At 38.1% G+C, this 72,089-nt stretch overlaps 1 protein-coding gene across 4 annotated transcripts; it reads right to left on the bottom strand.

Moving 5' to 3' along the window:
* Positions 1 to 2,458: 2,458 nt before the first annotated feature.
* TMEM161B (transmembrane protein 161B) lies at positions 2,459 to 45,033 on the bottom strand. 4 transcript variants are annotated; one of them, XM_027656834.1, is made up of 12 exons: positions 44,992 to 45,033; positions 36,910 to 37,013; positions 32,330 to 32,410; positions 27,901 to 27,998; positions 25,847 to 26,003; positions 20,994 to 21,145; positions 20,421 to 20,481; positions 18,619 to 18,759; positions 15,050 to 15,163; positions 13,721 to 13,895; positions 11,527 to 11,623; positions 2,459 to 10,675 (listed from the first exon to the last, which is right to left on the bottom strand). In XM_027656834.1, the coding sequence occupies exons 1-12, from the start codon at positions 44,992 to 44,994 to the stop codon at positions 10,398 to 10,400; spliced, it is 1,461 nt and encodes a 486-aa protein (XP_027512635.1). In that variant the 5' UTR covers positions 44,995 to 45,033; the 3' UTR covers positions 2,459 to 10,397. The 4 variants fall into 4 exon arrangements, with proteins under 4 accessions (XP_027512635.1, XP_027512634.1, XP_027512636.1 ...); XM_027656833.1 differs by lacking the exon at positions 44,992 to 45,033 and adding an exon at positions 44,650 to 44,930; XM_027656835.1 differs by lacking the exon at positions 44,992 to 45,033 and adding an exon at positions 40,385 to 42,584.
* Between the last annotated feature and the right edge of the window lie 27,056 nt (positions 45,034 to 72,089).

Genomic DNA, 72,089 nt, shown 5'->3' on the forward strand with positions numbered 1-72,089 from the left:
ATTAAAAGTAATTTTTTCTAGTCCTTAAGTGCTCCGCAGTTTTCCCAGGTTTTCACACGAAAAAGAACACACACCACCGCATAGTTTTATGGCATTGGTCCTGTATGTCCTGCACTACACATTATCTCCAATCTGCCCTTTCATTTTTTAAAGAGTGACATTCACTCCTCATATCCCAGATGGATTCCAGCAGTGTGCACTGAACTAACAGATAATCACGTTGTGCTTTCCTTGGCCAACAAATCCCTGTCTGGAACTGCCTTCTGTATCTTTCATTCTGTAAATTGTAGCCCAAATTCCTTGACATTTTATTCAGCTGTTGTCCCTCCCTGTGCCCCCTTTCCCAATTCTGTGAGCTCAGGCTGTCTGCGAAATGGCAACAACAGCTTAATCCTACTCCAAGAACACCAGGAGAGGGAAACTGGCAACTGGGACAAGATACAGATGTTTGGGCTGAAGATTTTTGTATTTCACTCTTCTTGTCAGGCTGATACCAAAACGTGTGCTCACTCAAAGAAGAAAACTGGATTTTATAACCAAAACTTGCAAGTTTGTCCTAGTCACAACATAATCCAAATGAATGGAAGCAACGGGACATCTCTGATGCTAAAAGACCGGCCTAAATCCAACCAAGAGCCTGAATTCTTTCAGTTTCTGACATATGCACAACTGCTACATACCATAACCCTTAATTCTATAAAAATGAGCATTTCAGGAAATCACAGAAATTCTACACTTGTTGAAAAGCTGCTTTCAGATTTGACGGATGAGAGGAACATGACAGGGCTTGGTTATTCAGAACCACTGAAAGCAGCTTCTGAACCTCATAATTCAGAGAAGGATGCTTTATTTTCTTGACTGCTTTAAAGAGAGACAGATTGTAGAGTGGCTCTCATTTCACAAACTAAAAAGTTGACTTTCCCCTGGACCCAACAGGATTGCAAAACACTAACCCTCAGTTCTAAAATAAGTATAACAAATTACTTTCTATTTCTTAATGCAGATTTAGAATGAAGACTCCTCCAAAGATCGCCAAGTCTCTGCTGCATCCATTTTCCAGTCCCCCAGGTAACAGCCTACTAAGGAGGCAAGAAACAATAACTGTGTTGTACCTTTGAAAATTCTTCATAAAATCCAAATCAAACCAGCAACAACTTCAACATATTCTCAGCCCTGACTAGACCAGCCAGCACGGGACAGGTACCAGATGCTTGCCCTCTTAGCTCGAGTATACTTCCAGGCCTTCCTCTACCACGAACATACTCTGATAAAACAAACATTTCAAAAAATTGGGTAGTTCCTAGGCTATTGCAGTGAATCATGCATGCTTGCACTTGACAGCTGAGATCAGTTTTGCTGGTTTTCCTTGCTGAAGACCTTTTAAATCATTACAATCCTTGAAATCCAAGGCTTGCTTTCATTCCAGGAGCACACTGCCAAGGTTTTCACCATTTTTTTTGAGCTAAACGACCATTCTACTGTAAAGCCCTGGGGACTGTAGAGCCTAAGGGCAGCCTTAAGCTTCAGGATGCACAGAGAAAACAGAAGTCTGAGCTGGCTTCTGAGACACAGCTCTCCCACCAGAGCTCGTTACCTTCCTCTTAACCATGATTATAAACTTACCCTGTTATCTGAGGCTGATCACTTTCAGGAGAGGGACCCACAGCTCAAACGCACTGAACACTTTCAAATCCCCACCCAAACAATCAAGACTAGCTCTTCTGAGGACTGTGGGACACTGACAATCTCAGCAACAGGACTTATGCCTGTAAAACTGAAGGGGTCTTTGGTTTTAGGTTAAAGGAGGACGTTTTCTCAAGGAATTTTTCTTCTGCTGCTGCAAAACTATCTGAGCAATGTCGGCATCATTCATCTGCATGTGCTGCACACATGGAAAGAAACTGCATGCATAATCAAATGTTATATTCCAAAAATAAAAATAAAAAACAAACATAAGTTATGTTATTAAACATAGTCCTTCTTAGTATTGTTAGGATGAAACACATAGAAGAGACCATGTAATGTTTTTAAACACATTTCTTTTTGTAAGAAGCAAATACAATCCCTTTCTAACTGATCTGTTAGGAAGGGTGACAGTCAAGAAGAAAAGTGACAAATCTGTTGAGTGTACTGGGAAACTCAGATTTTCTTCCACTCACCATGGTGTATAGTCAATCTTTTCCCCAGAAACTGTTCCCAAACTTAGACATTCATATGAAATCTGTAAGTGGTTCCTTGAGGGTAGACTGCTGTTCATATGATACTAGAAAATTGTTTATTCTGCTGCACCCCAAACATGAAGAGGATAAATGGTCTACTCAATTATTTCTAAAAGAAGCAAACAACTTCGACTAGTAAAGAAACTGATAAAAAGCCTGTTATCACATGCTCTTTGGAGATTTTGCAGAAGTTGATAAAAAGTAGCATATATCACACAAAATAGGAAGAAAAATCACACTGATAGACAATAAACATTTATTGATCTTTGGCTTTAGAAACTGTCCTATTTTGGATAAGGGAAATACTATATAAAATAATGGAAGGGTTTTTTTCAACCTAAAGTACTGTAAAACAGTCTTTTACAGTGCACAAGTGCAAGGCATGCAGAGTACATGTAGGGATACTAAAATACTATATGAGCATCACTGCAGTAGACATTAAATGTCCAATATGGATCAATGCTTTGCAAAGGCAAGCAAGTTGATGGGGCCAGTTGATATACAGCAGATATCACAGTTTCTTGTAGATTTCCTGTGGTTATTAACATTAACAACTCATTGATATAAAATTAATTTTAATAATGTGTGCATTATAAAAGCAAAGTTAAACTATAACATTTCGGCACAATTAGTAGGGAGTAAGAAAGTATAACCTTGCTTCAACTTTGCAAAACTGACTGTTGTTAAAGGAATTTAGGCATTTAGACGACAAACCAATCCTTACTATTTTCACATTTATACAAAATGCTGCCTGAGCAAGACAAAATCAGCTTCTTAAATGCTCTACAGTAAAAAAAGTAATGTAACTTTTTATAAATAGTGTAAGGAAATGTTTAGCAAGCTTACTAGAGCAAGTTTTCCCCAACAGTGTACTACATACAGTATGGATTGCTACAGCCACATTTTAGAGCTAAAAGCTCAACATGCTGTTTTAAGCCTTTCTTGGAAAAAGGCCTCCTTTGGTAGATTTGAATCGGCAACACCATCTCAACTTACAAGCACTTCACATCTAAAATGCATAATTAACTCAGGAGCAGCCACCTGCTGTTTCCTCACTTGTTTAATTTTCCTGCTGCACCAGAGCAGGCAGGTTTCACCTACAGCTCTTGCGCTGTTGGAGATGGAGAAGCAGTGGAAAGTATGGTTTCCCTATTCAAGACCCTAACAGCATTCTACAAAACGGTACAAGGTGTAACTTTCTGGAGCTGATTTGCTTGGTGTCAGCCAGCCATACTGCATTCGGTACTCTTTGTGCTCTGAATCCATAGGGACTCAGTGAACATCAGCGTAGCCTTTCTGAGCTCAAGCAGAACAACTTACCTGGAGGAAGTCACCCATCCGCCTGCACAACTGGGGTATAATTAACACCCAGGGTGTCACTAAAAAACTTGGTAAGTCAACCTTTCAGAATCTTGTAAATCCTCTCTCAATCATAAAACCAGAAACACAATGCAGAGGTGGTAGCAGGGTGTTAAATTACCAGTTAGGTACGGGCAAAGCTGTTAGATTACCATTTAAGTAACAGGAATGGAAAAGATTTCTTCAAAATCTTCTTTGCCTCCAATGTATAATAACTCAAAACCACACATGGACATTACATATGCCAAAAACTGTATGAAAACAATAATTTCACAGCAAACCACATTTCGAGGGCTAGCAGAATCACCCATGATTAGGCACTTTACAGTGTACAAAAAGAATGCAATGTTACTGGAGGTTGTTTATTATTTGTAGTAATTGTACCTAAGTATTATCCATGCCACAAAAAACAAAAACAAAAAACCTCAACTGAAAAGAGAGCTTTTCCAACATGTGCTGCACTCTCCTGTTTGCAGATCCTGATAAACCTCTAAAAGCATAGGAGGCAAGTTGTTTTGAAACAGCAGGTAATGCAACACCAGATCAATACAAAGCAAATGCCACTTGACACCACCTTCACTGTGAAGCATGACAGTCTTAGTACTTGTAAAGCTGTAACTATAAAAATCATATTTTAACAGTAATGTAGCAATAAGAGGAAGCTCGAATTTACATAAATAACATCAGAGTCTTTCCCATTTGTCAAATGTTAAAATGAAGGGAGGGGAGTCTTTTCATCTTAGGTTTGTTGCAGAGTAGAAAGTATTATAAGCTTTTCACTTAAAGACAAAAAAAAAATACTATTAACAGAACAATAACACTTAATTTGTGTGTTCCCAGCAATAAAGAGACATATTTAAAGTAAAATATTTACAACTTGGAGGATGTTCCCTGTGCAATTTATAACAAGTCTACCTTATGAGAAATCTTTACATTAATATTTGCTCACATAAATGGGAAGACTGAAACATTAGACAGTTTCTTGTAATTGCTATTACAGAGTATTTCTCCATGTATTCCTCCTAGAAAACCTTACATACTGAAAATGTGCACGATTGTTAACAATGGGACAAAGGAATGACCAAAGACAGAAAAAATAAAAACTGTTTGTTGGCACATCATGACATGGGTATGAACTACCCGGGTAGTTATGAAATACAATTTTGGGTGCATTTTTCTTCATCCCAGGTTTTTATAAAAAGACTACAAATATGCATTCTTGAAGCTTAGAACATATATGGGAGGGAGAGTTACTATTAACAGAGGAAAAGAGAACAAGGTTGACTTTAATGACAAGAATTTTAAGCCAGGTTTTAAAATTACTTTGCAGCATTACAAAATAGTAATGACCTACCATTAAGGAGTTTGTAAAAAGCTACTCAAAACTCTAGTGAGATGTGTGTTTTATAAACAGCAGTCATATGGACAGCATGCTGATGACAGAAATGCTGCAAATATAAATCAAGGTTTTTGACTGATGTGTGATCATATTTACAGGTGGATTTTGCACTTCGATATAAAACTGCATACTTGTGAATACTTCACTCTGGACATCAAGTTTAAAAAAAAATTAGTGTAGAAGTGTTTGACTTCTAGTTGCAGGCACTGATATTAATTTAAAAAATGAAAGTATGATCCATGGTATTAGGATTAAAAATAATTTTCATTATAAATGCCATTGAAATCAAAGTTATAAAAATACTTACACACTGGCATGCAAAATAACATCCAGTGCAGTATTATTCTCCTGGCAGTCCACAGTGAGAGACTGAAAAAAGTTAAGTGCAGCATATACAGATGTCAGTAAAAGCAGCCTGGAAATAATATCTTGGCCTCACGATCTCACCCAGAGGAGAAAAACCTCTCAGTTTAATATTCAGGAGTGGAGAAAAGACATACCATCCACTTCATTGCATGTGCTGCACAAGTCACAAAGCATGGTAGACTTTCCAAAAAAAGCACTTGCACAAAAATCACTCCAAAGCACAGACTCGCCATGCTGCATCAGCCTGCTTAACAAGATCAGACATTTGGCCTCAGAAACTTGTTGCCTAGATGCTCTTTAGAATAAATATCAGTGAGGTCAAAATATTGTTCTTAGCTTGCCATTTGGGACGTAGGCTGCAGATGCTAAAAATAACAGTCTTACTCATAATGGTAAAGATTCACATTTAATATTTGATTTAGGATACAAGTAACCTGCTGTTGCCTTCCTCCATTAGATTTTGCTAATCCATTATAGAAAGATATCCCCAAGAGAACATATAATTTTCTTTGGCCTCATTCTCATTCAATGTTTCTGTTTTCTCTGTGCACTTAAACCTTAACTAAAACTATATAGTAACTTTATATTGACAAAATTAACTGTCGGGTTAAGTCTAGGAGGGGAGGGGTTGTGTCTGTCATGCACATTGTGTCATGTGATAAAGCATGAAGCATAGTACTTAAAAACTGATAAAATCTTCTCTGTGGAAAGCACAGACTTCTGAAAATAAAGAGGCATAGGGCCTTTTACCTTGTAGAGTCTTCTGACAGCTTTAAGATCACATGTTAAATTTTTTATGTGATACATCCAAGACCCCTATTACCACTTAACTGTAGTTACTGTAACCAAGTACAACACTTTGAATTGTTCCTTTGAAGTTGGCTGAAATTTCTGTACTCGCTAACCTTTACACAGAGTGAGGTTATGCTACATAATTGTTGTGCTGATGTATCTTCGTGGCATTTTTGTCCACAGGCAAATTTGACTTCACAACCCAAGGAAGAATCCACCATCTTTCTTCCTTGTGACTCAAAGGAGGAGAACAATTAATTACAGAAATTAATTTTCTCTAAGTACATTGCTCTGTACAGTGATGTTCTCTTGTACTGATATAACCTGTTTTTCCCTGTTACTTAATCTGCTGATTCTTATGCAAGAGAATTCTGGAAGAGGAAAAAACTGTGCAGCTAAAGAGACCTCAAAAACTGGTAAATCCTACAACTTGAGAAGGTATCGAAAGAGGACAAGTGCTGCCTAAAAACCTCACCTACAAAGTGAAAGAATAGACTTGCTATAATTTATTCTCCTTTTTCTAATCAAATTCTTTTAGCTCAGAAATAGCCCAAGTGTTAGATCTGGACCTCCCTGAGCTTGCCGGAAGACTTGGATTTATCACTATCTTAACACTTTGTCTAAAGGGACCCACTTTAAAAAAGTGCAGTGTTTAAATAATCGCTAACGAGTTTCTTCATATTTCACCTGGAATTCAAAGTTATATAACCTATTTAAAGGAATTAATCCTTCAAAAATAGCTTAATTTAAACCAAAAGAACAGAAGTCAAAATACAATACCAAACTAAATTTAGCCTAGAGTTTGTTCTGAGTAGGGACATGGGGAAAGCACTGTAGATCAGAAACAGAAGTCAAGCTAACAAGTCACATCACTGAGAGAGGGAGGTGTGACCTGAAGAAAGAGACAAATACGGATTATTTGCCAAAGGCACATTTTAGCCTTAAATCTCTCAGAAATTAAAGGAGACCTCGCTGCAACCTTCCAGTACTAAACAGGGCTTATAAAAAATAGGGAGAACAACTTTTTACACAGGCAGAGTGTGACAGAAAAAGGGGGAATGGTTTTAAACTAAAAGATGGGAGATTTAGATTAGGTATTAGGTAGAAACTCTTCTCTGTGATGGTGGTGAGGTACTGGCACAGGTTCCCCAGAGAAGCTGTGGATGCCCCATCCTTGGAAGTGTTCAAGACCAAGTTCGATGAGGCTGGGAGCAACCTGGTCTGGTGCCATTGCCCATGGCAGGGGATTTGGAATGAGATGACCCTTAAGGTCCATTCCAACCCAAACCATTCTAGAATTCTATGATTAAGCATTGGCCAAAAAGCAAGATAAAATGTGTAAGAAACCTGAATAAAAACTACCAAGCTTTCAGTACTGTTTTACTTGTTTTTCCACTTTTGTAAGATGCTTTCCCTTCACTCCCAGGTGCTGGTAAAGGTCTCCATGAAAAAAAAAAGAAAGAATTTGTTAGCTGCTCTTTTAAAAGAACTTACTAAAGAAGTGGGCAGATACTCCTTTGAACCTTACATAATATACATGGAAGTCAGGATTATTAAAGTAACAACCCCAAAAGACATTTTTGTGTATATATCATAATTGCTCAAAACCTTAGCAATACAGGCCCTCTAGTTTCACTGTCACTTCACATTTTACTGCCATATTTTAGTTTTTCATAAGCCTCCTGGACTCATCTAACAATTAAATGGATCCAATGAGAGACTATCTCCCACTCAGATCAGACTGCTAACCTGAAGGTCAACCACTCAGTTCTGCAGAACAATGGAACAGCAATGGCTAGAAGCATTGATATTAATGTTAGCAACATCCAGGTGCCTATTTTTCATTGTGATCAGTGTGATGTCTGAATAGCAAGACAGTATGAGCTCTTAGCAAAAGCTCTGTGAAGCTCAGCTACATGATCCACTCATTGCCTTTGCTGAATTCAACACTACATAACTACAGTTCACTTGTGCTTATAAGCTTGAAGAATAAATAACTATGCCAACAGAAATTCTGATTTAACATTATTTTAGAGTATTCTCCATTATCCAGAATTTACTCCTTCAGATTGCAACAACAGGTTACATCTCCTACATAGTGAGAGTCTTCAGCCAAGTTCACTGTCCCAACCAAACTGCACTATATTGTTTTATCTTCCTGAACAAAAGATTAGCATTGAACACCTAACTCTAACTTAAAAGCTGGTCTTGTTAATTCTATTAGTAATGATATATCTTGAACTAATAAGAAAGTCCAGGATTGCTGGACCTGTCATATTTTGTAATTCTATTGTTCATCTGAAAGATACTTCCTAAGAATGTTTTGAGATCTGAATCTATAAAGTCAAATATTATTCTTTAGGCCAATTCACAGTCAAGCCTTTGTCCTCGTTAGTTACGAAAAGCTGGTGTGAAAACAACAAAGCTTGCAGCACCAGTCACACTGAAATACTACACTGAACTAAAACCAGTAGCATCATGCAAGGTGTTCTCAGACATCCCCAATGCATGCGGTAGGTATTGGCTGGTGTACACATATATTCCCCCAGTGTCACTAAATGCAATTTAATAAACTAATAAATAACTTAAAAGGCATTCAACACAGTAAGATAGTTTATCACCAGCTTAAATTCTTGGTTTTCTGCATTCATTGAGTTTGTTTTCCCATATGGTAGGTTTGCTACATATTAAATACTTAGTTAAGCTTTTCCATTTATAAATGATTATTATATGCAAAAGCTGTACACAAATTCAAGAGAAAAAGAACAGTAACATAAAAACAGCTAGTATTAGTTAAAAAACCCACTGACCTCTGCAAAGTGTAATATTAACTGTTTAAAAAAGCTACTGCATATAAATCCCCATTCTGTTTTGCAATTACACAAAACATCTGAAAAACTGTCAATGGTTTTATACTTGGAATTTATCCCTCCACTTAAGCAAAACTTGTAAAGTTAATGCTTTTCTTCTCCTTACTATATAGCTGTTTTATTACACAGAAAATCTGTTTCTGGAGCCAAGATCTATTAACTCTTATTATATGGCCAAGTTAAGACAGATTAAAGTGGCAAAAGATGATGATCTGACAGAGCAGAAATTTCAAGATTAACAGTTTAAGCAATCTTTTCTTCCAAGACAGTGTAAGTTCTTTAGTATAGCTGAGTACCTCTGAAGAGGCACCAAAAACAAATAGCCCTTTCAACTCAACTTTCAAAAAAAAAATTTAATTTTCATTTCAAAAGGGATCTTGAAATTACTAGATACACATACATCCCTCTCCCACGGCCCTGTGAGATACATTCAGTAATTTAAAATAAGATTCCATATTTTATAACTTCATATATATTATATATTTAATATATAATATATATTTATATGCACATTACACATATACATACACTCTCAGTCAGCAGGATTAAACTCTTTTGTTTTGAAATGTTTGATTGTTGTCACTAATTATTTTCTATTATTTTGTGCATTCAATGGAATTTATCTATTACCTCAAAAGAAGAAATTTAAAAGATCCAGATGGAATCTGTGGATCAATATTAGCACCAATACAGATGGCCATTACTCCAAAATGACTGCAGGGACTGAAATAATATATTTGTTATAACTCTCTTCTTACTGCACAAGCACTCCTGCAAAATATGTAGGCAGCAATACCTGTCAGGTACATACATAACTCCTGTTAAATTTAAATTTTATACAACTTTCCTTACTGTAATATACAGTAACTCTCCTGTCCTGTTGGATTATTTCATTTTCCATGGAGAAAAGTGATCAATAGCTATCCAACAGAATTATTTTTTTTAAATCCCCTCTTTCTCCTTTCATAGTATGGCTCAGTTTCAAGACTTAAAACGATAGGCAGCCACCATCACTATAACCAGTACCCTTTGAACGCAGTTCAGTCACTGACTTTGATGTGTAAAACACAAATTTTTGAGGCTGGTTTGCTGTTTATGGAAACCAAGATACTCAGAGGTTGCATTTTTTCAGCATGCTTACCACCATCTATCACACAATAATGTCAGTCAGTCCCAATACTATAATTCAATTAGTTACCTACCATTTGGGTAACAAAAATAACAAACCCAGTTGTGATTTTAAACATTTTAAGATTATTCACCCTGAGAACACAGAGGAAGTGCTTAAAAATAATTATGATATGTTTTCTCTTCATATATAGTTTTCTCTTCATCTCCTCTTGGGTACCTGGGTTTGTATTGACCTCACACTTGCTTTGTCAGTTGACTTGTTCATGCCACAGTCAGGTACTGGTGATAGAAGAGCCCAAAAAGGCTTGTAGAAAAAAGGCAAGCAGCAATCCACCAGGTGAGAAAAGACAGGAGTCCCCGGAACAGGAGAGGAGTGAAAATATTCTTTAGACTTCCCAAAGCCATGGTTATTTGTACTACTGTTACTTTCATCTTCCCATCAGCAGGTGGAAACTCAGAAGAAACAGAACTGGGAAGCAGACTCTTTTCCACTGGAGTGTCAGAATTCAGTTCTGAGTAGATGCCCCAAGAATAATTACCTGTCAAAAAGAAACGAGTAACAGATTTTTGTAAAATTAAGTTCTACTACTTCTATCTACTACTATCTACTACTCCGCAGATCATTTCAGATATATTTTGAACACACACATAAAAATGATAACTTTTCATAACTTAGTAAATAAATACTAACTGTATTCATCTGTGTGGTTTCCTGATCATACCAGAAGCTACTGGGGTAGGATTAACCTTTCCTTTTCTGACCTCTACATGCAATATAGCTGCCTTGGGACCCCTGTCGGTTCTGGGTACAATTCATCTCACCAGATGTAGATGTCTACTCCAGAACAGAATGAATCACAGCCTAATAAAGTCTATCTCATTCCATTGCCTTTTTGCAAAAAAGAATGCCATGACTACATGGCAGGCTGTAAAAGTTATCTCTCACAAGAAAAAAAAATATCAAACTGGAGTGACTTCAGATCTCCCATATTTCATAATTCCCATTCAAAAAGCCTACTAAAGATAAAAAAGCTGAAAAAAATCCTTTAAGATATGTTCATGAAGTTAAATCAACAATGCTTTATACAGCTCAGTTATAGAATATTTCTTGAAAGATAAATATTTCAACAGAAGTAAACAGCTTAGTTGGTTGTATTACACAATTTCTCAGAAACAAATTAAACAAATTAGTATATGACTGAAAGATATCAAAAGCAGCAATGAAGAAAACTGCTTTAAAGCCACACATGAATGTTTTAAAGCGCAGGAAACTACAATGTGTTTCTGTGTTGCAAATTCTACCCATACATTCTCACTCTCTTTAGTAAGGTGAAAATATAAAAGCCCGTTGTAAAACTGAATGTATTTTTGTTGATCGAGTTTTGCCTACCTAGTGTTTTCAAGAGCAAAGTTGTGTGAAGGAGCATTACCAATGGTGCAACATACTGCAGTGCAATTACACAAAGATAATAGAATACCCGAGCCACCTGGGAAAAACAGAAGACAGTAAAATTCATGAGTCCTAGCTGAACAAAGCAAATCCTTATGAACATGTCAACTAAAAAGAATTTATTAAAAAAACCCAGTACTTATGCATTAAAGCTGTTCTAAGAGTTTTCTAACACCTCTTGTCACATGACCTACTGTCTTCAAAAGATCTCAAGAAGAAATCCCTACAATGAACTCTAGTTTCAAGACATTTACAAATCTGAGAGGAAGAGCTGAAAGGAAATAATTAAAAGTATCAGTTCTGTCAAAACAAAGAGAATCAATTTTGCTTCTGCAAATTGCATGCCATCAAAGATTCCTATTTCAATACACCAGAAACAAAACTAAATGTTTAATTTTTAAAGTTTCCAATGATTTACAAACTAAATCCCATTTCAAAAATGAAGTAGTAGTCACAGTCCAAGGCCTCATAAAAAGTAAATGGAAGTTTGGTTAATATTGCAGCCTCTTTCCAAAAGTAAGATATTTTTTAAATTTTCAACAGTGAAATACCATTATGTTAAAAACAATGACAAGATGATTTTTCATTACTGGTTGATCAACAGCATTTAAATGGTCTTTATTTTAGATATACACTATGGTTCATGGAAATCCCTCCCTCTGCTCTCAATCTGTTCCATTTTTCTCAAGATTGTTGCATTGCACATTTTATATACGCTATTGACCTAAAAGACTAGACCAAATAAAGAATGAAAAAAGTAATGAAATCAACAGCAAGCAAGCAATGAAATAAACATAAGTGGGTTTTATAAAAGAAGAGAATGTAGGGTGGCAAAAATGATGAAGGCAGACATGACATTTTTGGGAACACCTCTAAAACCTCAAAAGGCTTCATAATGAGCAGGCATCAAAACACTAACATGAGAAGAAAAAGTAGTATGACAGTGACAGAAGAAAAAGAATGAGACAAAAATTATTGACAGAAAATTGATGGAAGACAACAAAAATAGCAAATTAAAGTAATGATCACTGTAGAATGACAGAAAATAATTTACTGGTAGAAATTCCAGAAAAAGGTAAAGCAAACATGATTAGTTAAACAAGACTCTCTTGTTTAACTTCTTTAAAGCAAACATGATTAGTTAAACAAGGCCATTTCTCTTTGTGTCCTCCTCAAAGAGAAGATATGAAGATACTGGATAAATGGATTTTGGAAATGCCACATAGAGAAGACATTACTGTTTTATGGATAGGATTAAAATTCCCAGAAATAAGATAGTGCATTTACAGGAATTGGCACAGTTCTGTCCTAATCAGTTGCTGTTACTTGTATTTCCTAATTTTTTTTCTGAAGCAAATTCCTAGCCATTTTATTTGTAAATCACTACACCTAGTAGTGATTTGTAAATGCACAGTCCACCTAGGACCTTCAGACACTTAGTATAACTAAAAGTAACAATGACAATCCTAGGAGAGAGTCTTACTGCATACTTTAATATTCCTCCTGCAACACACCCCAACTCAGTAGGATCAACAGGCAGCACTATCACGCAATGCTAGAAATTTAAGTTTATTTTGCAGGCAACACGCCACACCATTCTACTCCTTCATTTGTTTGTGATATACTTTATAACTCTTCTTTTTAAATAAATAAAAAAATAAATCTAAGAAATCTTGCCTTGTCCACAATAAGATAGGCAATTTTTTAACCAGGCTAGTGTGCTTGAGAGTGGTTTGACAGAATTAAACATGTCTCATTGTATTCCAAAATATAACCCCCTTATAAATTTTTCCTCAACTTAAAAATAATAGTTCGTAACAGTATTTTACCCTTCTATCTAAACTGAATCTTTTCTTTCCCATGTTGTAGTTACACATCATCACATATCTGAAGGGACCTTTTACAACTTCCAAATAACCAGGGAGAAGCCATGTGCATAATACAGACGATACATCTCTCCATATTTTGGTTTGCAGAATTTCTCTGTAATGGTGCTATTTTTATAGGACATATAGTCTAGGAAGCTTCATTTGGATTTCAGCTTTTCTGCCACAGAACATGTAACCAGCTGGAAAAAAAAACATTTGCACAGCAGAGTACTTCAAATATATAACTTCAGTGCCACCATACTTACCATTTTCTGTAAATCAACCATACTTATTCTGCCAGCTTCCTTTTTCATCTGATCCACACTTTTCTGGGCTAAATTCAGGTAGGCCTGCAAATGATGGCGCATCATAGCCAACCGTAAAGCACACAGCAGGATTATAATCCACAACCTGACAGTGTCAAATGTATCTTCTGACATTCTGTAGATTAAAAAAAAAAAAAAAAAAGGTGATGTTGTTTTCCAAAGGCCACCTACAGTTTTCCAAGGGCCACCTACTCTTATTAAAGGCCACAATTTTTTGTTTGTATCATCTGTAAATAAATCTTGAGGCATATTGTCAAAATATAGTTAACACACAATCTACAGTTATGAAGTTCACTTGCAAGTAATATTCACTTTTGGCTTCTTCTTCTCCCTCCTGCTACTTCTAAGTAACCCTATCATAGCATTAGATCCAAATTAGTATGCATTAGTCTGTAATAAGAACAGTTCTTAAGTGCTTAAATTCTGAGTAACAAAGGCAGGATGCTAAAACCCAAGCTCACTCAGATAATACAGGTTTTCAGACACACAGTAGTAGATAGTAAATGGGTACATCAGTTGCCTGAGATAGCCAGTTACAGCCTCATTTTAAGATAAACCAAGGAACAAAACAGATGCACAAAATATGTACATTTGTGGTGTTTTTTGTAATAGATTAATGGTCACAGAACCACCTTAGAAGTGTATCTCAGCCCTAGAAAGCAAGATGTGTCAACCAATCGTATCTGTTCGAGTTTATTTGAATACCACAATTTTGAACTATTTAGACTAATTGTGACAATGATAATCACCTATGCTAATTATACAATCTGAATTTCAGATACCACTCTTCTTGAAAATTCTTTCCCCTTTCATGTTTTGAATATTTTAGCTACCAATTTCATATGCACTTCATCAACACGTAGATCTTAAGACAAACTGCCTAGCTCAGTTCTCGTGCCAACGTATCTTGACTGTCTTCTGTGAAACCACTCCTCTCTCCTACATCAATATATAAGATACAAGGTTCCAGAAGGTAGTAATGAGGTTGTATTCCACCCCTACAAAGATCATGCCAATACTGCCAAGCAGATGTCAGAAGACAGCAGCTTTTTGGGAACCACCACCTTAACATTCAACATTTTGCAACTAATCGTCATTCTTCTTAAATAACAGAAGCTTTTCAGAACTCAGTAGCACCTTCCACAATACCTTTTACAGCAGGTGCTATTAAATTTTGAGTCTTTCATGTTCCTATGACTTTCAAAGAACATTACTTAGACACGATTTTGTTCTCAATACCCCAGAAAAAATTTTTAAAGGGAATCTTACAAAGGAATGTTCTCTTTGCCCAAAGGTGGGTTCATAATGTAGTCCTTAGTGATTGGTTTTACCCACAGTAGAACCATAAATAAAGGTGCCAAGAAGTTTATGTGTAGCAATGTTCTGAAAGCAGAAAAAAAAGCGGAAGTTATTAAACAAAAATAATCACCATACTGTTGAACAGAGTGTATGGATTCAAAAGGAGAAATCTTAATTTTAAAATTAAAAAGAAAGATAAATAAGAAAATAGGCATGAATTACATTTTGACAAAACAGTAATACTATGTATTGTGAAATCACACCAGATTTGGCTTTTAAAAAGTGCTCTTAGAATATTTATTGCAAACAATCCAACCAAAGGAGTTCCACACACTATGCTACACTATACTAAAAGACTGTTGTTGAAAATTTTTATATGATGGACTAACACCAAACTGCACTAGCTATTACAGTTTTAGTTTAGAAACTCAGCATCTCAGATAATTATGGTTAATATGCTGTTATATTACTATTTTTTGCTTTATTAAAAATCTACTCAGATTAATTTACATTATCTATACAGACCAGGAGAAACAGCTCTCAGATCAGATTTCCCAGTTTAACAAAGATTTTTATTTAGGGATCCTGACTAAATCAAACTTGGTACTTACATACAATGAAAGATACTCAGATAGAAAAAAAAAAAGCTAAAAAAGCAAAAAAAAGCCAGCACAGTTTTTTCCTTTTAAAAGTACGAAACTGCACAGTTGAAGTAAAGGTAGTACTCTTTTGTGATCTTTGAGTACAAACCAGCAGAATTTTAAGAAGGGATATAGTTTTCTGGAGTTTTCCCTGAAATTAATATACTTCTTTATTTATAAACGCCATACCTCAATCGTTTTTCATTTCTTAAATGAAATTAAAACAGTTGAAGAGATCTGATGGTTTTGTTAATGCAATGCCTCCTCACTAAAAGAATCAGGTTATCTATACTTCCACCTCCACCACAGTGCTTCTACACTCTAGAAAAAAATGATGTAATCAAAAGTTGTTCTAAAGAACACAAGACCTCACTGATTGAAAACTGTCAAACTTCCTGAAACCATTAAAATGTTTGCAAGTTTCAGAAGATGTCATCACACACACTTAAATCATTGATTTCAGATGAAGAAATAAGCCCTGATAGCTATTTAGTGTTGCTAGGGAACACAACATCATCAAACAATGGTTCAAAGCATTTCACTGAACTGTGGAAGCCTTTTAGCTGAACTTCTACTTATTTAAGAGATCCTACTGAGTTAATGGACTGGAATGTGACGAAGGGTGCTTAAAATCACCTTTTTGGATTTTTTTTTATTTTGTTTTTGTCTGTTTATTTTGTTTGGTTTTGGGTTTTGTGGGTTTGTGGGGTTTTTTTGTTGTTTTGTCTTGGTTTTTTTTTTTTGTTGTTGGTTTTTTTTTGGTTTTTTTTGTTGTTTGTTTGTTTTTTGTTTTGGTTTGGTTTTTTTGTTTGTTTTGGTTTTTTGTTTTGGTTGTTTGTTTTTTTCAAGTATAGGCAGAAGGGCTGAAAGACTCCTGAGCAGACCCTGGTAGAGGACGGAATGTATACAAAAATGATACAAGTTGGTTAAGAAGACTCCAAATATATGCAGGAAAGAATACTGCTTCTAAAGGGAAAAAAAAAAATCAAAAAGCTATCAAAACCAAAAGGGACACCAGATGATTTTTATTCTGTTTACCCAAAACAATAAACTTAATTCCTACACACATAAAAGAATTACAGTAATAATTTTTGTACGTATTAGAAAAGTGGAACTTAATCATTAATCTTCAAGTTTTTGGGCTTTATTTGGTCCATGATCCCTGTACGTTAGGTGTTTCATTAGGTAAAGAAATATGATTTCGTGTTGCGCTTTTTTGGAGTTGTTTAGTTTTGGGGGTTTTTGCTTGGGTTTTGGGGGACATTGGTAGCTGGTGGGTTTTTTGGGCAGCTTTGGGAACTTGTTTAGTTTTTTTGTTTGTTTCGGGGGTTAGTTGGTTTGTTGGTTTCGTTTTGTTTTTGTTTGGTTGGTTGCTTTTTCAAGCATGTGGCTATGTATGTGACTGCAAAGATAAACACTTCTCCTGCAACCAAATTAGAGAGCTTTGTATCACTGACATGTCATTCTCATTTACAGCACCCTTTTAGTCACTGTCAATAAATGATGTATTCATTAATAGAAGTATGTCATAAGGGCAAGTAATGGTCTCCAGGACTATTAGAACCTATCACTTGACAATGATTCTTTGCTTATAATTTCATTACCTAACTATGTTGATCTGACCAAGTTTTAATCCACTTATCACAATTTTTACATTTTTTCAGTTGAATAGTCAGAGTACTGATACTTTTGAAAATAATTTGCTTGGTGTTGCACAAAGTTAGCTTTAACAATCAGTTCCAATATCCTCTAAACAGAGAAGTTTTATTTTTCATAATCACATTCTAGTGAATATTAATTGGCTTTTAGTTATTGATTAATGGACTTTTGTTTCAGAAAGTTTACATTTCTGCCTAGGATGTAATGTCCACAGGTCAAGAAAGATGTTAGAAAACTAAAGAATACTTTAGAAAAGACACAAGAAATTTTAAAATATTGAGAATCATAAAAACTAAAAATTAAGAACTTTGTCTAGGTGAAAAGAATAGATTAGGAAGTGATTCAGGTCACTCAAGTCTACACACAGAGAGAAATTTAACAGCACATACAACATGCCAACAGCTTGCAGCTGTAGCTGGACAACTACACAGACTGCAAGTATAACACAGCATACTTGCTTATAAATTTACCAAGAGCGAAGGACCCACATCAAACAGATTAATTTTAAGCTGGGCATTTCTGAGGGAAAAGAACAAAAATGCAGTCTGAACAAAAATAATTTTCGTATCAGAAAACATAATGGTTCTCTTAGGAAATTGACCAGACTAAGTAGCCACAATGGCCAATGTTGCAGAATCTGTCATTACCATGTATAAAACATCAAGATCTGTGAAAGACTGGAGTTTTACCCTCAACCAGAGAATGCTCAAGAGAAATAGTGAAATTGGATAAAACACTTTACTGCCAAACTCAAGAATGACTGAAAATGAAAATATTCCTTTAAACTGATATTAATATCTGACCCTTAATTAAATATTCTGGGTCATTTTTGCACTGTAGCCTACACTAGATTGATTAAAGGCATAATGCCTACCCGGAGGTGGGGGTGGAAAAAAAAGTCTGTGGTTGCACTTCTACTTCCTGAAGGTTATCTCACTTCCAGAAGGAAATGATTGGTGAATGAAAGCAGAACACAGAGACAGTCACGGTGGAGGCTTTTGCAGGAGGAATGGAAGGCTCCTTTAATTGGGCTCTAATTACAAGGCAAAGACTGTAACAGACTGGCAGAGCACAGGTTGAGCAGAAAGAGGTAGGTGGCAAGTCTGCTCAAGATATGAAAAGCACGCAGCAACAGAAGTCTTAGTCACTACCTTCTTGTTGGAATAGTTTGCTTTATTTCCAGACACAAAAGATTTAAGAATGAGTAGCATATACCTATTTGCATATATTTTCTCTTACTGTGTTATTTTTTCTGTTGCTAAATTCAGAGCATCCAGATGCATTTGAGCCAGTCGCAAGCCAGGGAATGTCAAAAAAGCACCAATAAGTGAACACAGAACAGCCAGGAACAATTTGAAGGTTAGTTTAGACACAGGACCCCTAAAAGAAAAGAAAGGAAATAAGCATTTTCTTGGGGAAGAAGTTGGGGGGATAGGGGTATCAGAGACTACTTTCAACTCAACAGTATCTAACATTTAATAAAAAAAAGCCAACAGTATTCTATAGTCTTACTCTGGAATACCAGCATTATTACAAACCAATCAGAAGCTAAAATTTAAAAAAAATAATGTCATACCCAACCAAGTCACCTATTTATGTCCTAGTAAAAGAAAAAAGCTAAGCTACTGCCCATAAGATGTTAATTTGTTAGCAGGAAAGAAAAAAAAAAAAGAGCAATTTTATATTGTAATTAACAACACACCATATAACAGAAATAGCTAATAGAATGATTTTAAGGACTATGTTTTTAAGAGAGGAACAGACATCAGCTTAATTGGTCAAAGACAAAATGGATACTTCATTCTACCATTATCCATTAAAAACCTCTACCAAATTGTTATTCCCGAAGCTTTTCACAGATTTATCCAAAACATACATGTGGCCATTTACATGTCTCTTCCAAGTGATTAGTATAGTATATAAAAAAACTACAGAAAAAATTTCCAGGATTAACCAAATTACAGAATTAATTACAGAATTAACAACATTGGATCACACAAAGAAAAAAATCACAAACAAAACAAAAAAACCCCAAACAACAAAAAAAACCAAGTAACATGTAACTAATAGATTCAAGAGGAACAAAACCAAATCAAATGTCTCAAATTCTTTCTTAATCTATGTCATCTCAACTACCAAGAATCACCATCCACTCAATTGCTACTACATACAGTCAAAGCACTGCAAAAGTTTAAACAAACACTTAAAAGGAAATAGCTTAGGAAAGCAGAGTAAAGAAATGTTAAGAAACACATGGGATTCCATCACAGATTTCCCATGAGTTTATTCATAAATGACGCTAATCTAGGTTGAGGAAACTTGTTCCTCAAAAATAAAGATATCCCATGGCTTCTGCATGATCCTTGAGACCTAACAAGCAAGAAATTCAAAGATGTGCTCCCAGTGATGAAATGCCCCATAAATTTTAAAGCACATGTATAAGGAAAGAACTGTGACAGAAATCCATTTTGCAATTTACAAAGGCTGTCTGAGACAGTAGTTGTATATTTATGTAACATCACAAGCTATGGCATGTTCCTCCAACAGTCTGTACAAAACTTGGATGTCCTGTAGCAAGTAGATGTTTTTGCATGATAGGAGCATGCTATTACAACACAAAACCAGGACTGAGCACCAAAATTTATTCCTAATGCAAATTTCTTCAAACTCCATCTGTAGCTTTTGCACACTCACCCTCTTGCATGCCATAGGAATTACAAAAAACACCTATCACCTATTTTAAACAATCCTTGCAAAGCTGAAGGGAAAGATCATGAAAAATCGTTTACAGTTTTGAATCTTACGAGCTACAATCACAATGACAGAAACTAGCTCTGTATTAAAAAGAAAACACTAATGCAACTTCAGTTACTTGTGGGTACTGACAGATTCTTTTCATTAACCCACCTCTTCCCATTATTTTAGATATTATAACCATGTACAAGAACAAAACATGCAAGGTAAATGCTTGCTAAGAAAATCCTAGTGATTCAGTTGTAAATGCATATATAAAACAGACAAATGTATTTCCAGAAACTTACTGGGATTCCAAACCTTGTTTTTCAAGAAACTGCATAGCACTTTCAGAGAAATTTGAGAAACCTGCAGAGACACATATATTATATTTATTTTATTACAGTACAAATGCAGAATGCCTTTTTGTAAATAAAATACTGGGTAACAGATCTTTCAAACAATTTTTCACATGTCTAGCATAGCTTTCATGTACTAATTAGTTAGCCATAATACAATAAAACTTGATTATTAACATCTCTACTTGTACATTTCACGAAGATGAAAAAATATAACTTTTTTTTGGTCTGTTCCAGTAAAGGAGTTTCACTTTGCTATGAAAATCAAAAAGGCTTAAATCTAAAACTGGAAGGCAAATATAATTAACAAAACAAATAACTAGGCAAAGATTACACTATTTAAAAGAAAACAAGGAAACCATTTGGGATATTCTCTAGAATCTGCATTCCAAAACAAAATTTCTTAGAAGTATATGACACATACCACTCATTTTAACACAGATATTCGCAAAAACGCTGGAAATAATTTTTTCAGATCATGCAATCACTAGAGCTGCTTCAAACACTAAAGAAAGGAGTTACCTGATTCCAGTCCAAACTCTAGGTAGTTTTCTGTCACAATGAGAATTGCCATCGCTTTCACAAAGAAGAAAAAACCAAAAGTGACACAGACTGATCTTTCACCTCCATCCTCAACTTTGAAATAATGGGTAGTCAATGAAAACAGTACCTTACTACACAAGAAAAAGGTCAAGGAAAATTAAGTTTATAAAAGAACTAAATATCCATTTGTATATAATAACAACTTGCAATAACTATAATAACTTGTAACAACTAAAATACTAAGAATTATAAAGTTGCATTTTGGTCATCTACACTGGGGCTGTTCTACAATGTGCCTTTTTTTTTTTTTTAAAGTAATATGTGTTCAGCCAATTTCAGGTTAAATTAGAGAATGTAATAAAGCCTAATAATCACATAATCGACAGCCAGGAATACACTACTCTGACACAGTTTTGATCTAGGCTTACTTAGAGTAAGAAAATTTAAAACACATGAAAAGATGGAACTTGTATTTCTCTCCTTTCAGGTAGAATTCTAGAATTATTTTGATTGGAAAACACCTTTTTAGATCATTAAGTCCAACCATTAACCTAACAACCCAAGTTCATCATTAAACCATGTCCCTAAGCACCTGATCTGTGCATGTTTGAGATTTTTAGCTATCAAAGACAGTAAGACAACAGCACATTCAGTACTATCTAGAAAACAAAAATCTATCTAATGCTCACTTTGAAAACACAAAATCAGCCTTAAAAACCCTATACGGTCTGGTATGATATATCAAGTTCTTTATCTAACCCCAGTCCCACAAAGACAATTATTTAAGACATCACCGCCTCTCTTATCAGGATGTTTTAAAAATATTTTTTGAGTATTCTCCTCTTTTACACATTTCTAAATATAATAAGCTCTAAATTTAAACATATTACGACAAATTTTTCATGATACGCTGTCAACTCTGATTACTGTGAACTGCAGCCCATCATAATTTATTTTATTTTCAAATGACAGGTATTATCCAGCACAGATTTAAATAAAGTATTTGGAGATCATTCCAGACACTACATGCTTTGAAAAGGCAAAGAGACCAAGGAAAAACTAGATTTTAAACGTAAACTGTACACCTTTTTTTCCTACAATGCAATAACATTCATATTTGCATTTTTTTAATACCAAAGAATTTTAAGATGTAGATTATATGAAAACAAGTTTTAGGGCATCTATTCAGTAAAACATTTGACCAGTCACCAGTTAACCTCTCAAGAAAACATGATTATGCAATGCCACACTTCATCAGGCAGCACATATTTTACATAGGCATTGCTGCATTTCATGTGTATGCAGAGAGGTTTTCAAATGCACACAGTAGAGCGGCCTAAGCACAGCATCCAACAATTCTAAGCTCATAGTAATCAACTTAAGATCCCTTCATACTTTACAGAAAGAAATTATATATCTAAAGGAAGACTTACCTCATCCCAAAAAGAGGTACATAATAGGTCATACAGACTGTGTTCTGGAAAGCTTTATTTCTCTAATAATACATCCTTAAACCAAATGTGTTTTTACAGCTAGGGACATCAATCAGAAATTGAAAACACCTTGAAGTTATACAAAGGACTTAATAACAGTTTGTGATCTACAGTCCTAACCTATAATCAGATTTATAACCCCCTAGATACGTCATGTTTTCAACTATGGATTGTGCCTGAAAGATACAGAAAATTCAACCAAGAAAAAGAAAGTATACTGACAATAAACTCCAATTATAGTGCAGATTCAGAACTCAATAAATAGATTAATGATTATGCAAACTACACGTGATTGAAACCCTCCATTAGTTGAATAATCACCACTGCTCCTATTTTAGGGTTGGAGAAAATTGAAGCGTTATGGCTTGCTTCATCACTTCCTTTCACTGCCTGATATACTATTTAGTATCTACTAAAGGAATAATCTGGGAGTATTCAGTGCTAAGTTAATAGATTCCTCATCCCCCACTTTCATTTATTTTGTTTTGGTCACAAGAGGTGATATGTCTGTAGAATTTATGGTACATCCCTTTATAAAAATAATTTTATTTTTTAAACTGCAATTATGTAATTTTTTAATTATACAGTCCACATGGTTGAAGAGAAAAAGATCCATCTTCTGTTCCTACTAAAACACATTAAATCTGTCAATTCACAGAATCACACAATATTCTGAGTTGGTTGAGACTCACAAGGATCATTAGAAGTCCAACTCCTGGTCCTGCACAGGACACGCCAAGAATCACACACCATGTGCCTGAGAGCCTTGTCCAAACACTTCTTGAACTCAGACAGACACACTTCCCTGGGGAGCCTGTTCCAGTGCCCAACCACCCCCTGGGTAAGACATCATTTCCTAATATCTAACCTAAACCTCCTCTGACTCAGCTTTATGCCATTTCCTTCGGTCCTGTCACTGGTCACCAGAGAGAAGAGCACTTGTCCTTGTCAAACTTCATACAGCTCATGACTACCCAACCAACGAATTTGTCAAGGTCTTTCTGAAAGGACTCCCTGCCTTACAGGGAGCCAACAACTCCTAATTTTGTATCATCTGCAAACTTACTTTGCATCCCTTCAAGTCAGGTGTCCAAGTTGTTTAGGAAGATGTTTAAGAGAACAGGGCGTTAAGATGGAGCCCTGCAAATCCAGCACAGGTTTAGAGTCAGCTGGGAGTTTATCATCCTCATAGCTATGGTCCTTCAGCCCAGGCACTGGGACATCCTTAGTCATTCATCGGTGTTGATGACAGAGGCAAAGAACGCATTAAACACCTCTGCCTGGTCTCTGTCCCTGTTTTGAGGTGAGTATATCACCTGGTAAGCATTTTGTTATTTTACAAAGGCAGTCTTTTGCTAGTAATTTGGCTGCAACTGCTACACTGAAAATTGTGATCAATAACTCAGTTTGAACATTTGTTCTGACAGCACTCAGCTTTTCAAATTTCAGAATAAGAGAAATCAATCTGTGAAAAGTTAGTATCTGCAATAAACTGTAACTAAAGAATAATAAAAAAAACTGTAATTGAAACGTTATAGTCTACACCAAAATGAGTTCTCAGTAACACTGCAAAAGTAATTTTTAAGGCAAAATTCACAATCAGAAGGTTGTGACAATAATCTGTCTTAAAAACTCCCTTAACATCTTTGTTTTGCTAGTTCTTCCATTAGTTAGTCCATTTCAGGCACTGGAAACTGAGTGTGTGATGAAACAGTGAGTGATGAAAAAAAAACCTGATGGTCCAACACAATATACCGCAGCCTTTCAAAAATATTAAACATTGAGCAGCTGGTACAGCAGGTCTTCTAAATGGTGTCTCCAAGAAACACCTTTCAGTCTTCCTGAAACTATCTAGCCATTTAAAGATTTATTTTTCTATTCCACTACAAGTAAGAGAGATCCCTATCCTGGAACTATATATCCACATTACCAGGAACACAAGTACTACTGCTTTTAGACTAAATTTCTGCTAATACATAGATGTGTAGACTAAATTAGCTTCTCGGACTTTTCTGATTATCTACACTATGAACATTAAAAGTTGCTAATAGTGGGTTACTGCACTGAATCAAAACATCCATTTCTGAAAGACACAGCTGAAAAATGTCTAATTATCATTTCCAAATTCTCTAAACTTATTTGATCATTCAGTCAGCCAAATCCTTATTATAACCTATCACCTCTTACCATACACCCAAAAACCACAAAACTGTTCTATATTTAATTTTTGACATATCACATTAACTGATGTCAATCGAAAATATGGAGGTAACCAAATTTCTCTAGTATGTCAATTATCATAGAATCATTCTGGTCTTGACATACCAAATTGGTAACTAGTTGAGTACTAGTTTAAGTATTCTCAGCATCCCAGAGGCCTGATGTCACAAGACGTGAATGAACTGCTTTTCTTCTGAAATCTCATCTGACTAGGTTCCAATGACCACAGGGATTGTTACCAATGCCTCTGTATATCACTCTTTGCATCACTCTCCTTCACTCTGAAAGCTGTAATGCCTGGAATAAGTTATGTTGACACATTTATGGAGATGTTAATGTTAATATAAAATTTAGACTGTGCTTCCTGGTACTGCAGCCTTCTGCATTGCCACACTGTACAGGATCACATTACTTCATCCCATCAGCCCAGAAACCATACAGACTCTAACAGCCACTTGCCCATTCACCCTATTGAGACAGAAAACTTGCACTGACAGGCAGCTTAAATCTTTTTTAAGGTTTTGCCCTGAACTGATGAACAAGTGAAAGCAGTGATAGGACTGTATTCAAAACCACGGTAAGAAAGGGCTATTGCAGTGGATTTTCCTACAATATGTAATTCACAACTCTGTTTCACCTAGAATTGCAATTAATTGTAGTGTTATTTAAATTGGTTATTCCTGAGATTTGCAAAATGAAGCAAGTAGGGCTTTTTGTTCAAGAAGTATTAAACATACTGAAAACAAAAAGTGTGGAATAAATTTCCAAACTTCTTCAAAAGTTTTATTTTCTGTACAGAAGTCTATTTGTGATTGCCAAACTGAGCAAAACCAAATTAGTTTAGAACCACTGGATACTACAGATGAGCACTAGTATTTGCACACATATATTTTTCCCATAAATGATTTGGTATTAATGTTAACAAGCTATTGATACCAGCATTTACAAAGAGCTTGTGCAGCATACACATTATCAAACAATGGTACTAGCTTACATGATTCCCAAATGCTAAATATTTGTGTATCCTGCCCATTACCAACACAGAGATTTATATGAATTACACAATTATGTAAACTATTTGGAACAAGTAGAGTGATTCAAGAAAACAGCAAAGGATACACTGCAAAAGCCAAGACAAGCAGACACCACACTACGCTGATATTCATTTCCTGTGAGGGCTTCACAATACTGTAATAGGCTTCTGTCACCACATACACAACTGTAGCTGCAACAGTGAAATCCACCAACCACTGATACTCCGGAAAATAATGCAGTGCTGAAAAATAAAAATTTGTGAATGCTAAAGGTATGCTTTAACATATATACAATGAAGCAGCAACTAAAAAAAAGTTTTCACTTAAGTGAAGTCTAGGTAGACCCAGATCAAGCAAGTGCAGTGCAACAACAGTGAAAAAGCCACATATTCTTACTCAACAATGTAAACTTCACTCTTCACTTCTGTCATTCAATACTTGATTACTACTCACATTTAAAAGGCTACAAGATTTTACTATTTTATCACCTCAGTTTTATACATTAACATCCTAAATTGAAAAGGCATACGTAATGTAGATTTCACACTACAGATAGAAAACAGGTCAGTTCTTCAGCTGAGTCTAGCTGCAATTCCAGTTCAGAGTTTTTTCTGGCTTTCTGTTAAAGCTCACTGGCAATCATGTAATATACTACATATGATCACTTCTTTTTATTTAAAAAATCCCAACATCTAAGATACTGATGGCTTATTCTTCCAGATTTTGTTAATACATCCTGTACAGCAATAGTCATTGGGTAAATTTCACTGTAAAAATTCTGGAGATCCTATTGTGTTACATACAGGTTGGATGATATGAACAGAGAGCTCCCAGAGGTGCTGGAAACCACAAAGAACGATTTTTGACAGCAAAGTGTGGTCTGTCCCACACAAACACCTTCCCTACACCTTCACAATTTGAAAGTCAGAAAACGTTACTGAACATTTGACTTGACTACAAGCTAACTGTTGGCAAGCACATGAAATTGGCCAAAGTTGGGTATTTCCAAGTCCTGTACTTATTTTGAAATAACAATCTGGTTAGATTCACCAGAAAAACCTGTATATGTAACTTCTCAAAGATAGTTAAACCCTATCTTGTATCACTCAGGTAGACAATTAAATGCTACAATGTCATGGAAATAGCACTGATTGAAACTTGGGAATGCTTTGTTTATTTACATAGTAGCTTCAAAAAACACTGCCTCCTATAATTTGATAAGTCTCCTGTAGAGGACTATGCTTCCATTCTTTCTATATTTATCCAGAGAACACACTCATGTAAAAATGTAGATAGGAAGAAAATATGTATCACACTTACATACATATCCATACATGAATTTTCTGTAACAGAATGACTGATGATGATTAAGGAATCGAAAATAACCATTTAAAAACCAGTAAGTTCCAAAACACTTAATGCTGCATATTTCTGTACTTGTGTCACTTCGCGTTTTTAAACATTTTACCTTAATATTTCCACTGTGTGGTTGAAAGGTCTAGGTTTCAATGCTACATTTCTTATTTTAGATAAGCAGAAACTGTATGTTTTGACATCTGTCAAATGTTATTTTCTTGTACAAAGCTATAAACTCTACTTTGAATGGACTATGAAGTGATTCTTTTGGTGTTGTCTCACATTGCTATGGAAGTGTGATATAACAGTTGTGCTTTATCATAGAATCACAGAATCAACCAGGTTGGAAAAGACCTCTAAGATCAGTCCAACCCTTGATCTACTACCGCTGTGGTTACTAGACCATGGCACTCAGTTCCACATCCAGTCTCATCTTAAAAACCTCCAGAGACGGTGAATCCACCACCTCCCTGGGCAGCCCATTCCAATGTCTGATTACTCTCTCTGTAAAAAATTTCTTCCTAAAAGCCAACCTAAACATCCCCTGCCAGAGCTTAAGACCATTATATTCATCCTTTTCCACAACACTGCTATTAAAATGCTACCCATGGAACATGAAAGGAGACTTAGCCTGAATATTTGCTTTCTCATTTATGATCAGTTTTACTCCTATTCATTAATTGTCTATAAAAGAGATATTCCACCATTAACTGCAAATAAACATTTCATAGAAACAATAAGTATATATCTGAAATATTACTGTTTGAATAGAGTTATTCTTACCAATAGTGTCCCTTTCTGTCACCGATTTTGTTTCCAGATGAAGATCGATATCTTTTGGAATGGTTAAGGGCTTGTTTTCAATATGACCATTATATTTTCTGTTAAAATAAAGAAATAAGTAGATAATACAAACAAGAGTATGACAAAATAAACTTTTTCAATATATAATGACAATTCAAATTTAAGAAAAATGCAGATCACTTTTTTTCCCTAAATGCAAAGATTTTTATGTATCTGGCTTAAAGTAATATTTCAAGTTGAAATCTTGAGAAGCAGCCAGGTATGTTGATGGTTCCTAGCTTTATCTTGACAGATTTCAACATACTGCTGTGGTATGGGTTTAAATGACTTCTATATGCTGCATCCTGAGCAAGTATTGGGTCAAGATCCAATGGCCAGTATTTACTTCAGCCCATTGATTTTCTCTGTTCAGAGAGCTACAGAGTGTTCCCACAGTCAAAACAAACAAACAAACAAAAATCACAAAGAAAGCATCAGTCCCTCTTATCACAACAGGGTGCTTAGCAAGTACATCACAGGATCTGGATTAACGTAGGTCCTTGAAAGATCCATCCTACCAGCCATCAGGCAAAGACAACTTCAAGACACCTTTCTAATCTAAAAAGATGTGTATTTAAAACACAGAGTGCTTTTCATCTGGAGCTCTGAAACTCTGCCAACATCACGATCTTCACTTCCCTGAAAATAAGTCATACTGGTAGACTTCATATTGAAAAAAACCAGTATTCTTAAAAGAAAATTAACAAAGTTAAATGAAATTGGTCTGACAGATTACTATTACTAAGGTAAAATTTATCTCAACACTATTAAAAAAAAATCATTTAAGCAGATCAGAAAATGTTTTGATAGATTAAAAAATCAAACCCCAACTTAAAACCTTTAAATGGCTAGAAGGAAACAGTAAACTCTGCCACATTCTAGAATAACACCTCTGAAATTAGAAAAGGAGAGTTAGATTTTCCATAGAAAACACAGAAAATTATTGGGTTATATATAAGCATTAAAAAGAAATTCAATCAGTCTCAGCTCATATGTGAAATGAGAATACATGCTGAAAGCATTAATAGAGTAACAGAATTTTTTCAAGTTGTATTAATTCTTATTATCATCCAAACAATTTTAACAGACAAACAGGTATTACTCAAAAAACTCAGTTCCCCGCCCACAGCTGCACTCCTGATTATTTTCCTACTCCATGCACCCAGGAGTACCATCATCTTGAGTGAGATAAGCATTTTGATGACTGAAGCTATTTCAGTTCAACAAAATTTGGTGTTCCTACACTGTAATTATCCCAAGGGACCCACAATCCAAGAGACACAGACAGAACACACCTGGGATCATTGGAAGCTTTAATTCAAAGTAACTGATAGCAGCTATGGACCTTTTCATTAGCCTAGGAATTTAATATAAACACAATTTATTCTGAAGTAGAAAATTTGCCTAATATTCAGGTGCTATTATAACCTACAGCAGAACATACTGACGTATAATATGCACTGAATAAAAAGGACTAGAAGTTCACACTACAGGTGTTTCTAAGGCTAATTTTCAAGCAAGTTCCTTGTGTCTCCTTTCACCATTTCTCTTTTAATTAGTTCAGATGGGCTAAGTATTTAAGGAGCAGATATTATATTTTTCAAGACTATGGGCTGGACAAAGCAGATTCTTTATCTTGAAAAGACATGGGGAGTATCAAATAGATGCATCCTTATTTCTCCTACACCATCTGTTTCACATCTCCTTGTTGAGATGATTCACAAGGAGATGTGCATTCCATTCTGTGCAACCTAAATCAGTACATCCAAACTGATCAACAGGAACAATTCCTACTTAACTATGGTTCTCCCTCAAGAACAGTCACTTCTTTAAAGGACACAGAGGTACATTTATTCACTAAAAAATAACCATATTATTCAGCTGTTAAAAAAAGCAAAGCAAATATCATTTAAGCTTCCACATTATCGCTTTGGTTTCTTTGAAGTTTTATATCCCTGGTGATTAACATTCACCCTCAAACAAGCATCTACTACAACTATGGGAGAAGACTGGCAAGGCTGAGGAAAGGTAATAAGAGCAAAGTACAATTATTACTTTGCAGTGTGATTGTGTTTTTCTGTTTAAGGCTCCTATGAATGGACATAAAGTTATAATTACATAACAAAGTTATTTTACAGATAAATAAATATCACTGGTTAAATGGATTGCTACAAATTGTAATGCTATTCACAATTATTTTGCCTTAATTTGTCATAGAAAATTGTTAGATAAAATAAGTTTCTGAATTTTAAAGAATATTGCAAAAAAATTACTATTATATAGCTTTAATTTTACAAGGAACAACTTAACCCAGAGTGGTGGTGCATTCAGTTGGCAGCTGGTCACTAGTGGTGCCCCCCAGGGATCAGTGTTGGGGTCAGTCCTGTTCAATATCCTTATCAATGATCTGGACAAAGGGATCAAGTACCCCCTCAGTCAATTTGAAGATGACACCAAGTTGGGTGGAAGTGTTCATCTACTGGAGGGCAGGAAGGTTATGCAGAGGGTTCTAGACAGGCTGGATCAATGAGCTGGTGCCAAAGGTATGAGGTTCAACAAGGCCAGGTGCTGAGTCACAACAACCCAACGCTACGGGCTGGGGGAAGAGTGGCTGGAAAGTGGCCCACTGGAAAAAGATCCGAGATGCTGTTTGACAGAAGAGATGAACATGAGCCAACGTATGCCCAGGCTGACTAAGGCCAAGGGCATCCTGGCCTGAATCAGCAATAGCGTGGCCAGCAGGACCAAGGCAGTCATTGTCTCGCTGTATTCAGCACCAGTGAGGCCACACCTTGAGTACTGTGTCCAGTTCTGGGTCCTTCAATTCAGGAAAGGCATTGAGATGCCGGAGTGAATCCAGAGACAGGCAACAGAGCTGGGGAAGGATGTGGGGGTTATGTCTGATGAGGAGAGGCTGAGGGAACTGAGATTGTTTACCCTGGAGAAAAGCAGGCTCAGGGGTGACCTTATTGCTCTCTTCAACTACCTGAAAGCAGGTTGTAGCCAGGTGGGAGTTGGTCTCTTCTCCCAGGTAACCAGTGACTGGTCAAGAGGATGTACTCTCAAGCTGAGCCAGGGGAGGTTCAGGATGAACATCAGGAGGAATTTCTTCACGGAACTGGAAAGAACTGCCCAGGGAGGTAGTGGACTAACCATCCCTGGAGGTGTTCAAGAAATGACTGGATGTGACACTTGGTACCATGGTCTAGTTTACAACATGGTGATCAGTCAAAGGTTGTACTAGGTGAGTTCAGAGGTCTTTACCAATCTAAATGATTCTGTGATTCTGTGATTCACAGAAGCAAATAATGTTCCCAACCATGCATCTTAAGAGCTAGGAAACAGGGAAAAAAATCACATTACAATCAACAGATTATATGAGAAATGTGTAAGTTAACTCAAGTCTTAAGATTTATTTATAAGAGAGTTCATACTGGGATAGAAGAAACAGGGCTAAAAGAAACCTCCTGTGTTGCCAAAAGAAAGCCAGAGGACGTTGGTTGTTTTAAACATAGCCAATTCAGAAATATCACATCAACAAGGCAAGCTCCACCACCTCAGATGTCTCGGCTCTTGACACAGCTGTATTTTTGTTCAGAAGTACATGTTCTTCTGTTCAGAACTTCATGTCTGAACACCAGAAATCTGTTTCCAGCTTAAGCTGACAGACAACTATCCCACCTCCTCAGTTGCCTTTCTGATAGGCTGAACTAGCCCAGCTCTTTTAGGCCCCTCTTGTAAGACACTTTCTGTTTCCTGGATGATCCTAGCAGCTCTGTTCACCTGTTCACATACAAAATTAATTTTTCTTTAACATGAGTGATCAGAACTGTACACAGTAATGCAGATAGAGTTCTACACTGGTGTCTCGTACAAGAGGATTAATACTACCCTCTCTCTTTACTAGAAATACCTCCTGTACTACATCCTAGGAGCACATTTACCTTTTTCACAGCTGTGTAAGAGTGGCAGATCCTAATCATCTACGTTGAACTAATATACTCAAATCTTTCTTCCCTTGAATCAAGAGAAGAGGTTCAATTCTAAGATTTGCTTTCCTCAATTTTTATCTAAATAAATACATCCACTGAAAAAAAAAGCTTTGCCACCAAATTAGCAGTTTCACAGACCATATTGTGAACTGGAAATTAACCAGTTCTGCACAACTTGGCAATGTTCAACCCTTTGTTAAACTGAAAGAATACATTTTGGTAAAGAACTGGGACAATTAATGCAAGTGGGGTAGTCATACGCAACTAGCAGTTTTTAACTCACACAAAGACAAAAGTTGGCTGGCAAAGTTATTACATAAACATGCCGAAAAAAAAGCCAGAAGAGAGGGGAAGAAAAGCTTGAAACAAGTATTTACCTGTCTTTTTTGCTCTTCCCTCTTTGCTTCCCTGCAAGAATCCGTAGTTCTTCTTCAGTGGGATGTTGATACCACCGTAAACTGAAGAAAAAGAAAATTTTAAGTATAATAATACCCGTATTTGCAATTTAGAGTGGGGCTTTTAAAAACTGTATGTCAGTGCAGATCTATATGCCTATCAAGACACCAGTCATTTGCCATTCCTAAGCAGGACACCCTTGTGTGCCAGTACCAATCGTGCCTGAACTGAACCACAGTTAAACTTCAGTTCTCTTCAGCACGAGATGTTTATTTATGATTAGAAAGCTTTGACGCTTTGTCGTTCACATGAGAGCCCTTCAGTTCTCAAAACACCAAATTTTAAAAATATCACCAAATACAGGGCTTGTACAAGCAGAAAAGGTTCATTAGAATAACTATACCATTAAAATTACCCATCAGAACCATATTTTAAACAATTTTATAAAACATAATTACAACCTCAAAAACCCAGCAATTTTTCAGAATCTGAAACAGCTATTATCCAATAATCATTACCAGTCTTTTTCTTAAGCAGAGCAGATCATAACATCAACACTCCTTTCCTAAAAGCCTCCTCACTGCTAGCTTCAAATCCTACTAGAAAAAGTGATATTAAAAAAATCACTAATTTACATGCAGTTGACCTACAAGTTTTTCCACTTTCACAAATCAATGCATCATCCATTGCTCATTCATTTAAAAGGTAAGAAGTGGGAAGGAAATTCTGAAGAAGAAAAATGGAGATGGTTAAGTGCTAAGATGGTATATTTTATTTAAATCTCTAAGTACATCAAAAACCTTAGTATCTGAAACAAGGCCTTTTCCACATTCAGCAAGGGAAGATTATCATCCACATGCAGGAAGGATGTCACTGTGGTCTCCACTCTCAAATGCTGAGGTAAAGGAGACCGACCAGGAATTAACCGAAAAAGACTTGGGAAATGTATGTGGAAGTAGGAGGGCACTAATTGTCACCCATAGTGACATGGGTTTACACTGGTAATAGTTAGAAGCGATAATGGAATCCACAACCATCTGCTCATATTAAGTACACTGCACCAAGTAGGACCATTCAAATCTATGTTGGTGAATTAGAGATGATGTCACATCCAAGTTCAGTGAGATAGCAGGGTAGATTTGGAAAGTAAGCATCAAAACCCAAACAACCTCAAGCCACTTGATAACACTTGACTCCCAGCTCTGTTTTGGAAAGGCTTCCTTCAGCTTGGGATCTTTTCGAGAAAAGAACTCCAACACCAGTCAATAAAACATCAAATACTGCAAATTTCCCTTGAAAGAATTCACTGCCAGTTCCAAAACTGAAAAGGGCAAATATTACAGACTTTGCACAAACACAGAGTTTTGGGGGGAGAAAAGAGGAGCTGACTTTTGTTCAGAGGTTTTTTTCAGTGTAACTAAGAGTGAATGTTGTTTAATTAACTTATTTTCATCATGTGTAGTCCCAGCTGAAAAATCTGTGGTTTGTAAACTTTGCTGCAAAAGAGACTTTGTTAAGACTGAGACACACAGAAACTAGAGAAACAACCTTTTCATCCAAGAAGACAAACTACATTGGAGATGATGACTTCTTCCTATCTTTCACATGACCCAAAGAAAGTGTGAGAAAGTAGAGAAATATTCTTCTGCTTTGTCATTCACAATCTCCCGGATCTGAATTTGGCATGCTGAGATTACCATAAGTAGTTCTGTAATGATGAAAGCTACCTACGCTGTGAAGAAGTTTTTCGAAATCTTTCCTGCACAGAGAAATAGTACCTAATGCAGCAGAACAGACAAAATTCTTGTTCTGTGTAGTATGCTAACCTGAATCAAATACTTAAGTTACAATTTGCTCCTAATACAGAATATTATGTTGCAAGTGATACCTAATTACAGTAGGATACAAGAGTTTAGGGAGTTTTTCAGTTCATAAACCCTATACACTTAGCATTTAAAATCTTAAAACCAAGAGATCTGAACCAACGTTTTCATAAAGAGGGAGATAATAAAAAAGTAATTTGTATCTGTTTTAGCTTACATATGCTTAAATCTGAAATCCCACAACTGTGGCTTTGACATATCCAAGTTCGTTTGAACAGCAACAGCCACACAGATATGCCCCAGTTAATCTGAATGAAGATCATTAATGAATGCACAACAAAACATCCATTTTCTCCCGTCTTCCTGAAGTGGCCTGAAAACAGAACAACTGAAACAGCTGAGCAACTTAAAAGCAACATTTTGGTAGAGCAAGTTTTATTAGTTAAAAATGCAAAGGCATATGCAGATACTTAGGCTGCCAATTCTTCCAATAAGTATATTTAAATTCCATTCAAGCTCTGAAAATAGCATTGATTGAAAAAGTTTGTATTTCTTTAAAAATTTAAGTAAATAGCTTCTTGACAGTAAATGATGTAAGTATCTTATGTCTGTCTATTCTAACAATTCTTTTAAATTTTGAAATGTCTGTGCTTCCTTTTAATGGACTTTGCTTGTACACATACAGGCATCTTGAAATCAACTGGTCACTTGAGTGTTTCCATCTTGTCTGGTAACACGTTTATCCTCCCTCCCATTTGGCAAGGACTATCTATAGACATTTCAGTCCATCTTGCTTAGGAAAGCCTGCCAACCCTTTGGAAGTAAGACATTTAGTTCAAATCACTTAAAAACCACTGTTGGGAACCAAAGATGAGTTGGAGTCTATCGACAAAGGAAAGGAGGAGCAGGTGGTAACTTTTCCTAGGCCAGCTGGACTGCTTAGGAGTGTGCCTATTTGTACCTGTATATTTTTGTGAATAAAACGCCCTACCACCCCACCTGCCCAGGTCTGCCAAACCAAATCCCACTGGCAAAAAGACAAAACTAAAGAAAAATAGGTTAAAAATAATAGATAGTTTCTCAACTAAACCATCAAAATAACCGGTTTTCTTTCTGCCATTACAACTCAGATTCTTGTTGTCACAAAGCTTCTAACTTGTTTTCATTTCTGGTACACAGAATTATTTCTGACTCTTCATACAATTCCTGTATTCAGGGAATTATTCATAGTGCCTGAAATTACAATGCACTAAAATAAGTTACCAGGTAAATAAAAGAACACTGAAAAGCAACCATGAGATTTCCAGGCTACTAACATAGTAAAGGCAATAACAGGACTCCCATTGACTTCACTAGGAGCAGAATTACCCTAAGCACAAGTGCTGAAATATTGCTTCATGTATTTATCAATCTGCAGGTGTGTAAAGATAAATGGAGAAAAGGATTAGGAAAAAATCTTTGAACAGCAAAGCTCTCCCTATCATCGGCACATGCCTGAGAACAAGGATACAGAGAGTGAAAACTTCAAAAGAATATTCGAAAAAATATTCGAAGAAAACTTCGACATAATATTGAGCAATTCTTTTAAAAGAGCAATTAGGTATTTAAATTTTGAAATAAAAGTCTAAATAGGACATAAAAAGTATAACATGCCCTTTGGTGATAAAAAACACTCTAGTGGTAATACACTTGAAAAGCAAATGGTAGGTAGTTTCAAATTCATTAATGTAATACTCTTTTTAGGGCACAAAAAAGGTGATCATCACCCTGCAGATGTGGTCAACAGTGAAACTTCATTAAGAGTATGATTCCTGTTTGTGTATTCACCTAACAACTACTGTTTTCTGTTACACATAACACACCTCTAAACAACATTTACAGTTAATTCTCAGTAGCAACTTGCTGGGTGATGAAATGTGGAAAATTAAAAAGAAACAAGTTGGTAATTATGAGATGTAGAATCAAAAAAGGCAATAGAAAAAAGGCAATGGAAAATTATACAAGACTCATTAATACTCTTATGGAGTATATTATTATTCAAGGGATACTCCTTGAATACTACGCGTATTCTCAAAATTTTAACAATTACAAAAGACAGCACTCTACCTTATAATCAAATTAAGTATTTTTCTTACCAAATGAAAAAAACAGTGTCTATGATTCCTTTTAGCCCACTGATTTATATTCAAAACAGCTGTTGTTTTTCATTGTTATTATGGATACAGACACACGGGGAATGCTCCCCCTGCAACTCACTATGTCTATCTGATCTATTGTTACAAGGAAGTAGTATATTGAATTTATGCTAATCCTGTCCTATGAAGTATTAAAAAAACCAGAATTTTTAACAAATACCTAAGTACTGTTTATATGAAAAGCTAATCAGGAGGTAGATTAACAACACCACAGAGGCAGTGCAGAGGAAAAAAATTCCTTCCATTCTTCAGCATCTTGTATTCAGTTTAGCTTTTCAATATTAAAGGATGTACTTTGTAGCTTTAATATAAGAGTTGAAGAACAATTAACTTAATGACTGATACCATTAGTAGCAATAAACAATTCTGTTCTTTTACAGCAACACTGTCCTGTTGTTTTACCTTGAGCCTGCAAATCAGGTGGCACAATGCTACAGTATTAAGAACAGCTGTCAATTACTTTTCAAGAATTACTGCTACTACTCTAATGCATAACTGCATTGTCATAGTCACACATTGTATAGCAACTGTTTCTTATCTTACCTGCCACTACAGAGAAGCCAACGAGCAAGAGAATAGTGAGGTATGATCTTCTGTATGACACTAGCCATTACCATGGTAACCACCAGCTGTACACCTATCACACTCTGTAGAGAAATAAGTTAATAATAAGTCAGTATGTGTTTTAGAAAAGTCATAAAGTATCTTAAAAAAACCCCCACTCTGTTTGATAGGTTAATTTTTTGGTTAATTTTAAACTGGAAAGGAACAGAGGGCAGGATATGGTAGCAGTTTTCAAAATAAAAAATCCCCTGAAACTTGCTACAATCACTTACATGTTTCACCAGAGGGAAAATGCATTCCCAGGTCACGATGGCAGCAATATATGTCCCCTGCTTCACATACTGAAAGGCCACCCAAAGATATGGCATTTCACAAGACATTATGCCTTAAACCTACATTCCTGATTACAAATTTGGGGTTTGTGATCTCTTCAGCTCTGACACGATTAAACAGCTGACATCACAAACCTCTGGAGTTAACAATAACTTCAAAATTAACAACATCCATGTTGTGAAATTGCAGTCTTTGATTAGTGTAGAGCATCTGCCCCACCCTGAACTCTAGGCAGAGGTGGGGAAAGAAGGGCACACAGGAATCAGCATAGCTTCAACATCCAATTCTTGAAAACCATTTGGCACTTCAGCAGTGTCAGCAGCCACCTCATTCCCAGTCACTCAGCAAGCTTTAATTCTGTTTGTTGTTGTTTTCACAATTCTTTTTTAATGCCATGGCAGACTTCCATGCATCCCTACTGTTCTCTCAGTAGAGAGTAAGTCCCACTCCTCTGTTTCCCAGCCCATCCCCACTGAAGGGCTTGCATCCATCCATGGTGGCACTGTACTGCCTATCCTATCACATCTTTGTTATCCAAATGAAATCATAGCTCTGCAACTTCATACAGCCCCCTACTTCCCCATTTTTTCCCATGCTGCATGCATCAATGTACTGGCAGGTCAAAGATGCTCATTTCCCTGAAGAGGTCTAAGAGCTTCTCCCTTATAATGTTGGCCTCATCGTATATACAGATATTTCCTATTTGTATTTACCTACATGTGTGAGTTCCTTTCTCCCCTAATTAGTTGTTTTTAAGGACTCCTTTCAACATAACCTTGCATCCTTTGCTTACCAGCTCAGTCCATCACTTTCTCCTCTTGATTTGTGAGTCATCACCTCCTTCCTCTCTCAGTCCTAGTCTAAAACTGCCCATACCAGTTTGGCCAGACTGTTGGCAAAGATGCTTTTGCCCCACTTGGCCAGGAGGATGCTGCCCCTCCCCAGCAGTCCTTGCACCTCAGAGGGGGTCCCATGGTCATACAAGCCAAGTTCCAGCTATGCAACAAGCTGTTAACCTACAATTCCTTGCCAACCTTCCCCTTCCCTACCAACAATATCTTCTTTGGTCTTAAATATTGCACTAAGGAAAGTTCTTACCTTCCTTCAATGCTGTTTCTTTCCCCCCCCTTAAATAAATCAGAAATTGTGTCAATACTGCGTAGATGAAATGTTTTTGCATGATGTGCAGTATCATCCTTAAGATAACATGATTGAGGGAGATTAGGATAGCCTAAATTATCTTGCAGTATTTGTAAACATTTTCAGTATATTACCACACATCTCATAACAAAGTGCCAAACGTCAGTTAGAAGTACTTGTTACCTTTTTATACTTTGAAATAACACCTTTGGAGAGGTTCAAATCCCTTTAGTGCTCAAGCCCCTCCTTGCCTCCTCCCTCCTTGGAATTTCTACTGCTCCTACACATTGGTGACATCAATTCCCTGAGGTATGTCAAAAATTAAGAACTTGCTTTTGTTTAAGCTCTATGTCACTGAGATCAGGGATCGAGATCGGGACTGAGAGGTGCATGTATTACTACTCTACCTTTATTAAGGACTGCATAGTTCCATGCACAGATTACTCAAACCAATTCCCTGGCTAATTGCCCTTCCACTGAAAGGAAGTGTTGCTAAAACAAGTTGCCTGCATAATATATTTGATTTTTACATTACTAACTTGCTAAGGAAGTATATACTCTCTAATTTGTGTACAAAACAAACCACGCATTTTAAAAATCAAGTGTTTATTCTGACCACCTCACGCTAAGTCTGACCACTGCCACCCAATGTAAGAGAGAAACCACTGTCCCTTTATGCCGCCTGCCCACTAAGCCATGATCCTCAGATTCACTCTCTTGGCGTCTCTTCAATTACTCCTAGAGGTTCCTATTAGTAAGGGAAAGAAAATGCCTTTTCAACTCAAGACGACAGGAGGCAAAATTATACAAATCAAGGCAGTTATTTTTATACAGGGCAGCAGGACCACTACCTGAGCTAAAACACTTACAAATCAACAGACTACTTAAAAGTTCACCAACAGAAACTCATTTCCTTACTCAAGCGAAGGCTGCAAGTTGTTAACAGAACCCATTAGGAACAATTTGTCTTAAACCACTGAATGTCTCCTGTATCCCCTCTACCCCTTCCAGCAGAAATTCACAGTGCTAATTCCCATAGAGGTTTTTGCTGCATTCATTAAAAACAGAAATACCTACAAACATTTCAGCATACAAACAAAAACAACTCAGCAAGTTTTAAGCCACAGGAAAAAAAAAAATAACCAAATCCTAAAGATATCACTAATCTTAACTTTAAATCTGACTTTGTGGTGGAAATATCTTTCTCGTATTTTCCTACACTTACTTTCCTACAATTAAAAAATGGATATATGAGGTCACTTGATATAGGCATTTTCTCTTGACTCCTGAAGGTTAGTAAACAACCACAAGTAATATGTTAATAGTGTAAAGCTGTGACAAGAAATTTTAAAAAGTCCACTGCATTAATCTTCCAGCAATCTGCCAAGAACACATGGCACAGGAATACAGTAGGTGATGTGGTCAACAGACTATGTGCACAGCACAACTTTTTGCCAACTCTACCCTTTTGCCTGGATGTGGGTACACTCCGCTTGTGTGTTTTATTAACACATACCAGAAATACGTGCAACATCCAAAGTTACCCCATATTATGACACTAGAACACATCTTTCCCCCCTCCCCCAAAATACAGTTCAGGCTCTGTCTACATCCAGCCTCCCACATATTTCTAAGTCTTCACTTTACCATTAATACCAGTTTAAATTTAAAACCACTCATTTCAGGAACATGAATGAAAATTGGGTGTTGGTTCCCATCAATATCCTGCATCCTCTAGTTGCACACTCTAAATTAGAGGACAGAGTTTAGATTTTAGTCATAAATCCACAACTTTAAAAATCAAGAGTATAAAAAATAAAGTATGACGTTTTTGAGAGATAATGCACAAGGGCAAAGCCCATATCATATGGGGATTTTGAGGGCCTCCAGTGAACAAAACCTGGAACCCATCACCTGACCTGTGATAACGTAAAACAATCACTGACCACGCTGACCCAAAACTCATAGAAGCACTACTCACTTGTTAAGAGATGAGGAACTGCTGCAGGGACTAAATAAAATGTCTGCAGATACAGAACAGTTTGTGAAAAATCATGTTAACTGAACCCATTTCATAAGACCTTCGGTGCACTGATTCCACACATATCCATGTCCCTATCATGCCTCAGCTTTACAGCATGGAATTCGAAATCCAAGTTCAAGACTCGAGAGAGAGAGGTCAGTATTCCATTGGTCAGAGACACTTCTGTCAGTTTCTAATGCCGGGAAGCACTGGGACCAAAGAAAAAGGACTATGTAACATGGTAAGTCAGTTTCTCTGCGAAACATAAGCTGGAAAGAAACCTCCTGGCCAAAAACGAGACTGAAATAGTACAGCCACACAGCGACAACACTGTCAAATAAACTGCAGCCTAGCTGTGTTTCTGTCATAGAAGGCCTTTGGTTAGAGGTGTCTCAGAAGTCTGGAGCATTGTGCCCTCATCCAGATCCTTCAGTAAGTATGGCAGCCTGACCTTTGCTTGCCTAACACAGCACACTTCACATGAAAGCTTTAAATGATAACAGAGAACACATAAGTGGTCCACAAGAGCAGTATTAGCAGTTACATTAAAGGAAAGCTGACCAGATTTCTTAAAATTGGGGAATAAAAAGATGACACGTCCAAAAGGCAACAGCACAAGGTTGAATAAAGTACAGCCTAAACCTTCACAGTCTTATATTACATATCTGGTGACACAGTTGCTGATAGTGAGGAGAACAAAAACCAAGAATAAGCAATTAAGATAGAGCTACAATACTCCTATCTACAAGTTAAGTGTACTTATAAAATACCAACAGCTATCTCAGAGCAATGAAAGAAAGAAAAACCAACAAAATTAAAAGTACTTCTGCCTAAAGGATATTTTTCTTTTCATCATTAATTGACTTACAGAACATGAAGCACAAAGTCAGTCAAGGCTGTTTTACCCAAAGACACCACTCCAGTCTCCTCATTTTGACCTTGCCCAAGGTTATTCTTCCTTATCTGTAGTAACAGGTTTTTCCATCTTTCTTTTCCTTACCACATATGTATATATTACAAATAATTCAAACACCTCGCTTTACACAGGACTTTGAAACTACCTGTTCTCTGACAATAACCACCTCCTCCACTGCAAGACGAGAATCTTGAGCTGAAGCCAACTACTGTCTGCACCAGGACTGCAGCAGGGATACAACTGCATGCCTGAAAAAACAGCTGGTAGAACTTAGTCTACAATTTCACCTTCACAAATGTAATGCAAGCTGCTTTCTTTCTGAAGTGGCAAGTCTTGTAAAAACAAGATTTTTACACAACTGCACTGGAGTATTCTACAGATGTTAACTCAGGGCATAAATCTCTTTCAATGGCAGCACGCAAACATGCTAACAAGGCTGTGAATTTCCAGGTAAGAAATGGAAAAGGTATTGTATTAGTGGTGACCAGCAAGATCTCTAAGAGAATATAACAAACACTTTTATCTCCTGCAATTCCAAATGTGCAATGGTATTTGTGGAGCCTGAAAGCTAAATTGCTATAAACTTTTCAAAATGCCATTGAACAGCTGACACATTATTGCTTTTGCTATTAAATGACACTTTTCCATAGGTCAGTTTTCCCCCACATGCAAATTTTTCTCTGTATGTATATGCCCATGCTCAAGCTGCAGCTTGCAAAAGCATGACAGTGTTCTTCTAAAACATAAATGCAATTCAGAATTGTTTCCTAAACAGTAGAAAATATTATATGGGATGGCCAAAGAAAATTGACCTTCCTGTGCAGCATCTTAAAATAAATGCTTCCTGTGAAAAAGACTACTTTCAGAAAAGACCTGTAGTCAGAATGATAGTCAGCAATCTGAGGCAGTTCAAATCTTACTATATGTGAAAATCAGACATTCATAAAGTTAATCTTGGGAAAGATATCTATGCCAAGAGACCTCTTCAAAGTTCAGATTTTTACTTTTTTTTTTCTTTTCTCATGACCAAGTTTTCCCTGAATCAGAATTTTCATGCACCTACCACTGTTTACAAGACAGCAGACATGAACAAAAGATCCATGAAGTGGCATGATGAATATACAAGAAGTTCAAGACCCAACCACTCATCTTCACGGGTCTTTCCAACCCAAGGATCACTCCTCTCCTGACCAGTGTCTTTCCACAGATTCAAAAGACAGACAATAAACTTGCATTTTACCTGACAGTCTTTTGTCTTTTTCCACTGAGGTTCTCTAAGCACAAAGATTACAGAACTAGTGGTCATTAGGTAAATCAAGTTATTGCTACAGAAATTCCATGGCTGGAACAAGGGCATTTATAAAAAGACACATTTATCTTTATTACTGAAGAGGCCAATACTGAATATTTGTTGTACTGAACATAAGGAGATAGGAAATGTATTATTAGATTACAAGTAAAACTAGTTCAGAGAACTGGAAAAAACAAGGTTATACTCCACTATTACTATTCAAATACTTTTTTATCAAAAAAGTAGTTGGGGAAGTTTACCAATACTTCCCCAACGACCACAAGTAGGAACTATGGAAGCTCCCACTCTCTAGAACACTTGCTTTTTAAAGAGCAGGCTCTGCCATTAAAGGAATAATTCCAAGCACAAAAAGCGAAAAGTCTTTGATGCCTCTGCTGAACAGTCTAAAACACTGTGGCCTTGCAAAGTATTAAGACACTTGTGCAGAGTGTAAAGTCATGGCCTAACTGGCACTGCAACTGCATAGATGAGTCTTGGCAGTCCCAGCTTGGCAGATCTTGATTTTTAAGACTTGATTTAAAAGCCTCCTGGTGCAAAAGAAACTGATGAACATTTCATTCTCCTGTTGCTTTGTAGAGAATGCAGCTTCCAAACACTGTAAAAGTAGACAACCATCTTTTCACTTTGCTGACGTCATGGAACCACGCACAAAGATTATTTGTCCACACTGCCAGCAAAGGAAACTAGACTTGATCTTTCAATCTCATCAGGCAGCACAAGCAACCACTCAATTTATTTAATTAAGGACCTACACTGAGAGGAAAAGCTCACAATTTTCAAAAAGTAGCTTCCAATATGGATATTGGCCACAGCACCCATGGAATCCTATAAATGAGTATTTCACAACCTTTTGATTAAATATTCTAACCTCTAGAAAAAGAAAAAAGGAAGAAAAACACTTCATAAGGAAAAGAAATACAGTTCCTTTCATAAGCCTTTCATCATATACACTACTGAAAAGAGCTTTAATAGAATCATGTGATTAGATCTGTAAATATGAGAACAGTTAAAAGGCAATTTTATTAAAAATGTAACTATAAAGTGCATTTCTTAGCAATCTGCTTCAACAGACACTTCTGCCATATTTAAAGTGACATTGAAACTTAGAATCATATAGTTATATGGAAGAAAAATATAATAGATATAAAATACATAAAATATACTCTATATTATATGTGCAATGGCACATACAAAATACGTTTTTATACCTGCACCCACATATCCTTGCTCCTTTTATCTATAAGTACATTAAAAGCTGAGTGGATCAACTCCAGTGTTTTCAATGGTAACTAAGACCTAAATACAAAATTCAGCATCTTTATTTATTTGATATTCATTTCTTAGCCTCCTCTGTTTAAGCGACATATATCCAACAAGTTTATACCATTAACAATTACACCAGTCAAACTTTGTTCTTCCCCTCCAACATGACAAGGTCATTTATTGTGCATTATGTTCAGAGCAATAAATTCTGGCTGTGCTGAAATACCTGCTGTGAAAAGCAATTTAAAGCGGGATTCTTTTTTCTTTAGGTCCCTTCCAACTCAAACCACTCTAGGATTGTGTGACACTGCCATGCTGCCACAGCACACACTGTGACACAGCCCAGAGCACTGAAAATGAACGGGCATTAATGAACAACAAAGGTTTCTACATATATCCAAGACCACTTACACACCCTATTTATAGTGAGTTTACAGAAGATGTGAGTAAACAGTCAGAATCAAGGAATCGTCATGGTTGGAAGAGACCTTTGAGATCAAGTCTAACGTCAGCCCAGTGCTGCCAGTGCAATCACTAAGCCACCGAACCACATCACCCAGCGCCAGATCCAGACACCTCCTAACCACCTCCCGGGGCAGCCTATTCGAATATCCGACTACCCTGACAGTGAAAATTTAGTATCTAATCTGAACCTCTCCTGTCTCAGCTGCAGGTCATTCCCTCTGGTCCCCTCACTGCAGGCACGACAGGAGAGACCGGCTCCCACCTCACCACAGGCTCCGTCCGGGGAGCTGAGGATGAGGGCTCCGGGTATTTATGGTCAGACATCCCAACCCCGTCACAGAGCCCAGAGCACGGTGCCTCACTCTCCTTCCCCGCGGAAAACCGGCACAGAGGGACCGAACCCCCGGGCAGTGCAAAGGTGCCGGCGTGAGGTCGCGGCGAAGCACAGCCAGCACGATCATTCCCTCAAAGAGAGCTAATGAAGAGACCCATTCGGCGGCCTCGGCCCTCCCACAGCCGGGGCCGGGCCCTGCGGAAGCGTGGCCCCGCGCCCCAGGCCGCGAGCAGAGCCTCTCCCCACTGCCCCCTGGCCCCGCTCCCCGCGCTCACCATGGTGCCGGTGCCGGTGCCCGAGCCCGCGCCGGCCCCGCCCGGCCCCGCTCCCGGCACATAAATCCCCCGCCCGCCGCTCCCGCCCGCACCGCGCCGAGGTCACGCCGCGGCCCCTCCGCTGCCAGGCCCGCCTGGGCTGCCCGAAGAGCTGCCTGCGCGGGCGGGGCCGCACCGCGCTGACACCGCGTCTCGGCGACACCGCCGCCCCCGCCGCTCCGTGCCTAAGGGATGGAGAGAAGCAGGGAGAGCGAAGGCGCCCGCCAGGAAGCACCCTCCGCGGGCCGCTCGGCGCCAGCCCTGTCAGGCACAGCCGTGGGCAGACGTCCTCGGGCAGGGCGCCGGCGCGACCTCGGCCACGTGACGCGGGTGGTCGCCCGGAGCGTGGATTCCCCCGCTACGTCCCGGGCACCGCCGGTGCGACTGGGAAGGGAGCGAGGGAGGGGTGATGTGTGGGGCGCTAAGGGAACGGGCCGGGGGAGGGGAAAGGGCAGGGAGAGCGGCGGCTCTGTTGTGCATGCGCAGAGGTCACTGAGCGCTCCCCGTGCCGGGGGTGCCGCCGCGCATGCGCAGCGGTGCGCGGTGAGGGCGGAAGCGACGCCGGCGCCGTCCGGCCCCGACATGTCGGGGTGTTCGCGGGCGTCGCAGGCGGTGCTAAGGGAGCGGGCCGGGGCCTCGGGGAAGTGCCTCGTGTATCCGCCCTGGAGTGGCACAACGGGGGTAGAACGGTGCTCGGCTTTTGGTCCCAGCTCCGCTGGCCGCCTAAGTCTGCCCTGAGGGACGCGACGGGATAGCCGGTCCTAGAGGAGTGCTGGGAAACAGCCGCATCTCTCAAGTGGAATAATAAAACGGCTTTCTCGTAAATCGTAGCACTTTAAATGCGCCACTGCGGTCTGTCAGCTGTGATCTGGAAACTGAAGCATTCTGGTTGAATGGATAAATGGTATTTCTGTAGAAAATACCTACATCTGGTGGTGTTTTGACAAGCTTTGCCTACCTTTTGAGAAACCCAGGAGAGCAATTTATAGAATCAAAGCATGATTTTGGGCCACAACTTTGAGGATCATTTTGTTCCAACTCCCCTGCCATGGACAGGGACACTTTCCACTAGACCGTGCTCAGAGCCCCGTCCAACCTGGCCCTGAACACTTCTAGGGATGGGGCATCAGCAGCTTCTCTGGGCAACCTGTGGCTGTGTGTCACCACCCTCACAGTAAAGCATTTCTTCCTAACATCTAAACTAAACTGTTTTAGTTTAAACCCAGGACACACGTGGTTTTCTGGCCTCTAAATGCACATTGTAGGCTCCTGTTCAGTTTTCCATCCACCTTCCCTGCAAGGCTGCTCGGAGTGAATCTAAATCTCACTCTCCACACAAACCACTAGGAAAAGATAATTTAGTCACATCATAACAACTGTCATGAAGACCTATAAACTCTGTCATTCTGACATTTTTAATTGTTAATTTGAAATATGTGGCAGCTGAAAGAAAAACTCAACAAAGTCCACGCAACAGTTATAAAACAGTAGAGCAAACAGATTTCAAAGGAAATCCTCTCAGATACCAGAGGTTATAGTACCAAAGACAAAGAGAAGATGATTTTGACTTATTCAAACCCTTTAATTTTAGTCAAAAAGTCTTTGGCTTCCCTATTTATGAATGCTAATTTGGTGGCATTTGTGGCAAATGTAGCATGGTAGAGAAGAGCACTGTCAAGAAAATAACAAATTCTAAAGGCATCTGGTTTACACCATGTGTTCCTGGCAGATAGAATATTAAAGAAAATTAGGAGGTTCTTAAAAAAGCAATGTTAAAACTGAAAAGCATCCATCTTGATGTAGAAATGGTAAGAGATGAGATGCATTTGGAGAGCAACTGATTTGAGACACATTTAACACTTTTGGGTGTAAGAGTCTCAAAAGTATGTCTTCTAAAGGAAATTCTTACTTGTGGAATTCTTTGCATAAGATTTCATCACTGATGTGGATTTGGTGGCATTTTGTGAAAAATAAACAATCAAAATTGCTAATGAGCAGAGCCATTTCATTAACCTAAACAAGAATTACCAATTGGTCAGCTTGAACTCCAGCAATCATGGACCTAGAGACCTAGTATTTTAATTGCAGTGTTGCTTAAATGGTTGCTTAGCAAAACCAATATGCACACAAAACAAGGCCAAAGCTCCTGTAACCACTATACAAAAATTGATTTTTTTGAATGGATTTATAGGAGTTGAGTGGAGCCTTTCAAGCAGCAAGCTAAAGAAGATTGTCCCATGTGCTACTGTTACAAACACCATCTCACCTGTGAAGTCATTCCCCTGAGCCCTGTTGTCTCACATAGTGGGCAAGTTTTAAGAAACCCCTTAGATCAGACATATCTTTGCTGCCTGTGATACCTGGATGCAAGGCTGGCTTAAGCTGGGCACATGTGCCTCACTCTACAGAAAACAGGCAAAAGCTCCTCAAAGATACATTTCTAGAGTATTATGAATACGAAGGCAATGGGTTCATTTCTATGTGCATGGGTATGTGTCTGTGTTTAATAAGTTGCCTCATGGAATCCGGGTCTGGCCTGGGTTTTCTAGCTCTTAATCCCCACACCCAGCCTCTCTGTTGTATTTTAATATTATGACCAAACTATTTTAACTATGTACAAAAGTATGTATTTATTATATATTTGTTCACACAACTGTGCCATGCATACGCACGCTCCCACACATATATATGTCTGTATGTGTAGAAAACTCACGTTGTCTAAAATGTGTTCTTTAAAATGGTACACAACATACAACAGAGTAATCAAACCAAATTTACCACTGCCAAAACTAGGCACTCTTCATTTTATCAACTGTGTGCCACTTCTGAAGTGGTTACTGTTCTGTTCAATTAACACAATTAACCCAACTGGAAATGTGCTTTCTGGTAGTGAGCACACTTTTTTTCCCTAAAATATCAAGCTACTGAGCAGCAAGTACCTTCTTGCTGAGCAGTTCAGTAGTGCTAGAAAGGCCTGTGGTGTGTTGTGACTTCATTTAAGCACTACGTGTTAAAAGAATTTAGAAATAGGTGGCTCAGACACTAGTATTTCCTTTTAAAAAGCACTCAGTGTTTTTGATGTCTTTTTCTCTCTACTGTACCTTAAGGCTTCATCTACATTGTTTGAATATACACTGAAGTACTTGAAAAATGAAGCCATAACGGCATCATCAAAATGTGGGTATATCAGCAATGGGCCAGTAAATGCTGCAGTATCCCAGTATGGCAGTCATGTGCAAAAAAATTCTTGTCACGAGTGATCAGGCTGCAAACTGGCAAAGCATTCCAGATAAAAAAAAAAAAAAAAAAAAAAGGTGAAGGTCTCTGGTATTTTGGCATTAAGGCAAGCAGTAGATGATGATCAGTGGGCTGGAATCTGCAGTGCAAGTGCAGAAAAGAGCTTGAGCCAGTTTGCAGGAGCTGGACCACTGAAGATCTTGCAGTTCAGAAAGAGAATTTTAAAATCAATCCTCTGCTTCACAGGGGAGCGGTATAATGAGCAAAGTAACTCTGATGTGTTTGGAGGTTTGGGAGCAAGCTAACAACCTGACAGAAGCATTCTTCTGTGCTCAGTGACAGTGCCACTGGCCTCTCTACTCAGTGTCATAGTTCCTTGGGCATCCAGAAATGTGTCCCAAGCACTTGTATGTATTACAAGTGTTTGGGGGTGGGGGAAGGATGAGGGCGAGGGAAGCAAACTAAACCTTGACACTCCAAGAATATTCTTCTACAAATGAGAAGCAGTGTTTGTAAGGCTCAGGACTAGGAATCCCTCAGCCCCTGTTGATGCCTCTGCATTCCTCACAAGAATGGTGATTTGTATAACTTTAAACCATGAAAGGGGCCCCAAGAAGACTGACCGTGAGCGAGTGGGGATCAGGCAATGACTTGTTCTAGTCCCATACTGTCAAAGAGGAGATAATGATCAGGAGACAGGTTTTCCCCATCCTGGTTCCTCTGCTATTCATCAAAGTCAGTGATGAATTTTTTACTTTGCTGTGCTGTCTGGAAAGGGGACAGGTCTGGCTCAGTCAAGTATGTGCAGAGGGCTTCATGCATGAAAAACCAAGCAGCCCCTCATTTTTATTTTTTGTCCCTGTCTATGTTCCCAACAATACACAAACAAATCATATGTGCAATCCTTTCTTCAGAAAAATCCCCAAAAGACCAGCACCAGGAAAGCTGTCATACAGTGGGCCCTGAAGAAGTTGGCTGCTGTCATATTGAAATGCGCTGCTGCTCTCTAATGAGTGAGAGTTAATAAAATGAAGTGGTAAACCCACATGTGAGTTATGAAGATCTTCCCTCACTAATGAGAGTTATCCAGTGTCCCATGGATGCTCATTATATGTTGTTTATATCCAATAATAAAGTCTTACATTGCTTCAGTGGTGTTGTCTGGAAGTGGTGCTCTGTGATCACAACATAAAACTGTTGAGTTTTGTTGCCTGTACTTATTTGTCTCTGCATTTTTCTCTCTTAAATGTCCTCCCTATCAGAGTGTTATTTATGGGAACAACTCTTCACTCAGTTTAAAGTAAAGGAAATCTTAAAAACACCTCGACGTGTGCTTATTATGAAGACATAGGGATTTTAGCATACTGGACCAAATTAATTTCCGATGCAAGTCCATTTATTTTATCCCAGTCACACTAGGGATGAATCTGGGTCAAAAATGTCTAAAATAGATGTAGTCAAGATGTAAGGCTCAAATTTAAAAGTAGAACAGAACAACACATCTGTTGAGTGTTTTTAGCTGTGCCCTTGTGTGCTTTATTTTGATTCCAATGTAACCTGGAGGTAAAAATGTGAGAAACTCTGCCCTTCTTCTGTAGTGTGGAGTTTCACAGAGGCAAAGTTAGCGTTAGTTCTCTGGTAGGCAGAGGACAGATCAATGAATTTTATAGACTGGCTTCAGGTAAATGATGCTGAAACAATCAGTGTTTCAGTGGGAACAGAGGGTACATAGTTCTGAATGCCAGGATCCTTGAGTTTTGGGACATGTTTGAAAAAGCAGAATATTTTCAATCATGCCCTTTTATTTCTCTGAGATTAAAAGGGAATAATAAACTAAAAATTGAAAAATATTTACAAATAATAAAAATAGTTCTGCTGGCAAACTCTCTGCTATAGTGCTCTGAAGTGGTTCTCTAACAACCTGCAATACTGTGGAGAATAGGAAAGCTCAAACATACCAGAAGTAAACATGTTTTTACATCCTTAAACATTTCAGTCTGTTTTCCTAAGGAATTCAGCTGTAATTGCTCTATGTTTGCATGAGCATGTGCATCAATGAGACATTTCATCTTGATACTGCAGAGCTTCTTGTCCAATTCCTACCAAACCAGCCTGAAAGTTCTTACAAGTCTGATGAAAGTGTGAAGCCAATGTCAAGGAAGACCCTCATTATTGCTCCCAGTACAGGTAGCACTACAGTGTGAACTCACCCCTTATTAAAATCTACATGGAAGAGCACACTAAATGCAGGTAAAGCATCAGCTGGCCCTCATATTTTATTCTGACATTAGGAAACCAAAGCACAAGATGCAAGCACAAAGGAGATTAGGCTTCATTAGCTCTGCTTCTGATGTGAGATTTGTATTCGGTCAAGTTTGAGTCTGTTGTTTAACAGCACCCTGAATAAGAAAGTTGACTGTTTCAAAGTCTTTTTGAGAATATATGCACTGTCTTTTGGGCCATAATCTGTAAAGTGTTCTTCACAAATGTTAGAGGCATGTCTGCACCTGCCCTTGTAGATACTCTGAAGTACAGAGAGAGGCAGTGTCTATATATGTTTGTGTGTGTGTGTTTGTGTATATAGGCGTGTATATATGGAAAGCCTTACAGAAAACTAGACAGAATGCTGTTGTCACATTCTTAGTCAACATTCTGAGAATCATCCTCAGCTGAGAACTTTACATTTGGGCTCCAGTGAATACTGCTGAGTTGAATCTTTGAAAAGTTAGCCACTTAGGTGACCAAAAATCCAAAAAATGGATTTACAAAAATGATTTTATGTACCTCTTGTGCAGATACTGGTCTTCAGACAGAGGGACTGCCTCAGGCAACTGCTCCCTCCCCTCCCTTCCCCTCCCTCTCTTCCCCTTCCCCTTCCTTTCCCCTTCCCCTTTCTTTTCCTCTTCCCCTTCCCCTTCCTCTTCCCCTTCCCTTTTCCCTTCCCCTTCCCCTTCCCCCTCCTTTGTTCCAGGTAAGCAGAGAAGTGGACCTTTGTGTAAGGTGGGAGAGAAAAGTCCAGCCTGCTTCTGGCACAATAACATTTACAGAAGAATGCATGTTTTCTCAGTTATAGCCCAAAGAATACAACCATCTGTATGAAATGAGAAATAGGTTAAATCTGACACTTGAAAGTCATGAAATTGCTACTGACAAAAGCCTCCCAAGACAAATAAATTTTTCTTCACGTGCTTGATTTCCTGGCATGTATATGCCTCTACATCCACTGTTGGTGTAAGACTGTTAGAAAACAATAGGTTAATAGCAGTTCTCTAAACAAAACTGTTCATGGCAGTTTAGTAGTGAAGGATTCTGATAGGGTTTTTCTGTGGAAAGACTTTGCAGACTATGAGGGGAAAAAAGAAGAGGTAAGACAATGCTTAAATAGCCCCTTGGTTTTTGAAATGCTTCTCTATTCACTGCAAACCATATGATACTTTTTCCCCCATAGCGAGTGTTTTATAAATATTTCAAAGCATTTTGGTTTGGTTGCCTATGGAAGGCAAAAAAGGGAAAAAAAACCCACAAAAATGAAGTTTTCTACAAAAATGGTTGAATTCAGCCAGTCTACAGAACAAGGAAGCATTCATAATGGGATATTAGTTCAGAACTGCTTTGCAAATAGTAGCAACTGTTATGTACAAGTGTGTAAAAACCCAAAAGATAAATAAGAAATATCTTACTTAGTTAGGAAAGTAAACAGAGGTAATCATATATATACTTGCATTTACACATGCTCAATGCAACCCACACATATAAATTCTGAGGGATTGTATGAGGATATGAGGAATGTGAACTCCATCCCCAGTAGCCCTCTAGTAGCAGGCAGAATTATGCCAATATTAAATTAGGAGAAAATTAGATGGCACTATCTCTTCCCTCCTCAAGTGTCTATTCACATCATAAGCTGTATTTTGAGTCCAGTACACCCATCCTTCATTTCTGACTCCTATACATAGCATAAGTGTTGGGGAGACATTTACACTGAGATCTGTTGGCTGTGAGAAAATTCTTTTAGCTTAAAAAGGAGTTAAACAGTATTGGTAAGTATGGCAACTAATGCCATTTTGAGAAATTGTATTGTAAAAGTCAGGAGGGAATTGGAGTGTATCACCTTAAGACACAGTGGGAAACATATAGCTGAGATATTCTCTCACACCCTTTTTAGTCCTATTTTTGTCTTTCTGTCCCTGTCTCAGGAGCATTTTTCATCTTTGCTATGTCTGCATGAGTGCATATGAAAGACTTATTTGTTGTGCATCGCTTAAAAAAAAAAACTGATAGAAGTTTTTTTGGGTTTTGTTTGTTTATTTGTTTGTTTTAATAACAGCACTTCCCTAATGCTTTCCTTGTGTTGACAAATTACCATAGCTTTAGACCTTGCTCTTCCATGTGTCTTTCACTCTAATGTACTGAGAGACCTAATAACTAAATACTAACTATTGATACAAATCAAACAGTAGTCCTGGGAATTTGGTCATAATCTCTTGTGAGTGGCTCAATCTTTAAACTCCCTCCTTTAAACTCTTTAAATTCCCTCCTTCTTTCTTTATCTGTCATACTCAATCATCATTGTGGTGTAACTTTTAAAAATTAATTTTCTGTAAAAAAATGGATACAATCAGAGCAAGCAGCTGCCGAATGTTACACAATACAGAAGTGAAGATGACATGCTGCCCTTTTGATATGTCTATTCAATATTTACTGTCAATTTCAACTAACATTTATATAATATGAATATTTTAAAACAAACTCATTACTACACCCAAGTACTTACATGAGTAAATATGCTACAACCAGCTCCATCCTCCCATGTTCCTTTAAATACTAGCAAGTTGTCTGTGCAGTGAAGAGCAAAAAATCAGAAAATAATGGAAAATGAAATTGTTTTGTTGGCTCTGATTTGACACCTTGCTCCTTCATAGCAAGAATTGATCATGTTTGTTTACCACAGACTATCTTGAGTATTGCCTTAATGGTCAGAGTTGATATTTTTAAAATTATGATAATGTTACAGTTATTATATGATAATTTTCCAGTTTTTATATAAACTTCAGCTAAGGCATTCAAATAGGTGTTCAAATTGGTGTTCAAATAGGATCAATTCAAGATAATAAAGACTGTCTCCTGGAACAGCAAGGTAGTGGTGTGAATGTGCAAGGATCATGGCTGTGCTTTCAAACTGCGGTTGATACCCAGAATAAAGGTGGAATTATAAATGCTGAAGATAGTAATGTTCCCAAACCAGTTATATCTTCTAGCATCTCTTTTTCCCTCTTGTCTTGTACAGGGCTGAATTTTTTTTGTGACTAGCTGAGAGGTAGGGTGGTGTACCTGGGATTTAAGGCAGTCATTGGCGCAAAGTTTTCCATTCCCTCCTACACACCCAACCCCACCAACTCTGCAGGGAGGGTCCTCATGTCTTTGATAACCCAGCCCATTCTGTCTTTTCTCTGCTGTCTTGCAATCTGTGTCTTGCTGAATTTTCTTGTGCACTTGACTCACAAGGAAGACTGAATTTGGTACACTTTCTGTCCCTGGCAGCTGACTTCTTAGATTTAGCTGTGAGACTAACGTTTCACTCCAGTTCAACAGCATGTATTGACTAAAACTGTGACTCTTACCATGGAATATGCTATTGTTATCTAGAACTAGTGTGTTTAGTATGTGTCACTGAGGTATTTCAACGTTAGATCATCCTCGTGTATTCGTTATTTGCTTTGTCATTTTAGGGTTTGTTTTTTTTTTTTGCTACATTGCTTCTTATTTGCCCCCTAGTTTGTTTGTTTAGCCTGCACTGAATGGATCTCCCAACTCATAAAGTGTAATGGCTGTAATAACTCATGGAGTATAAGAACACAGTAGAAGATGGTGAGCTTTTGATACAAAAATAACCTACACAAGGTGGTTCTGAGGAGTAAGGAGTGTAGAAAGGCTGAGCTGTATTAAAATAAGTCAGTTAATGGGAGATACTTAAGTAACCTTTTTGAGGACGGACACTGATCATGAGCAGGCTCTTGAAGTATTTTTATGTGTTTATAATGGGCATGAACCTCTGCCACCCCTCAGTGAAAAAGAAATATATGACCCTTACTGTGGGATGAGTCAGAAATCTTTACCTGATATTATAAAAACAACAGGGAAAGCTTAGTGTCTATTTCTGCTCTGGTCAGGAGGAAGACCGGGGGCCTGGCTCAAGCTACAAGGAACCTACAAGCCCACCAAGAGGCCTGTGGAAATGTGTAAGGTAGCTTTTGGTGTTTGTAAGAGAGGAGGAATTTATCTGGTTTGTAATTTGTTGAGTAGTCCTGAAAAGCTGTTAGCCAAACAGCTCTCACATTGTGTTGGGAAGAATTATACCTGTGTATCTGCTCAAATGGATTTAGGAGGTTGCTGCTGGCTAGGGACTCCCTTACTGGAATGACATGCATAAACATGTTGTTTCCTCTGTCTGGACATGCTTAAAGCCTTTATGTCATCTTCTTCACGACTGCTAATTGTGGAGCTACTGCTCCGTCAGCTGACTCACATTACTCAGAATAGTAGCTCACTCTTTTTTTTTAAGTTTCAGAAGTTAACGTATTATTTTGGTCACAAGTATTGATCCTCACTCCTCAACACACCAAATCGCCAAAGACCATCAGTTGCAAATAAAGGAAATGCTTTTAATAGCAGGAGGGAAAAATCACATTAGAATAGACTATGACTGGTGGAAAAGTTAATTATCTTTTAAAATAATTTTTACTGCTATTTTTACAAGGTTCTAATTAGTTCAAAAGGACATTACTGAAAAGCCAAGTAACCTTTGATTCGAACCTGGTGTCCTCACCTGTGAAGAACAGGGAAAACACCACAAAATTATAGAGATGCAGATGGATAGCATTGTTGGAAATGAAATTATTCCTCATTCTGTTCTCCCAATGTGTAGGAAAATTAGAGTTCCAATACAACCTAAGAAACTTTATCTGCAATATTCACAGGAGTAAAAGACTTTATATGGACTTCTGTGTAAGAGAGATGTCTTTGGGGGTTCTTTGCTGCCTAACAGCACCTGTTACAAAAGGAAAGCCAGCAAATATTCCTGCTCAGGGAAGGGGAAAACAATAATAATAATTAAAAAAGATAAAAAAACCTCAAACAAACTCAAAACCCCGAGGGTAAAGGATTTTTAAGACCCCTTCAAGAGGTAGCTGCAGCACATGAAGGATGCACAGCCCGGCAGTGGCCAGGACAAGCCGAGCAGTCCTGCCGCTAGTCGGGTTGGTGGGACAGCTGCCTCGTCCAGTCTCGAGGGGACGCGACTTGAAAACCTGTCGCCGGGTGTACAGATTTGCAGGACTCAGCCCCCTCCCCCTCCTCTCTCCCCCTTTCCTCTCCCCTCCCCTCCAACCCTGTTCTGGATGAGCAGGTTGCTTTTCTCCTGCAGGGTGTGAGAGTCGTAGCGGTGTTTGAAAACCAGTGCAGTAGAGAAGGGTCGGAGGGTCTTGGGGAGGAATCCCCCCTGCCGGCGCTTCTCGGGTTGCCCAAAAGGGATTATTAAACCTGGGACAGAGCAAAAAACAGATTACAGAAAACATTAGGGATCTTTTCACGGCAATAATCTTGTTCACGAGTTGCATCATCAGAATGCCAGGGTCCCCTTTTCAGAGGTTCCTGAAGGAGATAGGGAGAATTCAGGGTGGGGTGTAAATGTTTTGCCAAGGCAGACGTTTGCCTGGAGGATGCCCTGTGTCAGCCAGTATTAAACAGACTGAGATGGGTGCTGTTTCCGTAACGGAAAAGAGTGGATATTGTGAACAAATCGCCTGTCGCACACAATTTGACAAATTCAGATTTGCTTTTAGGAAAATGTCCGTTAATCCTGTTACGGGCGAGGAGGGGGTGAGGCGCGAGTGAACGCGGACGGACAGTCTGGCTGCAGCCGCTGTGGAAATACACGATTTTGAGGTCGGGTTTACTTGTCGCACTTTTTGGCTCTGCCCACCCCTCCAAAAACCTGTGAAGAAGGGAAGCAGAAGGGGTGAGGCGCGGAGGGAAGGAGAAAAGGAAAACCTGGTGTTTCCTTTCACAAACTTTGCAGAGATCGTTTGTTTTTCCCCTGTTCCCTGCGGAGGAAAGCTCGGAGGTGAGCTCGACGTCCTGTTTCCGGCCCTGACTACCGGTGCTCGAATCCCCTTTCCCACTGCATCCCTGCCTGTCTTTAGGGATGTGGCGCAGCTCCTGCTGCTTGGAGCTTTGGTTCTCTAGGACCAAATGTTCCCTGCGACGGATTTTCAGCCCCTGAGGGCTGCTGGAGGTGCTGGTCTTGGCTTTCCCTCGTCCAAGGGATTTTGCTCTTGCTGGAAAGGCTATTTTTTTCCTCTGTTTTGTATTTATACTATTGTATGTATTATAGTGTATGGACGTATGATAAACGTTGATACGGATCCACTGGCGTGGCCTTTGGTTTTTTTTATAGTCCCTTTCACGGCCTTAATCGTTTTCAGGCAACGTTTTGCTCAAGCTTCGGGGACTTTATGGAAAGGAAGCCAGGACAAACCCTGAAATTTGGGGGTAGGCAGCGGGGAGATTTCAGTGAGAGAGTTCCTTAGGATTTTTCCAAAAGCGGTGAGGAAGAGGTGAGTGAGTGAGGGACACCCCAAACGCTGCTCCCCTCTGAAAGGGGCTGCGGGGCAGTGCACGGGAGGTGCCGGGAGACTACAGCGCCGAGATGGATGTCCTTGAGAAAAGAGACAGCCCGCGCTTTACATGTAGTCACTGGCTGGGAATACTTCCTCATAAGTATTCAAATATTACGTTAATTATCGCCACTGCAGGCTTTCACTCAAGTTCATATGTACGTGTGTGTGTGTGTGTGTCTATATATATATATATAATATACATATATGTATATGAATTTTGTACACCCCAAAAACGCTGGTTGTCCCTGTATGTTTTTTTTCCCGTCAGTTTGTTTGGTCTTTTTGGCAGAAGGCTAGTCTTCAAATCGGAGGAATATTACCGTTGTCTTGTCAATTACTGTGATTTGAAAGTGAGCCTGTGTAGCGCTTTAGCTGCCCTCAGCAATCAGGCTTTAGACTCACGAGGTTCTGATTGTAGGAGTTGCCTTATTTGCATTGATGAGGATGAACCAGCTGCTGGAGCGTACAGAACTGCACCTGACACAATCACCGAGTTCAGGATTAGCACAGGGAATCAGGAATTCACTGTGCTATGTGGCAATCTCAGCCCTACATTAGAGTTACTCATGCAAAATGACCCAAATTTGCAATGAGCACAATTAGCAATCCAAAGATGCATGTTAATTTAGGGGCTGACATTTTCTTGCGTTTTACTTATTAAATATAGCGATTATGTGCTACTTAGTATGCAAGGCTGAGGAAAATGAGCTTTTTATTCCCCTGTGAGCCCCCTGAAAGCATCCTAATTGCAGTCGTTGATATTTAGGACAGTCAAGAAGTTTTGTGCTCCGTAGTCCAAGCGCTGGTTTCTTTCTTTTTTTTGGTTTTTTACATGAGTAAAATTGAAAGAGTTTGAGGGGTTTTGACGTTTTTTCCTTTCCTTTCTCTTTTGGCAATCGCTTCCAACTTAAAGAACAAAATGTTGCCGTGTTTTATATATCTCTCCCCTCCCCCCCTCGCGAGTTGTTCAAAGCATTCCCACACCTAAATCACTGACCATTGCCCATTCCTCTCCGTGGAAGAGGAATGTTGCACTAAAGCTAAACTGCTCGAGTGAGAATCTTCCTCTTGACCACCCCCTGACACCCAGAGATCTTGAATTTTCAAAAGAAATGAAAATCTGAGCTGTATTTATTCTTGCTTTCGTGTATCTAGAAAGTGAAATTCCCACCTATGCTTTGGCAAGGGAGGAGGGGAAGGGGGCAGAAAAGAGTGAAAAAAGTGTGGATAAGTGATATTTTGGAGCAAAAGCATGCAGTTCAAAAGCTAGAGCTCCCATTGGAGAACAGAAAATTTAATGAGCTTTTAATGGAATGCAATGCTCAGAGTAGTAAATTATTTGTTAGTTGGCGATGCAATCAGCATGCTGATTAAGGTTGCTTGGTTTTTTTACTAAACATTAACTGAATCAAAACAGTCCTTGTTGTTCTGCTTGGGGGGCTTTCGTGGAGCAAATGGACTTTCAGAACAGAGATTGTCAATAAAGGTGAGTGCGCTCCAAGTGTCATTTGAATATGTTGATAAAATACTTCTTATAAATATTTTAAAATGTTTTAAATCCACAATGTTCCCCTAGTGTATTGTGAACTCTGTTGAAAGAAACAGTGGGCCTAGAAGGGCCTTCCGTCAATCCTTGTTTCTCTCTTGGAGGGTGAATATTATATTTGGCAATTTTTCAAGCATTACTTTCAAAATGCATGTTTGAACAAAAATGTAGGCAAGTTACAGAATTTGGAGACTCAATCTGAAAGAGGAAATAAAAATTTCATAGAGGATAGGTTAGAAGTGTAATTTAAGCTTTTGCAAATCCACACAAAAAACTTATGGACTTAACATTAGATATTTTTTAATATCAGATGCTGCTTGATTTTTTTCTTATAATTTTTAAAGGGACATCTCTTAATTTTTACTGTGAAATTAGATTACTTTTTACTTTAGTGGACTCGAAGAAAAGCAACAAAACAAAACTCCATTGGCATTAACACCACAATAGGAAGGGTGGTTATTGTTCTTTTATGTATGTTGACTGTAAATATTTAGCCTACTGAATCCTTAGAAAAGCCTTGGATTGCACAGATCAATCCACTTATTAACTGGGTATGCGCCTGTTTTAAGACAATGTTTATTGTTTTGGTTGTCTGTCTGCTTTGGGTCATATAGATTAACAAGAGACAGAAAGGCAAATAAAAAAAAATAAAAGAAAGCATTGTAGTCTAGAAGCTTTGCATTTTATGTCCACCATGACAGAGTTCCTCTTCTGTAAATCCAAAGTATTCAGTCGCGATGATCAGATACCTTTAAAATCAAATAAATAACTATCTATGTGTTTTAACTATTCCTGTTTATGACCCAAGAGGTTAAAAGCCTTTGACTGGCATTTGACTTCTGACCTCATATAGATGTTATCTTATCAGTTCCTGCTTGTTAACTTGTATTGAGTGCTTGTCCCTGATGGCTTTTAGATAAAGGGGGTTTTATTATATTTCCTATTGAAACTGAACAATTTGCTTTGTTCTTTGTTTGTAGCCTCAGCCCACAGAGTAACCTTGTAACCTACCAATTTTTGGAGAATGGACTAAAACCCAAAGTATTTACTGTTCTTCGGAAGCCTTATTTTTGTCTAAAGTCGCTGGAATTCTGATCCAATGTTAAACGTTGCCCTTATATTATTTCTATAATTTTTAGTAATAGTAGATTTTGACCAAGAGCAGATGAATTAGTATGATCATACAAAGATGTATTTTCCACCCGATTTTGAGAAATCTCCCTATAGACCTTTCAAATGCATTATATGTATTATTCGCTCTGTATTTTACTCATCTGCTAAAACGGTGTGGTTGTTGGATAGCCCTACTGTAATTCCGCCTATTATATTGAAGGGATTTTTTTTATGCTACAAGTTCGCCTGTATCTTTCTGTCCTCCTCACACATCCAAAACTTGTTGATATTAATACGATGATTCTCATGTGCTTTAGACGTTCCTTCAGACAAACATGTATAATGTTCTGCTGTATGTATATAAACTTAACGGTGTTTAATACATTTTGTTACGGTTTGCAAGGGCGTTAGGAGAATGCAATTGTAGTTCCTCTGGCTCGTTTGCTAAAGAACATTTTCCACTAATTTTCCTATAGAGATTGGTCTATAATCATACGAAAAGAATGAAAAGCAGCCATCTTGTGGGTCTCATATTGCACTTTTTCTCCTTGGTTCTTTTCCACACAGCCTTTCTTTTGCTGTTTTATTGCCTCTCACCATGTTTGGCCTCGAACATAGTACTTGATATACAAAAAAATAGATATTCTTTATTCCATATACTATAGAAAAGTTGCCTTCCCCTTTGGTACTTCAGGCAATTCTTGTCCAGTGGTTACAAGGAAATTACATCTGCCTTTATATTTACTTATACTTATGAACGGTAATCTTTACATTCTGTAGCCCTCTGTGGAAATATTTTTACAAAAAGCAAGTATGTTAGCAAGATATTACTGAGAACGAGAGTAATTTGTCTGCAAACTAACATGCAGGTATGCCATTCGGGAATGATAAAATAGGAAAGCTCCTGGATGTACCCTCCCCCAGATTAACTTCTTTCTGGTTAATATTGCTCGTGTTTATTGAGAAAAACTAATTACTATTTTAAATGTTCACAGTGTCGCTGTGGAAAGCTTAAGAAATTTGGTTCCTGTTAACATCGGTTCTATTTCAATGAAATAAATATTTAATGCAATTCTTAACTTTGTACTTAAATTACTGCGTAGTTAAAAGATATCGGCTCAAAAATAAAATGTCCCCCCCCCCAAAAAAAAAATCTGATTATTGTAACTTAATAATTGCACCAACGAGCATTATGCTGTTCCTACCTTTTTAAAGGTTTTGTAAAGGAAAGCTAAAATCTGAAATTCCCAATTCGACCACCAAAAATGTGAGAATAAGCATGTAAAGCTATTTGTCAATGAAATAAATGTCGTCAGCAACACTGTCATTAATATGCAGACCGTTCAGTTCAGGATTAGCTGCTGCAGACGTTATTGATTAAGCCAGTGTTGGCAATTTTCTAACAAACTCTCAATAGCAGCTTGAACGTGGCAGGTTTAAATTTGTTTGAAAACTTGCTGGAAAAATAGAAAACTTTTTCCCAAAAAAAAAAAAAAAAAGGAGAGAAAAAGGAAAAAAGAAAAAAAAGGCTGGAATTGCAATATAAAATCGCAACACCAATTTGTGTCCGTTTCGTCAGCTCTATGTTATATGCAAAACGCGTTGGAAATGCTAAATGTTGTTAATAGCTCAAGAGGATAAGGATATTTCGGAACTCCAGTGTTTCAGAATAATAACCCCCGTACATGCCTCAGCTAAAAAAAAAAAAAAAAGGAATATATTTTAAAAAACTCCAAAACTTTTCTGTTTCTTCCTGCAACAGCATAAACTAAACTTTTGTTTCTCCTATTTTCGGGAAATTTTTATAAAAGCTTATTGAGAATAAATGGCGAAATCAATTTCCGAAACGGGAAATAAATGCTGATTAAGAGGAAAACAATTATCACCTCTCCCCCCGCCCACCCCCGAAATAGAACACCTTCCAGTCGATATCAGTACGAGGAGCCGGCAAAAGGCATCCTCTTTCCGCGCTGCGTGCATCAGAGAGGCCCAAACCTGCCCGTAGCACCCGCAACTCCTCATTCAGCGAAACTTAACCTCGAAAAAACCCTCGCGTGCGCGGGTCTTCCTTGTCCGCTGAAGTGAGTGCCTGGGAGACCCAGCCCACTCCTCGCTGGGACGGGGGTGTGGACGGGACGGGACACATGCATTTTTATTTCCAGTGCAAGCAAACTAAATTCGTGTCATTTTCATTATAATTGTGGTCACTGTTGCCCCCTGAGGAGGGGGGGTGTCTCCCCTCTTCCCGCAGCGCCGTGAAGCCGTGCGCGCCCGCCTCACCCTACCGGTGTTCTCACAGAGGAAGCTTCGCTCTCCTTCTCGAGTAAGAGCAGATCACATCCTCTAATAGATTTCCTCGTGTATAAAGATAATTAATTCATTGTTCTCCTCTCCATGGCATAAGCGTCGAAGGGTGTGAATTTCTCTTTGTGCCCAAAGCTCAGACCCTCCCCAGACCTCGCCCACTGCTTGGGTGCAGCCCACTCCTCGCCTTTCCTGGCGCCCTAAATAGCACCTAAAGCGGGGAAACAGGTAGCTTTGGAACAGTAAATCTTGTTCTGGGCTTTGTTCAGAGCAAGGCGGGGGATGAGGTTTTGACTCTCGCAGCTCCCAGTCTACCGCCACTCGTTGATGCCCCTATCCTCCTCGGGTGCTGGCTTGCTGTATTTGGGACGATCTCTCCCACCCACCCCAAACACCTCCGGAGCGGGCAAAGTCAAGTTCGGAGAAATCCCGATTTTTCGTTTCGTAACCAAAAACTAAGATGTATTTGGGCTATTAGGGCAGGGCAGCTTCCTTAAAAAGATTATTTGAAATACAAAGGTATTCATTTAGGACTCGTGATGCCACGAGAAAAGGACCTTGCTGTAGATTAACAGCCTGTCCTGGTATTTGGAGAACAAGAGTGACAAGTTATTGGAAGTTCTCAAGGAATCATTTATATTTCACACTCCAGCAGGCAGCTGATTTGAGATTGTCTGTTAGCATAACAAAGGCTCTGAGCCTGTGAACTTCAGAAACCTTTCGACCTCTTAGCTGCTGGCATGAATAGCCCGCAGCCCTGACTATAGAGATCTCCCAAAGCTCCCATGTTCGTGGCTAAATTCTTAATCAGGGTAATTTAATATAGTTTTCAATATGCCCGATCTCTTATTGGGTAAGGTATTCACGGATCTCGCCCCCTCCAGGAAGAAGAGTTCTTTATTCAAGTGCGAGAGGGGCAGCTGCAGAGCCTCCGAGCTCCCCCAATCTCCGCGTCCCCCAGGGCGGAGGACGAAGGGAGGGAGACAACACAGGAGGCGCACACACATCCCCCCTCCCCACCCCAGCACCCCCAAACCCGACACCTCCCCCGCTTGCACTTCCTTCTCCAGAGGGTCCAGTCATCCTCATTAAACCTACACTTAAATTATTTAATCTGTTTCCATATTTATATATTTTCTCCCGCCTCTCCTTTTTCTCGGTGGGCAGCATCTGCGTTACGAGCTGCAGCTCAGCCAGATCCTTCAGGGCATTTCTCGGCAGAGATGGGGGGGATTTATTTCCCCTCATGCTACTTAGGCTTTCTTTTCTCTTCTTTCCCTCACTCATCCTGCAGAAAGCTGGTAGAACCAAAGTTTCTACAAAGGAAACTTAGGGAATAAAACACACCAGAGTTTTGGGGCAGGGGAAGAGTGGTTTTTGTTTCTTTGCAGCATAACCTGATATTTGTGTTCTTGGCATACTTCAGGCTTCTGACTACAGTTTCCCAGAATTCGTAAATTATGGAGAAGAAATTTGTGCTGTTTGCAATGTGAGCTGCTCGGTCATGCAAGGTTATAGCCCAGGTACTACACAGCTTGGGGCAGCCTGGCTTTTGCCATAGTCTCTGCCTGAAGTGTGTGTGTGGACTCTCAATATGCCACATAAATAGCTACTGATGCACATGGAGAGCAACATCCTCTAAAACAAAATAAGCCAGGGGAATGTTTCTTTAAAATGTCTGAAATCAAGTCTGAGTCTTGTTTATATCTGAAGGTCTTGGAATATTTTTTTCTTGAAACGAAAGGACAAAACAGTATGGAGAACAACACACAACTGTGTAGATGGACAAATCAGAAACACATTTCCTGTATTTTCCACAAGCAGAGATTTTATGTCTTTGCATTTTATTTGTATGTTTTGACTTCTACCATTCTGTCTGTGGACATAGTGACACAACTCTTAATTCCTTTTCTTTTTTCTTTTTGAAGCTTCATGTTTGAGCTTGATTTTCTTGATAAATTGTTTATAGATTTCAGAAATTTCACTGGATTTTTTCTTGATTGAGAACAAGTCTTAAGCAAGATAAGTTTGTGGTTTTAGTATTTGTCAAATGTGTTTTGAATAATCAAAAATACAAATAAATAGTCACTTCACAGAAATTAAAGAAGTAAACACTAGTTTCTTTTTAATTCTAAGAAGATAAAATTACAGCATTTTTTTCTTCATGAGCACTTTTCATCATTAAGGTTGTTTTTTAAATTAGATTTTACCTTCATTACAATCTATGATTCATAGCTATCATTTCACATTGATATATCTGAATTTATGTTAAATTTTCTTTAATATATTAATAACTCTATAGCAGAAGATGACTTCACTTCATACCTGTACAAAAGTATATTTTTGTATTTTAAAAAAATTCATATTCTTAATTAAAATAGTTATATTTTGACTGTCAGTCGAATTAATTCCATTCTGAATGAAAATTGTGTAGGTTTTTTTGGTTGGTTGGTTGGGTTTTTTGTTTTGATTTTGTTTTTTTCTTTCAGCAAATAAATAATAGGATTTCTGCATGTTAGGAGATATTTACATAGGTAGTTCTTTCTGAGCCGCTTCTATCTAATGCTACAGTTTGGGCCTATGGGCCTATTGTATTGGAAAAAGGATATATATTTGTGACGATCTTTGACAGGGGGACTGAATGCAGACACCAGAACAATTATATTACAATCCCATTGGGAGCACCAGCACCAAATTTAGCCAGACTGATGGGGCACTGTCTAGACGGTCCCCTTTGTGTATCAGCTGTTTTTTTCCCTGCTTTATTGTTCAGCTTGAATATATGACTGGAACCTGCATATGGAGCCCAAACATAACCATTCCTGCAGCCATATTTTGCTGTAAAAAACAAATAAACCCCCCCAAAACTGGACGCATCATGCAACCATGTCCTCAGTGGAATATTTACAAAACAGAAGAGCAAACAAACTCAGTTTTATACACCAACCATGTAGCTGTGTGCCCATATAGGCACACATATGCTTGCAGATAATTATTACGTAATTAAAAATGTAATTCAGTAGAGTTATCACTTGATATCCCACGAGAATGCATAGGAAATCCTCTCTGGGGCTCTGCTTTCTGTGAGGAGGGAGCTGGGGGTGCTTTTGGGGAGTACTGTAGACATGTAGATCAGGGTTTGTGCTCCACCTATTCCCAAAAGTGCTAGAAAATAGATAAAACAAGCAGGTATTGTGAAGAGGCAATTAGGAGCCACCCTACATGTAAATTACAACCTTTCATTTTTGAAAGGGCAAAAGATAAAAAGAAAGAATATTTATTAAATGTTTACAGTGTAATTAGTAATGCAGACTGCTCAGCTTTCCACTTGCTGTAGCTCATACTTGAGCTAGAATTAGACCTTTGCTAAAGACAAGTAGGACCATTTTTTTTTGGAGGAGGAAAGGCATTGTTACAGAACTTAACTTTGTCAATTAACATGCATCTTGCCACTATTTCACAAGGGAATATTTTTTTGCCATTAATCCCTAAATGTCACCTTAGCCAGAAACAGCCATGGATAGCTAAAAAGAAGTAAAAAAAAAAAACAATCTAACCCTGTCAAGATACTGTGATGAAGAATTTTTAGAAACTGTCTGGGAAAAATTTGTGGATGTTCTATGCCTGCATCTTTATTATATGAAAATGGCACTCTGTGGGTAGGCACTCCCTGAGATGATTTTGTTTCACATTGGCAAGATGCCTGCTGCCTGTCAGGCTGGGCCATAATGGCTTATTTTTTCACTCATCTTACCTCTCTGTGCCCACCTTTTTTATTGTTTTTGTTTTAGTTTGAAACTCACTGGGTAAATCTTTGGACTATTTTTGATATTTTTTTACTTCTAATCAGGATTGCACCAAGGCATTGATAATAATGGGCTTCTTGATAACATGTTAATTGCAAATTTCCCTCTCTTCCTGCCAGGGATATTTTTGCTGTGTCCTTGTGCACTGCTCTAGGCCTCCTGCTTTTGGAGTAGACCCATCAGTTGCAGATGTGCTAATTGGAAATACTCTATTTAAATTGATATTCCTACTTCTGAAGCATGCTGGGAAGTCAAGTGTGATGGATTTACAATCAGGGATTGTGTGCTTCTCTGTTGAGCATCCTGTGCAGTGGGGAGAGCCTGATAATCGTCAGTGTTGCACACACACAAGTCACACATGGAATCACTTTGTTCTTGACCTGGCATAAGGTGGAGGGAAGGGGTAGAAGTCTTCACAGCAGCATCTATTGTCCCTGGGATGAAGGCCATTTGCCACAGGAGGTTTCTCACACTGTGTGTCTGCAGATGCTCCTGCACAAGGCAGTTTTGACAAGGGCCTGGCAGGACTCAGGAGCTGAATTAGATGGCTAGGAAGCAGGTGTATGGAAAGGGTGACGATTCTCACTAAATAAATATCTGTGAAGGGAAGGGAAGTGCTGATAAGATCTGGTAGAGAAGTAGAGCTTTGAGTTTAATTTTGCAAATGGAACACAATCAGATTAAAAATAGTAATGGTAATTGAAATTAACCTCTGAGACTTTTGGCAGAGCCTCATAATCACCAACCTGTTATCTCCTCTTACAATCACTGTGGCATTCTGAGAGCAGTTAGGCTTCCTATAAGGCACACAAATGCATCTCTCTGCTGCTTCCTCTTCTTCTCTCCTTTGCTTTCCACTCCCCTCACCTGTCTGGAAAGATGGTGTTTCTGAAGTTGCAAAATATAAGAAAACACCTACATTTCAGCTCTGTGTGCTGTTCTTGACCTGTGGATAAACATCTTTTCTAGTTTTCCAAGGCATAATACCCCATCTCTCCCTTCTCCCTCAGAGTGTCTCATAATGTCTCCTGCTGCAGGAAAATAAGATTCTGATCTCAAAAAACAAGTACAAAATAGGAGGTTTTTTCCAGGTTTTGGTGAACATGTAAGGTTACACAGACCTGCAGAGTGATTTACTGCTGCTTACTCTTGGCATATCAGGCAAGTTAAATGGTTGTGGAATTATGATTGCAATTACAGAGCTTGGTGGCTGAGAGAAACAAAAGAGCCAGTTCAGGGTGACAGATAGCCATCACAGCAGGTACCAGAATGGGCACTGCTGTGCACAGACACATCCTGATGAAGTGTTCACAGAGGAAAATCACTTTGGGGGACAGCTGCTGCTGGCAGTGGGGGCACAAGGAGCCTGATGCTTGGTATATATAGTTAGTGATCAGTTTTGTCTAGGTACAGGTTAAATTCAAGTGGCCCACAAGAAAAAAAAATACTTGTGGCTTGATAACACTGCACCAGTCACAGCTTGAGATGCAGTTTTGCTGTAGTATGAAGACAAGTGGGAAAACTCATGTGCAGTATTGCCCTGTGAGTTGCACATCTTTTATATGTGAAGGACAACTGAGTACTAAACACACACATACATACACACACAAATTCTGTTAAATTCATTCACTGAATCATGCACTATTTTACAGCAAGAGGTGTCTCTGGAGGCCACATTGTCCAGCTCTGCTTTTGGAGCAGCTTAGGTGGGTCAACCTATGTGGGGCCACATCCAGCTGAGTTCAGAGTAACTTCCAGTGTAAGAAGGCTGTAGCTGACCTGGAAAACCTGATATAGAAAAAAAAATAAAATAAAAATGAAGAAAATAAAAAATAAAATAAAATAAAAAATAAAATAAAATAATAAAATAAAATAAAGACCCTTTCCTGACCTGGTAGCCTCCTGCCCCATGAACCCTAATGTGCCCGCTGCATCATGGCTGCTTCAGATGAGGGTACCCATCAGCACACAATCAAATGTCCAACTGTGGCTGTAATTAAGAAACTATAGCACAGACTCCAAGAATTCAGATATCATAGCAATGAGTATAACAGAAATTGCTCAGAAAACCTACACTAGCAAGGATTGTGTTAATAAAAAACTCAGAAGCCTTCCCAAGCATTAATCTGAGTTGAGGAGTGTGTGTAATGTGACCCTGTCTATATGGTGATGCTTTAACAGGACAAGGTTGAAGCTATGAGAGTAGGCATGATGCACAGCCATCATCTTTCCCATCACCCATCAGCAGTTGCCCCTCCTTTCTTCCTTTCTTCCTTTCTTCCTTTCTTCCTTTCTTCCTTTCTTCCTTTCCTTTTACTCATTTCTAAACCAATCCTTTCACATCAACACAGCTAATATAGTTTTTATCAAGCCAGACCCCAAGTCTGTTGTAATTCTATTTTTCCAATCATCCTGCTTGTTCAAGTTAGAATAAAATTATTTAAATCAGTTTCTCATAATCTTCAGTTATTTATAGATAAAATGATTTACATGTTTGTGAACTATCTGCTATGGGCACAGTATTGCTGAAAATTTGTCTTCGGGGATTACACAACCATTTAAGATTATTTTCTTTTTTTCCACACCATGTTTAGGTGTCCTAAAGGAAATAACTTATTCTCCTATCTCTCTCCTTATCCTTAAGATAAAATACCCACTTTTGTCTACATTTATTTAAGAGAGTAATGTAGTTTATCAATTTGACTGTTTGGAACTAGAATTTAATTTGTGTTTGAGAACATATGTCAAAACAATCCTTTTTTCCCCCTGTGGTGAAAGAAATTCAGATTTTATCTCTAAATCCTACACCAAACATTGATTATTTGGCCATGAGTTGGCTTATTTCTATTAAAACTGGAGAGTTGCATAATGGTAAAGGTGGCACAAGTAAATTAAAATTAGTTGAGGACATTTACAGCAGACTGAAATACAAAATAACCACACCTGTTAAGTGAGACCTGAATATGGCCCATTGTTTTTATTCCCCATGCTGAAATGAATTTAAGTTATTTCTTTTATGTGAATAGTTGGCGTATCTAATATAATAGAAGACTATGAACAAATATCATGTTATTTGACATGAGTTACAAATGAGTTGAAGGTCCTTATTTTTACCAATTTTTACCAGTCTTTTTCCAGAAGAAGGAAAATAAATGCTTTCTTAGTTTGGTTGGTTTATACTCTATGTGAAAAATTTTAAATATATGTTTGTCTGCCTGCTAGCTGAGGAATACTCTGTTTTAGGTAGACATCAAAGATTTTCCTAGGCTATTCTTGTTTACAAAAAACGTTGGTCACTGCACCAACTGTGAAGTGCATCACTTGTTTGTAGAATTTCATCTGTGTAAAGAGATATTTCCCCTTCATACCTGTGACTGTGTTAAATTCTGGTTGATTTTGTATATAAAGCTAATATATTAAGATTAGTGATGGGTATTTAAATATGCGTGCTCTAAAATGAAAAAGAAAATAGAATTACAATGAATTTCTCACAAGGAATTTTGATTTTCAGTTTCCTAGTTAAGATGAATTTGATAGATAGTAGTGTTCTAACTTTATAGAATCCAAAGACACATTTTACAGCTGCGAAAAAATTAAAAAATGTGGTTTAGCCTTTTTTTTTGTAACTGTTGTTTTGTGGTTATCTTGGAAACCAGTTAAAAAAAAGAAAGATATTTTCTCAATTATGCATTCTGCTCCGTTGAATTTAATCCATTTTAAAAAGAGGCTACAAAAGGCCAATTCTTATGCCTTTTAAAAAAGGGCAACTAACCAGAATGAGAAAACAACTAGACTACAAGAAAGGAGGTAATAAACCTGAATTGGCAGAGAGATGAACATTTTATTGATGATTTTTCTGTGTAAGACAGTGGCTGTGGGAGCCTGTGTGGGACTCTGAAGGAGGAACATGGGTGGAGATGAATTCACTTTTTAGAGCTGTCTTGGTTGGTACCTTCTGGTAAAAGTTTTTTGACTCCTTATGAGAAGAAGATTTTACCTTTTTTTTTTACCTTTTTTTTTTAAAGAAACAATGCCTTCTATTTTTATTGTCTACCCTGCAGTAGGAGGAATGTATAGACAGATCCTCAGAACTGGTTTGTTTGTTTGTTTTTCCTCTAATAAGAAATAATCAATACTCAAACTTTTGAGCTCCTAATTCATTAGACTACAGTTTGATCTTCTTTCTTCACATAATCTGAGGAAAAGAAGTGACTGATAAATTATCTTAATCCTGAGGAGACAGAAGCTAATTTAGAATACAAGATGCATAGCTTTGCATTCATATATTTTTACAATACTGTGAAGATTTGCTTTAATAGGTGAGGACTCCAACTCAGGAGAGCATCTCTGTTTCAAGATGGATATTTGAGGACTTGCTTAAGTTTAAGAAAAGTGCTTAAGCACCTGGAGATTCAGTGATGCTAAACAGATGCCAAAGATAAAGCCCATGAGAAGGACATTTATGTCCTGGCTCTGCACAGCTTGACCATCACATGATGAGATTTACCATTCCTGACGCCAAAACTGTTAGCCACACTGCCTTGATTTTTGCAACAGTGTGGGGCATTTCAGCCAGAACATAGTTGGGGTGTACATTTAACTATCAGTTAAAAATAGTCCTCATTGATAGGGAAATCCCTTTCTTAATCTTCACAGTTTCATTTGAGATGGAATTAACACATAAACAGGTAAAATACATTTTTAAAAAACCTTAAAAAATAAGTTGCACTTAAAAAATAAGACACAAGATCTTTGTCTCTTTGATCACCTAACCTTTTTGGTAACTATAGATCCTTCTCTTCCAGGACTTGATAAAAAAATCTCAAAACTTCACCACTTCAAAATGAAGAAATTCCCCCTTTCCCACAGGTGTGAGTGATATCTGCACATGGACAAGAAACAAAGAAATTTCCTCTGGTTTGCAATTTTTTCACACATCCAAAGACATAATGATTTTAGTAACTGCCACCATAACTGACAATAAAAGTTGGAGTTTTATATCTGTGTAAAAGGGATTTCCCTAAAGGGGTCCGCAATGGTCTTTTAACATCTAAAAGGCCCATGGTAATGCATTCCAGGGAACATATATTCACAGCCAGAAAAGCTCTGTTTGGTGTTTTTATCTTTCTAAGCCTACTGTATTTTGGCTGCTAATTATTTAGGGATCTTGGCTGTAAAGGCAGAGGCAGAAAAAAACTGTCTCTGTGAAATAACACTGTTGTAAACTCCAATAAGGTGCTGTGATTTTTTTTAACATGTACATATTGCTTATCCAGAATGTAGGATGCAGAGGTATAGTATAAACATTTTACTGATGTTCATCTGCAGGGCACCGGCTTATCATAGAGAAGTCAATTGTGTGTAATGTGGCCAGTCATTTTTACATGGATAAATGAGTATTTGAGGCTGCATCATATATCCTGTGTATTTCAGAAAATATGTAGGGCCTTCTCTCAGTTGCTTTTATCCAAGCAGTATTTTCTGCTAGTAAATATTAAAGAAGAGATATTCCTTCCTGTCCCTTGGCTTTCTTCAGCTAGTTTTCACTCACCAATTTTCATAGCCTCTTATGAGATCCTCTCGGTTTCTCCTTTGAAATCTGTTTCCCTTTTCTCATCAAGTTTCTTTCAGTTCTTTTCCTTCCTCTTCAGAGCAGGGGTAGTAAAAGGCTGAGATCACAGCTTGCAGCATGCAACCCTGAGCTCCAGGCTGAAGGGCATTGAATTCTGGCAACTTGCAGCTCTGTATGGCTTTCCAAAGCCATCAGGTCACACCTTAAACAAAATTTCAGCTCAGAGCCTATCATAAAGCATAAATTTAAAAATTCAGGAATTGCAAAACTATGTGAGAGCAAATAATTGTAAAAAAAGACCTCGTTGACCTCAAAATAACATTCACGAATTTTAATACAAAACCAGAGTTGACTGAGATGAGAGTGAACTTTATCTTCTTTTCTCTGTTGGGGAAGTGTTTGTGGTTTTTGAGGAAATAAAATTGTTTGCCTTTTTTTTTTTTTTAGCATTTGCCTCAACATTTAGGTGTCCAAATAGATACTGAAGTATTTTGTTTAGAAAGTTACTGTTGAAGCTCAACAGACTCTGAGACCACAAGAAACCACTGCAATTTTCCAGCCTTTATGAATTTGCATACATTAAATCAGAGATGTTTTTACATCTATTTGGGGAGTGGAAGGCATCCTTCCTTTCCAAGAAGGACCACATTGAAGTTCAATAATTTGCACACAAGGAGAGGATGCCCAAATATGGTTGGGCAGCATGACGCTCTCAGGGAAGCTGAATGCCCAGGGTGTTTGTCCTTGCAACCATCCCATGTATGCCACCCCACACCAGTCCCTTGGGATACTGTGCAGGCTCA

This window comes from Corapipo altera, unplaced genomic scaffold (genome assembly GCF_003945725.1).
Source record: "Corapipo altera isolate COAL_440 unplaced genomic scaffold, ASM394572v1 61281, whole genome shotgun sequence".
In the NCBI taxonomy this organism is placed as follows: domain Eukaryota; kingdom Metazoa; phylum Chordata; class Aves; order Passeriformes; family Pipridae; genus Corapipo; species Corapipo altera.

What these genes read in the sequence shown, in the direction of transcription:
- TMEM161B (XM_027656833.1), bottom strand. Translation starts at nt 44,706, where the DNA reads ATGTCTGACCATAAATACCCGGAGCCCTCATCCTCAGCTCCCCGGACG. An exon ending in CTTGTCTTGGCTTTTGCAGT is followed by an intron (nt 21,146 to 25,846) that starts GTATCCTTTGCT and finishes TTTCTTGTGTAG; the next exon opens with TAAGGTACTGTTTTCATTGA. An exon ending in AAACAAGGTTTGGAATCCCA is followed by an intron (nt 18,760 to 20,420) that starts GTAAGTTTCTGG and finishes CTTTTCTTTTAG; the next exon opens with GGGTCCTGTGTCTAAACTAA.